Raw genomic sequence first — 71,113 nt, 5'->3', positions numbered from 1 at the left:
GGCTATGACAGACAGAGCTCACTCAGGTGGCAACCCAGGCCCTCTCCTGTCTTCCTGCCCCCTGGCTATGACAGACAGAGCTCACTCAGGTGGCAACCCAGGCCCTCTCCTTCCTGCCCCCTGGCTATGACAGACAGAGCTCACTCAGGTGGCAACCCAGGCCCTCTCCTGTCTTCCTGCCCCCTGGCTATGACAGACAGAGCTCACCCAGGTTCATTTTGATTGGCCAGAAGATATAGCCCAGGCTGAGCTACATTCACATACCCCAGGCTAGCACTATACCATAAAAGGGGCTCAGTTAGCCTCCCTAGCCTACATTCTTCTTAGTGCTTGTTAGGATCAATCAATGCTGACCGACATTGAACATGACAGCCTCACAAAGAAACATTGTTACTGTTGTGGCCATGTCCAGACACCCATGTGCTTTCCAGTGTGCGCTGGTGTCTTAAAATCACCTCTGCTTTCGGAGAGGCTAGTGGCAGTTAAATACAGCAGTAGGTATGTCATGTGTAATTGGGCCCTGCAGCCACCCCTCCAACTTACCCTAGGGTGTACCCGAAATGGCATCCTATTCCCTACATACTAGTCACCATAACCCTATGGGCCCTGGTCAAAGGTTGTGCACTACCAACCCACTATCAAGCGCCTCAGGCTTAGAAAAAGTCTAAACCACTGTTGGTATTAATTTGCATGTGGTGGGATAACTGTAGTATTCTGCTATTCAGACACATTAACATGTCAATTCTGTACAGGCCTCTGTCACACAGGGTATTGGATTTTTAGTTGTTGCCAATACAATCAGTCATTGGGTGATAAGTTAGTAACATCTAGTCAGTCATAGAACAGGGCCAAGGCTAGGGGAGAATTTAGAAGTGACTGAGTGGTGGACAAAAGCACCAAAATATTCCAGGTAAAATAGGTAACATGTTCAGGGTGGGGGTCGTATGTCAGCCAACCTAACCTAAAAATCATTACCCTTTCTAGTGATGCTAACATCTTGTCAGACTGCATTACTATTTTAAATGGGAGGACTGTAACTAAAAAAGTTATAAACAACCTTGAGCATGTGTAGTAACTATATGCAGTTACAAATCGAGGACAAAGGTGGAGCATGTCGTGCTATAAACCAGGGATTCCCATACTCGGTCCTGGGTGCACGTTTTGGTCATCAAGTTTGATTATTTGAATCAGCTGTGTAGTGTTAGGGCAAAACCCAAAACTTGCACCCAGAAGGGGGGGCCCAGGGCAGAGTTTGGGAAGCCCTGCTATAAACCACTTCCTCTCACAATCCTAATTTCGCACTGCCCCTGGTCCTTGCGCAACATCCGTTTACTCCCTATTTCAGACCCCACCGACATAGCTGGCTGACTGGCTGGGACAGGCCAGACAGAACACCACATACCAACCCGTTTTCTGCTCAACACAAAATCCTCGCAGATAATTGATACGAATACAGATTGATTATGTCTGCTATGTAATATCAGGAATATTATGTGGAGAATGCAATATCAATATATTGAGATAAACACGAAGTCGGATGTCATGGACAAAGAAGTAGCTAGGGAGTGGGACTGGGGAAAAGTTAGCCAGCTAGCCACCCAGTTAGACATGTCTGGTATGCATGCACGCATTCCAGTTTGTATTTCTGATAAATAAGGTAGTCTATGTATAAACGGTTTTGTATTTCCATTGAATACAGCAATCTACCAAGCAAATAATTTGCTGCTATTAATAAGATGAAAAGCACGAATGACAACTCGGCTCATGCTAGCTAGCTTGCCTACTGTCAATGGTGGGAAGTTGACAAAGCTTTCTGGTCTTAATCGATGTCTGCCAATGAAACTGTCAAGCAAGCAAGCATGTTCATGAAGATTTTAGGTCATGGTGGTACGAAATGTGAGTTAGACAGGCACGCCTGACAAGCTAGGTAACCAGCTAACGTTTAGCTCTTGCTAACGTAAAGTCAAGAGCGCATCGATTACTACACTCGGGTGGCTGGTTTGGGAGGCCTTAGCACCCACGCCTATATTATTGAACGGTATACCGTTAAAGTACTGTACTGAAAAACTCTTCGCTTTCCGATTAGAAGAGAGGGAATATGCACATTTCTAAAAAGGTGACAATGCTCGGCCGCATTAAATTACAAGCCTGGAGATTTGTATGAGGGAATTGCAGGAGAAATGTGTCCCTCCGCCCCCAGGATAGCATAGCAAGCCGCCCAGCAGGGAGCGTTCACACGGGAAAAGCCTAAAAGAAGCATCACGAGGAACAAAAAAAACTACCGCAGACAGAGACACTATCGACTGAAGACTCGTGAATCCATTGTGTTGAAGCTAAACAGTCGACACATCACCTATTTGTCGGTCAGCGCGGAGAAACCGGTTAGAACTGCTCGTGTGTGTTCGAGAGAGGGAGAAGGATGTCTGGCTGGTCTCACCATAAAGTCACTGCCGAAGTTATCCTCTCCTTTCTGGTCCCCTTCTCGCATAACACAAACCCCTTGGATGAACTTTCTCAGTATATTCGCCTGGTCCATCCTCTCGGCCCGCTGTCCGGCGGCTTGTCCGGTTTTCCCACGGTATGTAAAATAAATCCAAAGTGGGGAAAACGAGAAAAAATATAAAAATAGCTTGAGCTATATATCCTCGCAGATAATCATTTCAACATCCCCTAACGCTCCATGTTATTTTTCATATTCTCTTCGGGTTAGACAATAATAATCCAAACAAAATTCGTGATTCCGTTGTTGTTTCTAAATATATATCACAAGCTATGACTGTAAACTAGCTATCGTTACTTGAATATAAAAATCCAAACACCGGTTCACCCCTCCCTGGCTCGCCGCTGCCACATTCACAAGTCAGCTACAAGAATACACTGACTGCGGTCGCCCCTAACCCCACTTGGAAACATTAACGCCCATTTCACTAAATGGCTTACTGTAATTGGTCCGTAGCTTCAAGAAATTAGTACGTGATTGGTGAATATGTTACGTCAATCTAAAATGTAAATAAATTAAGTGGGCGACGCTCACGTCAATCACTATGTCTCCTGTTCTTCTCTCTCATTGGTTAAATTCTATTTAGGGCTTCCTTCTTAGGTTTTACTGTAATGCAATTGTTACAATGGATTGGTGCATAGAGTTCTCCCCTATATTGTGAAATGATTACGAAAAAAAAATCAATCTTTCATGTGGTTAAAATGATACAGTTGCCTAATAATATCCAACTGGGCATGGACATGGGTCTGTGTCCTCGGCCGTCTCTTTTCTGTCTAACTGTGTCTTCCTCTGTGATCTCAAATACACAGGCATCCACAGTGTCAGGAAGCATTCTTGACCTGTAGAGGTTAATTAAGAAATGAAAGGCCGGGCAGTGCATTCCCTCACTCTCACAAACACCACTCTTTCACTCACGTTCACGTCACTTGAGAGACAGATTCATTTTGTACTGTAACACGAGAACACAGGTTAAATCTAAAAGCACATGTGTACTAATTTACTATTTGTCTCTGGTCAAATGTAGGTCACTGCTGTATTATTATATATATATATATATATATATATATATATATATATTATTTGGGATAGGGTGTCAAAAAGACAGCATATGAAGGAGGATGACATCACACACCCCTGAACCACTCTTATTGCAGGGAAATGAAAAACAGCCTGGGTCTAGTTCCTGTTTGTTTACAGATCTCCTCGACAAGCTACTTCAAAGTCTTCCCCCTCAACCGGTCACTTTCATGTCACAGACAGACCCCTCTGAGAGGCTTCACTGGGTCCTCCCTCCTCCCATTGTAACAGACGCTGTGGGGTAAACTCGGGGGATATCCTAGTTAGAGGTCAATCGTAACTTGCCCAACTTCCCCTTTGAATGACTGCAGATTTGATAGTTGTGTTAGCATGACAAGGCATTATGAGCTACTACCCCCCACTGACTGACAGTCTGTAAAGAAATACATCGCCATTCTCTTGTTTCCATGGAGATGAATTTTGCCAGATTTATTTGTTTTCTGCAATTTTAACTTAATTTTACCCATCATGGGATTTACTGACTACACATGGGATTTACTGACTACACATTATATTTACTGACTACACATGGGATTTACTGACTACACATGGGATTTACTGACTACACATGATATTTACTGACTACACATGATATTTACTGACTACACATGGGATTTACTGACTACACATGGGATTTACTGACTACACATGGGATTTACTGACTACACATGGGATTTACTGACTACACATGATATTTACTGACTACACATGGGATTTACTGACTACACATGGGATTTACTGACTACACATGGGATTTACTGACTACACATTATATTTACTGACTACACATGGGATTTACTGACTACACATGGGATTTACTGACTACACATGGGATTTACTGACTACACATGATATTTACTGACTACACATGGGAATTACTGACTACATATTATATTTACTGACTACACATGGGATTTACTGACTACACATTATATTTACTGACTACACATGGGATTTACTGACTACACATGGGATTTACTGACTACACATGATATTTACTGACTACACATGATATTTACTGACTACACATGGGATTTACTGACTACACATGATATTTACTGACTACACATGGGATTTACTGACTACACATGGGATTTACTGACTACACATGATATTTACTGACTACACATGATATTTACTGACTACACATGATATTTTTGCTCTGAGGTCAGACAGTTCTGTATTATTGCAGACTGGGTGTGAGGGGGTGTGTATGTATGTATGTGTGGGTGGGTGTGTGCATTCCTGCATGCGTGCGTGTGTTTGTGTATAAATATGCATTGACCACTTCCATCTACCATTATTTGTATCATATTGCTTGTAATGGCCGTGCTCCTCAGAGTTATAACCATCTACATGCGTAACAGCACAATCAAACTAGTAGGTCTAACAAGCACAGTAAACCATTTGTGAGCTGCATATTTCTCCCAACAACTTGTACACTCATAGTTAGAGCTGTCATAGGATTTGTCTCATGTCTAGGTCAGAGCAGTTTAGAACATGTCTTTAGTTCAGAAACATTCTAATTCTAATTGGGGCTCCCGAGTTGCTCAGCTGTCTAAGGCGCTGCATCTCAGTGCTAGAGGCATCACTACAGACCCTGGTTAGATTCCAGGCTGTATCACAACCAGCCGTGATTGGGAGTCCCATAGGGCGGCGCACAATTGGCCCAGTGTTGTCCGGGTTAGGGTTTGGCCGGGGTGGGCCGTCATTGTAAATAAGAATTTGTTCTTCACTGGCTTGTCTAGTTAAATAAAGGTTCAACAAAATAAAACAAATACAAAATTCTCACTGTGTCACATGACACATTTTCACCACAAATGAGGGACCGTAATTTAATTCATCATCAGACTGGCCTGCTGCTACTGCTTAAACAGGACAACTATCTCACAACTACGCAAAGGTAGACTGACTGTCCTACATGTGTTTTCATAATGGACTTTGTGTTCTGCACCGGGAGCTGTGGAAATGTTGTACTGTATAAATATATATATATATATATTTTTTTTTTTACATTTTATTAGGATATGTTTTAATATATACAAGATGTTCAGTAACCTACAAACTCACAGGGAGAGTTTCAGCCTGCAGTGTTTGTCACACAGGAATCATGGTGGATTTATATTCTGAATTGAATCATCACCAGACTAAAGAGCTAAATAGAGGCTTATTCATGATTAATTCCTCTCAGTAGCAGTTCGCCCTGACATCCAAGAAACACTCAAGCAGCACCATGGTCAGAGCTGCCTCCAAAAGGAGCCAGCCCTCCTATCTTTCCTCAGGCTTTATAAATGACAACAAAACCCCCATTCAGGCTAGTCTGAGGGGGGGGGGGGGCAGAGGAGACCAAGCTGTAAAGGAGCCAGCTAGCCTGGCTTATAGACACACACTGGCAGGCCGAAGCCTGGAGGACTGCTCAGGTCACCTCATGTCCCCTCATGTCCAATGAGTGGCTGTTTGAACTCAGAGAGCGGGATAGAAGTAGCTCAGTTCTCGAGCTTTTAAAGAAAACAAACGTTACTTCATCTGTCCCGCTGTGTTCTTCTCACCCACCCGATACTCTTTCCTCAGTTTATGATATTTGGAAACATTTTAATTACACTGGCTCTGTCTCACAACCCTATTCCCTTTATAGGGCACTACTTTTGACCAGATATCCCTACGCGGGCTCTGGTCTGAGGTAGGGCACTACTTTTGACCAGATATCCCTACGCGGCTCTGGTCTGAGGTAGGGCATTACTTTTGACCAGATATCCCTACGCGGGCTCTGGTCTGAGGTAGGGCACTACTTTTGACCAGATATCCCTACGCGGCTCTGGTCTGAGGTAGGGCACTACTTTTGACCAGATATCCCTACGCGGGCTCTGGTCTGAGGTAGGGCACTACTTTTGACCAGATATCCCTACGCGGCTCTGGTCTGAGGTAAGGCATTACTTTTGACCAGATATCCCTACGCGGGCTCTGGTCTGAGGTAGGGCACTACTTTTGACCAGATATCCCTACGCGGCTCTGGTCTGAGGTAGGGCACTACTTTTGACCAGATATCCCTACGCGGGCTCTGGTCTGAGGTAGGGCACTACTTTTGACCAGATATCCCTACGCGGGCTCTGGTCTGAGGTAGGGAACTACTTTTGACCAGATATCCCTACGCGGCTCTGGTCTGAGGTAGGGCACTACTTTTGACCAGATATCCCTACGCGGGCTCTGGTCTGAGGTAGGGCACTACTTTTGACCAGATATCCCTACGCGGCTCTGGTCTGAGGTAGGGCACTACTTTTGACCAGATATCCCTACGCGGCTCTGGTCTGAGGTAGGGCACTACTTTTGACCAGATATCCCTACGCGGGCTCTGGTCTGAGGTAGGGCACTATATTGGGAACAAGGAGTCCGTCATTTGTAATTTGCACATTGACAGGAGGCTATTACATTTGAGTCCTTTAGCTGATGCTCTCATCCACAGTGATTTCCAGTTAGTGCATTCATCTTCAGATAGCTACGTGAGACAACCACATGTCTCAGTCATAGTACATACATAGTTATTACTCTGCATTTCCAGGCGTCTATCTGCTCATCATTCACTGCAGGGAAAGGCGTGTGGGCAATGCGATGACCATCTCACAGAGATGAGGTCACAATTCCTTCAGCGTTCCCTCAGTGTTCCTAACATGCTCAGTAACCCTACTGGCACTTCTGAGAAAACAAAAAGATCACTACTTGTACTTTACTTGTACAGTAATTACTGTACATAGACATAATATGACATTTGAAATGTCTCTATTCATTTGAAACGTTTGTGAGTGTAATGTTTACTGTTCATTTTTATTGTTTGTCACTTTTGTTTATTATATATTTCACTTGCTTTGGCAATGTAAACATGTTTCCCATGCCAATAAAGCCCTTTGATTGTCATTGATTTTAATTGAGTGTGTTGAAACAGTGGGATTTCTGAGTGAGAAAGTGAGAGCGGAAGGAGAGAGAGAGGTGGTATAGACAACATACAGAGACAGATATCCCTCAGTCAGTTATTCCAGTAGTTACAGAGACAGATATCCCTCAGTCAGTTATTCCAGTAGTTACAGAGACAGATACCCCTCAGTCAGTTATTCCAGTAGTTACAGAGACAGATATCCCTCAGTCAGTTATTCCAGTAGTTACAGAGACAGATATCCCTCAGTCAGTTATTCCAGTAGTTACAGAGACAGATACCCCTCAGTCAGTTATTCCAGTAGTTACAGAGACAGATATCCCTCAGTCAGTTATTCCAGTAGTTACAGAGACAGATACCCCTCAGTCAGTTAATCCAGTAGTTACAGAGACAACATACAGAGACAGATATCCCTCAGTCAGTTATTCCAGTAGTTACAGAGACAACATACAGAGACAGATATCCCTCAGTCAGTTATTCCAGTAGTTACAGAGACAGATATCCCTCAGTCAGTTATTCCAGTAGTTACAGAGACAGATATCCCTCAGTCAGTTATTCCAGTAGTTACAGAGACAGATATCCCTCAGTCAGTTATTCCAGTAGTTACAGAGACAGATACCCCTCAGTCAGTTATTCCAGTAGTTACAGAGACAACATACAGAGACAGATATCCCTCAGTCAGTTATTCCAGTAGTTACAGAGACAACATACAGAGACAGATATCCCTCAGTCAGTTATTCCAGTAGTTACAGAGACAGATACCCCTCAGTCAGTTATTCCAGTAGTTACAGAGACAACATACAGAGACAGATACCCCTCAGTCAGTTATTCCAGTAGTTACAGAGACAGATATCCCTCAGTCAGTTATTCCAGTAGTTACAGAGACAGATATCCCTCAGTCAGTTATTCCAGTAGTTACAGAGACAGATATCCCTCAGTCAGTTATTCCAGTAGTTACAGAGACAGATATCCCTCAGTCAGTTACTCCAGTAGTTACAGAGACAGATATCCCTCAGTCAGTTATTCCAGTAGTTACAGAGACAGATACCCCTCAGTCAGTTATTCCAGTAGTTACAGAGACAGATATCCCTCAGTCAGTTATTCCAGTAGTTACAGAGACAGATACCCCTCAGTCAGTTATTCCAGTAGTTACAGAGACAGATACCCCTCAGTCAGTTATTCCAGTAGTTACAGAGACAGATATCCCTCAGTCAGTTATTCCAGTAGTTGTTCAGGTTGTTGACTCGTCATCGGCGAGGCCAATCCAGCCTGACCTCTGATGAAAGCTGGTCAATGCTTTCCTTTTCACATAGGGCTCGAGCCTCTCTAGCGTGCTGTGCTCTTAAAACCCAGAACCATAACAGACACGGGATGTTTCCCAAATCGCATCGATATAGTTCAATACGTTTGACCAGAGCTCTATAGAACACAGACCATGGGTTATATGGCTCCCTACTGGTGGGGATTCCATCACCAGCTCTATGGAACACAGACCATGGGTTATATGGCTCCCTACTGGTGGGGATTCCATCACCAGCTCTATGGAACACAGACCATGGGTTATCTCCTATAGAGCTCCATTTTTATGGAACGGTCTGCCTACCCATGTCAGAGACGCAAACTCGGTCTCAACCTTTAAGTCTCTACTGAAGACTCATCTCTTCAGTGGGTCATATGATTGAGTGTAGTCTGGCCCAGGAGTGGGAGGGTGAACGGAAAGGCTCTGGAGCAACGAACCGCCCTTGCTGTCTCTGCCTGACCGGTTCCCCTCTTTCCACTGGGATTCTCTGCCTCTAACCCTATTACAGGGGCTGAGTCAATGGCTTACTGGGGCTCTCTCATGCCGTCCCTGGAGGGGGTGCGTCACCTGAGTGGGTTGAGTCACTGATGTGGTCATCCTGTCTGGGTTGGCGCCCCCCCCCCCCCCCCCCTTGGGTTGTGCCGTGGCGGAGGTCTTTGTGGGCTATACTCAGCCTTGTCTCAGGATGGTAAGTTGGTGGTTGAAGATATCCCTCTAGTGGTGTGGGGGCTGTGCTTTGGCAAAGTGGGTGGGGTTATATCCTTCCTGTTTGGCCCTGTCCGGGGGTGTCCTCGGAATGGGCCACAGTGTCTCCTGACCCCTCCTGTCTCAGCCTCCAGTATTTATGCTGCAGTAGTAGTTTATGTGTCGGGGGGCTAGGGTCAGTTTGTTATATCTGGAGTACTTCTCCTGTCCTATTCGGTGTCCTGTGTGAATCTAGGTGTGCGTTCTCTAATTCTCCCCTTCTCTCTTTCTCTCTCTCGGAGGACCTGAGCCCTAGGACCATGCCCCAGGACTACCTGACATGATGACTCCTTGCTGTCCCCAGTCCACCTGGCTGTGCTGCTGCTCCAGTTTCAACTGTTCTGCCTTAATATTATTCGACCATGCTGGTCATTTATGAACATTTGAACATCTTGGCCATGTTCTGTTATAATCTCCACCCGGCACAGCCAGAAGAGGACTGGCCATCCCACATATGCTCTCTCTAATTCTCTCTTTCTTTCTCTCTCTCGGAGGACCTGAGCCCTAGGACCATGCCCCAGGAATACCTGACATGATGACTCCTTGCTGTCCCCAGTCCACCTGACTGTGCTGCTGCTCCAGTTTCAACTGTTCTGCCTTATTATTATTCGACCATGCTGGTCATTTATGAACATTTGAACATCTTGACCATGTTTTGTTATAATCTCCACCCGGCACAGCCAGAAGAGGACTGGCCACCCCACATAGCCTGGTTCCTCTCTAGGTTTCTTCCTAGGTTTTGGCCTTTCTAGGGAGTTTTTCCTAGCCACCGTGCTTCTACACCTGCATTGCTTGCTGTTTGGGGTTTTAGGCTGGGTTTCTGTACAGCACTTTGAGATATCAGCTGATGTACCAAGGGCTATATAAAATACATTTGTTTTGATTTGAATTTGATTTATATGGCTCCCTACTGGTGGGGATTCCATCACCAGCTCTATGGAACGCAGACCAAGGGTTATATGGCTCCCTACTGGTGGGGATTCCATCACCAGCTCTATGGAACGCAGACCATGGGTTATATGGCTCCCTACTGGTGGGGATTCCATCACCAGCTCTATGGAACACAGACCATGGGTTATATGGCTCCCTACTGGTGGGGATTCCATCACCAGCTCTATGGAACACAGACCATGGGTTATATGGCTCCCTAGTGGTGGGGATTCCATCACCAGCTCTATGGAACACAGACCATGGGTTATATGGCTCCCTACTGGTGGGGATTCCATCACCAGCTCTATGGAATGATGCAGTTCAACAGTTCAGTATGAGGAAACCAACCAGACTAACAAGCTTATGATTGATTCATATACATTTCACAGGAATTCCAGAAAAATAGAAAATAGAAAATAGTTTCTCACAGGTTTTTTATGAAACATTTCAGATGTTCTTCATAATGCAATTAATGAAAAACAATTGTCTAGTTGTGTGAGAATGTATCAGTGAGCCTGAGAGGAGGATCCTCTCTCAGAGAAGAGGAGAGAGAAAGAAAGACAAGGGGAGAGAGAGGAGAGGAGGAGAGGGGAGAGAGAGGAGAGAGGAGGAGAGAGGAGGGGAGAGAGAGGAGAGAGGAGGAGAGAAAGAGAAGGGGAGAGAGAGGAGGAGAGAAAGAGAAGGGAGGAGAGAGAGAAGGGGAGAGAGAGGAGCGAGGAGGAGAGAGAGAAGGGGTGAGAGAGAAAGAGAGACAAGGGGAGAGAGAGGAGAGGAGGAGAGGGGAGAGAGAGGAGAGAGGAGGAGAGAGGGGGGGAGAAAGAGAAGGGAGGAGAGAGAGAAGGGGAGAGAGAGGAGCGAGGAGGAGAGAGAGGAGGGGTGAGAGAGAACAGGAGGAGGAGAGAGGAGGTTCTGTATCTCTTTGAGGGAGGAGAGGGGGATAAAGAAGAGGAAGAGAGAAAAGAGAGAGAGGAAGAGAGAGAGGAAGAGTGAGGGAAAGAGAGAGGAGGGGAGATAGAAGAGAGGAGGTGAGAGGAGTAGAAATAAGGGGAGAGGGAGGAGAGGAGGAGGAGAGAGGAGGTTCCGTATCTCTTTGTGAGAGGACGAGAGGGGGGTAGAGAAAAGGAAGAGAGAGGAGAGAGAGAATGGGAGAGAGAGGAGAGGAGTAAGAGAGAGGAGGAGAGAGAGAAGGGGAGAGAGAGGAGAGAGGAGGAGAGAGAGAAGGGGAGAGAGAGGAGTAGGAGAGAGGAGAGAGATAAGGGGAGAGATGAGATAGAAGAAGAGAGAGAAGGGGAGAGAGAGGACAGGAGGAGGAGAGCGGATGTTCCATAACTCTTTGAGAGAAGATGAGAGGGGGGTAGAGAAGAGGAAGAGAGAGGAAGAGAGAGAGGAAGAGTGAGGGAAAGAAGTAGAAGGGGCGATAGAAGAGAGGAGGAGAGAGAAGAAGAGAGAGAGGAGGAGAGAGAGGAGGAGAGAGAAGAGGAGAGAGAAGAGGAGAGAGGAGGAGAGAGAGAAATGTCCTGGTGGTCCATCATCAGAGAGATACTGTATGTATAACAGATCATAAACACAGCACAGTATCCACTTCATCATATTTTGCAAGGCAACATGATTCTACTGTAATCAGCAACAATCGTGTGTGTTTGTGTGTGTGTGTGTCCAAGTGTGTACGGGTGCGTGGACTCAAGGTCTTTAACAGGGACCTTATGGTCCTCTCTCATCCCCCCGTTCTCTCTTTCTCTCTCTCTTGGGTGTAAAAGCAGGAATGCAGCCGTCAGGGAATACAAGGCAGACCAGCTGAGCGGTGGAATGCTCTGACAAGCCCTAACAAAGCCCAGAAGAGGGAGGCTCCCCTGCACACACACACACACACACACACACACACACACACACACACACACACACACACACACACACACACACACACACACACACACACACACACACACACACCCTGTCACCCAGGACCACCAGCTTTCTCCTGACACCTTACATGTCTACTTAGAACCTACAGTACATTTTGGGTGTTTCGTAAAAGTGCCAGCTTGCACATGTGTGGTCAATGCTATACCTTTTGCAAGATTTCACAACACAGAGCACACCCTTTCATAGCAGCTCCAGCTCCCAGCCAACCAGAGAGAGGTGCTCCCAGCCAGGCAGACAGAGAGAGGTGAACATGAAACTGCCTGCTGTAGATATGTGGAGGGTAAAATATCTGCCCCCAGGCTATAAAACATGGTACAGAGGTGTGTTTCACAATGCAGGTCTTTTCATGGCAAACAGCTCTCCTATCTCTATAGCTCTACAGCATGTCTTCATAGTGCTCCTCTCCTCCTCTCCTCCTCTCCTATCTCTATAGCTCTACAGTATGTCTTCATAGTGCTCCTCCTCTCCTCCTCTCCTATCTCTATAGCTCTACAGTATGTCTTCATAGTGCTCCTCCTCTCCTCCTCTCCTATCTCTATAGCTCTACAGTATGTCTTCATAGTGCTCCTCCTCTCCTCCTCTCCTATCTCTACAGTATGTCCTCATAGTGCTCCTCCTCTCCCATCTCTACAGTATGTCCTCATAGTGCTCCTCCTCTCCTATCTCTACAGTGTCCTCATCGTGCTCCTCCTCTCCTCCTCTCCTATCTCTCCTATGTCTACAGCATGTCCTCATCGTGCTCCTCCTCTCCTCCTCTCCCATCTCTCCTATCTCTACAGCATGTCCTCATAGTGCTCCTCCTTTCCTATCTCTCCTATGTCTACAGTATGTCCCCATAGTGCTCCTCCTCTCCTATCTCTCCTATGTCTACAGAATGTCCCCATAGTGCTCCTCCTCTCCTCCTCTCCTATCTCTACAGCATGTCCTCATAGTGCACCTCCTCTCCTATCTCTCCTATCTCTACAGCATGTCCTCATAGTACTCCTCCTCTCCTATCTCTCCGATCTCTACAGCATGTCCTCATAGTGCTCCTCCTCTCCTCCTCTGCTATGTCTACAGCATGTCCTCATAGTGCTCCTCCTCTCCTATCTCTCCGATCTCTACAGCATGTCCTCATAGTGCTCCTCCTCTCCTCCTCTCCTATGTCTACAGCATGTCCTCATAGGAGAGGAGGAGAGGAGGAGCACTATCTCTCCGATCTCTACAGCATGTCCTCATAGTGCTCCTCCTCTCCTATCTCTCCTATGTCTACAGCATGTCCTCATAGTGCTCCTCCTCTCCCATCTCTCCTATCTCTACAGCATGTCCTCATAGTGCTCCTCCTCTCCTATCTCTTCGATCTCTACAGCATGTCCTCATAGTGCTCCTCCTCTCCTATCTCTCCTATGTCTACAGAATGTCCCCATAGTGCTCCTCCTCTCCTATCTCTCCGATCTCTACAGCATGTCCTCATAGTGCTCCTCCTCTCCTCCTCTCCTATGTCTACAGCATGTCCTCATAGTGCTCCTCCTCTCCTCCTCTCCTATCTCTCCGATCTCTACAGCATGTCCTCATAGTGCTCCTCCTCTCCTATCTCTCCTATGTCTACAGCATGTCCTCATAGTGCTCCTCCTCTCCTATCTCTCCTATGTCTACAGAATGTCCCCATAGTGCTCCTCCTCTCCTATGTCTACAGAATGTCCCCATAGTGCTCCTCCTCTCCTCCTCTCCTATCTCTACTCTATTATTGTTATTATTGTTATTATTATTATTATTATTATTGTTATTATTATTATTGTTATTATTATTATTGTTATTATTATTATTGTTATTATTATTATTATTGTTATTATTGTTATTATTGTTATTGTTGTTATTGTTATTATTATTATTGTTATTATTATTATTGTTATTATTATTATTGTTATTATTATTATTATTGTTATTATTATTATTATTGTTATTATTGTTGTTATCATTATTGTTGTTATTGTTGTTATTATTATTATTATTATTTGATATGACCTTTATTTAAGCAGGGGTCATGCTGAGACCACCCCAAGTGTCTTTCACAGACGAGCCCTGCATGAACACATCAACAAACAATAATCACACTATCTATATAAACATCAATTACACTATACTTAAGCAATCAGGCCCCAGGGGGTGTGGTATACGGCCAATATACCACGGCTAAGGCTTGGTCTTAAGCACGACGCAACGCGGAGTGTCTGGATACAGCCCTTAGCTGTGGTATATTGGCCATATACCACCGACCTCTGAGATGCCTTATTGCTATTATAAACTGGTTACCGACGTAATTAAAGCAGCAAAAATACATGTTTTGTCATACCCCTGGTATACAGTATGATACACCACAGCTGTCAGCCAATCAGCATTCAGGGCTCAAACCACCTAGTTTATAAATACAGTGCCAGAAAGTATTCAGACCCCTTGACCCCTTATTCTAACACTGATTAAAAAGCAATCTACACGCATTACCCCATAATGACAAAGCGAAAACAGGCTTTTAGAAATGTTTGATCATTTATTTAAAATAAAAAACAGAAATATTGTATTTACATAAGTATTCAGACCTTTTGCTATGTGATTCGAAATTGAGCTCAGGTGCATCCTGTTTCCATTGATCATCCTTGAGATGTTTCTACAACTTGATTGGAGTCCACCTGTGGTAAATTCAATTGATTGGACATGATTTGGAAAGGCACACAGCTGTCTGTATAAGGTCCCACAGGTGACAGTGCATGTCAGAGCAAAAACCAAGTCATGAGGTGGAAGGAATTGTCCGTAGAGCTCCTAAACAGGATTGTGTCGAGGCACAGATCTGGGGAATATGTCTGCAGTGTTGAAGGTCCCCAAGAACACAGTCTGTGAGAACACAGCTCTCACAGAACACAGCTCTCACAGAACACAGCTCTCACAGACTCTTCCTAGAGCTGGCTGCCCGGCCAAACTGAACAATCAGGGGAGAAGGGCCTTGGTCAGGGAGGTGACCAAGTCCCGATGGTCACTCTGACAGAGCTCTAGAGTTCCTCTGCGGGGATGGGAGAACCTTCCAGAAGGAAAACCATCTCTGCAGCACTTCATCAATCAGGCCTCTATGGTAGAGTGGCCAGACGGAAGCCACTCCTCAGTAAAAGCCAGGACCACAGACTGGGGTGAAGGTTCACCTTCCAACAGGACAACGATGCTAAGCACACAGCCAATACAATGCAGGAGTGGCTTCGGGACAAGTCTCTGAATGTCATTGAGTGTCCCAGCCAGAGCCCTGACTTGAACCCGATCGAACATCGCTGGAGAGACCTGAAAATAGCTGTGCCGCAATGCTCACCATCCAATCTGGCAGAGCTTGAGAGGATCTGCAGTGAGGAATGGGAGAAACTCCCCAAATACAGGTGTGTCAAGCTTGTATCGTCATACCCAAGAAGGATTGAGGCTGTAATCGCTGCCAAAGATGCTTCAACAAAGTACTGAGAAAAGGGTCTGAATACTTCTGTAAATCTGATAATACATTAGTTATACATTTTTTCTCAAAAATGTCTATAAACCTGTTTTTTCTTTGTCATTATGGGGTATCGTGTGTAGATTGATGAGGGGAAAAAACGATTTAATAATTGTTTTAATTAGGCTGTAACGTAATTGTTTTCTTCTAAAAAGTCAAGGGGTCTGAATACTTTCCAAATGTACAGTATCTATAGAAAAATAAATTACACTATTCATACACCAATTACACCATACCTATATACACATCAATTACACTATACCCATATACACATCAATTACACTATACCTATATACACATCAATTACACTATACCTATATACACATCAATTACACTATACCTATATACACATCAATTACACTATACCTATATACACATCAATTACACTATACCTATATACACATCAATTACACTATACATATATACACATCAATTACACTATACCTATATACACATCAATTACACTATACCTATATACACATCAATTACACTATACCTATATACACATCAATTACACTATACCTATATACACATCAATTACACTATACCCATATACACATAAATTACACTATACATATATACACATCAATTACACTATACCTATATACACATCAATTACACTATACCTATATACACATCAATTACACTATACCTATATACACATCAATTACACTATACCTATATACACATCAATTACACTATACATATATACACATCAATTACACTATACCTATATACACATCAATTACACTATACCTATATACACATCAATTACACTATACCTATATACACATCAATTACACTATACCTATATACACATCAATTACACTATACCTATATACACATCAATTACACTATACCTATATACACATCAATTACACTATACCTATATACACATCAATTACACTATACCTACATACACATCAATTACACTATACCTATATACACATCAATTACACTATACCCATATACACATCAATTACACTATACTTGCAGTACAAACATAAAGACATGCAATGTGTCAACGCAGAGACACACTGGGTTCAGTATGGGCTCTCTGTAAATGATATCCCTACCAGATACAGAAGACTGTAGGAATATCAATGGTTCTGGAACTATCAAAAGATAGAAGAACGGTCAGCAAAGAGATGAAAGAGGCTGCAACACTCCTAACCTTCACTGAATCCAGGTGCCTTGAGTTGACAGAAAGAGAGATGGAAGAGGCTGCAACACTCCTAACCTTCACTGAATCCAGGTGCCTTGAGTTGACAGAAAGAGAGATGGAATAGGCTGCAACACTCCTAACCTTCACTGAATCCAGGTGCCTTGAGTTGACAGAAAGAGAGATGGAAGAGGCTGCAACACTTCTAACCTTCACTGAATCCAGGTGCCTTGAGTTGACAGAAAGAGAGATGGAAGAGGCTGCAACACTCCTAACCTTCACTGAATCCAGGTGCCTTGAGTTGACAGAAAGAGAGATGGAAGAGGCTGCAACACTCCTAACCTTCACTGAATCCAGGTGCCTTGAGTTGACAGAAAGAGAGATGGAAGAGGCTGCAACACTCCTAACCTTCACTGAATCCAGGTGCCTTGAGTTGACAGAAAGAGAGATGGGACTATGTGTGTGTGTGTGTGTGTGTGTGTGTGTGTGTGTGTGTGTGTGTGTGTGTGTGTGTGTGTGTGTGTGTGTGTGTGTGTGTGTGTGTGTGTATAGTGACACCCTCTATGTGACCCACACCAACCCCTCAGACTCCAGGCTGCCTGTGTCTGTCCTAAATCATATGTCTGTTTCATTCTTAACTCTCTGATTTTCACCACACACACACACACACACACACACACACACACACACACACACACACACACACACACACACACACACACAACAGGGGCCCGTCCACCACGACTGTCTCTCCCATTCTGCTGAGAGCCAGATGGAGGCGGTCGGTCCCTCTGTCAGATTTAGAACCTCCACATAATTGCTGCCCCGGCCTGTATGTGTGAGAGCTGTGTGTGTGTGTGTGTGTGTGTGTATCTGTGTGTGTGTGTTTGTGACCTGTGTGTGCATGTATCTGTGTGTGTGTGTGTGTGTGTGTGTGTGTGTGTGTGTGTGTGTGTGTGTGTGTGTGTGTGTGTGTGTATGTGTGTGTGTGTGTGTGTGTGTGTGTGTGTGTGTGTGTGAGAGAGAGCCATGTGTCGTGTAAGCCATGTGTGTGTATTCTGTGTTTTTCCAAGGTCCTGCACGGCCATGGGAGGAAGAGTCCCTCACGGACTGAACCGCAGTTCTGAACAGAAACACAAACACATGAGAACCCACTGGCAGAACAGAACCAGCTGGAACAGGCCATCCATCAAACAATAATGGAACTGAAAACTCAAACTAAAGAAAGACGTGCCCACCCCCCTACCCCACCCCGACGTGCCCACCACCCTACCCCACCCCGACGTGCCCACCCTGTCGAGAGGATGGCGATGGTGTGGTGGCATGAGTGCCGCCATGCCTCAATCCAGACCCACAGTGTGTCTGAAATAGCACCACGATCCCTATATAGTACACTACTTTTGACCAGAGGGCACATAGGGCCCTAATCAAAAAGTAGTGCACTATATAGGGAACAGGGTGCCATTTTAGATGCCGCCACAGACTATCCTGTCTTCAGGAAGCGCTGTCTGGTTGGCTGCAGCAGTGTTGTTCCTGGGTTAGCTGTTGTTAGGCTGTGAATCACCGACCTCATCTGGGGTGTGTTGGTCTCTGGGTCAGAGGAGACTTTGGTCTCTCTAGTCTTCTATGAACACTGAACACACATCTGCTTGAAATGCAGAGATTTTGGTTTTCATCAAACTGAGCAATATTTTTAGAACGTTCAACAGAGGTTGAATGAAAGGTCAAGTGCATGTTATGAATGACAACTGTACGGTTCTAGGTTTGCATCTTAAATGGCATCCTATTCCCTAAAGAGCACCATATTCCCTAAAGAGCATCCTATTCCCTAAATGGCATCCTATTCCCTAAAGAGCATCCTATTCCCTAAATGGCACCCTATTCCCTAAATGGCATCCTATTCCCTAAACGGCACCCTATTCCCTAAATGGCACCCTATTCCCTAAATGGCATCCTATTCCCTAAATGGCTCCCTATTCCCTAAATGGCACCCTATTTCCTAAATGGCTCCCTATTCCCTAAATGGCACCCTATTCCCTAAATGGCACCCTATTCCCTAAATGACACCCTATTCCCTAAATGCATTCCTATTCCCTAAATGCATTCCTATTCCCTAAATGGCACCCTATTCCCTAAATGCATTCCTATTCCCTAAATGCATTCCTATTCCCTAAATGGCACCCTATTCCTTATACAGATAGGGATGTATCAAAGCCTGAAACACACTGGTCTGGTATGAAGGCTTGGCGGTAAGGAAACTCACACTGACAGTATGTCCAGTCATAGTTCAATTCAAATAAATTCCCTCCTAATGAGGACATTGACTCACAAAATCTACAAAACCAACATTCCCCACATGCACAGTGAGTACCAGTCATTACTGAGTCACACCAGCTCAACAATAGAATGAAGCCATGTCCAATGCAGGTACGGACCATTGTAGATACACTCACCATCACTTCTATACACAAGCTGATCCTAGACCTGTGCCTACAGGAAACTACAACAATGTACACTCCCAGGGCCGTCTCTAGGACCTCCCAGGAAGTCAACCATACACCAGGAAGAGGATGTTAATTACTGTAAGATAATTGGACATTATATGAGTCATGTTGATGGTAACTCAGTTATAATGTGTCTAGAGTCATGTTGATGGTATCTCAGTTATAATGTGTCTAGAGTCATGTTGATGGTAACTCAGTTATAATGTGTCTAGAGTCATGTTGATGGTAACTCAGTTATAATGTGTCATGTTGATGGTAACTCAGTTATAATGTGTCTAGAGTCATGTTGATGGTACATCAGTTATAATGTGTCTAGAGTCATGTTGATGGTAACTCAGTTATAATGTGTCTAGAGTCATGTTGTTGGTATATCAGTTATAATGTGTCTAGAGTCATGTTGATGGTAACTCAGTTATAATGTGTCTAGAGTCATGTTGATGGTAACTCAGTTATAATGTGTCTAGAGTCATGTTGATGGTATATCAGTTATAATGTGTCTAGAGTCATGTTGATGGTAACTCAGTTATAATGTGTCTAGAGTCATGTTGATGGTAACTCAGTTATAATGTGTCTAGAGTCATGTTGATGGTATATCAGTTATAATGTGTCTAGAGTCATGTTGATGGTATCTCAGTAGTTGTAGCTGATGCAATACCTAATAATCTGAGCAGTTTCACACGTTTCCATTTGAAATGTATACTAAGTGCTAGAGAGAGGAGTCACTACAGATCCTGGTTGGATTCCAGGCTGTATCACCACCGGCCGTGATTGGGAGTCCCATAGGGCGGCGCACAATTGGCCCAGCGTCGTCCGGGTTAGGGTTTGGTAGGCAGTCATTGCAAATAAGAATTTGTTCTTAACTGACTTGCCTAGTTAAGTAAAGGTTAAATAAATTAATAAATAAGCTACTGTAGGTTCATTCAGAACAGTGTTCGGCTCGCATTAGGTTTTCTATACACTACCGCCACCGTGTGGGTACAAAGCTAGGTTGCAGATTTGATGAAAATCGAACTTGAGACAGTGAGACAGTGCTGATATAACTAGCCTAATTTATTGTCAGGTAGTATTACATAGCGCTAAAACTAGTAGATTGAATGGTCAATGGGGTAACCTTTTCAATAATAGGATACAATGCATGAGGGACACAAAGACACCAACATAGCAAAACGAAGATAAAGTAGGCTGTTGTGAATGTTAAATAAATAGCCTTCTGTGTTTGTGTATGTTTTACCCTCTGGTGGTCGCACAGCACCTCCATTCCTTGATTTTATATGTCGTCCATAATCAGGTGACACCCAGCCCAGGCAGGCAGCAAAGGCGGTGAGATAGTCTGAGCCACCGGAGTGATCGCTTGTCCGGCCTATCAGAGCGGGCGTCTCCGCTGTCTGACCCGAGAGGGAGGGCTCTATGAAGAGGGCACAGCGAGCTGTGAATATTGTTCGGTGTGAAGTTGAGTAAATTACTGTATGGCTGCAGATCTTAAGGGAAGTGATTCCCTTTCAAATCACGCCTTCTGCTTTGTTTTCGGTGCGTAAAACACTGCTTAAACGGCTACTGGACTATCATCACAACGTTATTTACAACTATCACATGATGCTGCATTGTATGTCAAGTTGTAACTTCAGGCTATAGGGATGGCGTCTTCCGGATAGTGTGAAATCGCGGAGGCTCTAATTGAAGGCATTTCTTCATAAGTTGTTTGATGCATAATAGACGTGGAAATCAGTAAGTTGTGGAGGAGGTCAACCGCACACATGTTGCAACTAAGCGCAACTTTCGATTTGCAGCAGGATGTGGTGTCAAGTATATTTAAGAAAGAGGCGACTGTAGGAATGATCAAAGGTAAGAGCTATCTGGTTGTATCGCTCGGCCAATATCCAAAACGTATACTTTGTGCCTTTACGCACAAGGTGACAATGTGTGACAAATACCATGATAGTAGTGACACATGTAATGGCAAAATGTATTTTTTCCACTACAGAATACTCAGGGATCGTTGACACTCGGATCCTCAACATTGAAAGGGATGGAGGAGTCCTCTACTCCTGGAAAGTAAGTGGACACTGGGCAAGGGGCATTCACATAGCATTATAATGGGTATGTCAAGCGTGACGTTCCACACATAACCAACAGTGTGCTCTTCGGGATTGTGGTGGGAACATTCTCTCTGTCTAGGGTGCATCCCAATGGCACCCTATACCCTATAGTGCAGCATCCCAATGGCACCCTATACCCTATAGTGCAGCATCCCAATGGCACCCTATTCCCTATAGTGCAGCATCCCAATGGCACCCTATTCCCTATAGTGCAGCATCCCAATGGCACCCTATTCCCTATAGTGCACTACTTTTGACCAGGGCCCATGGGGATCTGGGACGTAGGCTCCAAATAGAAGCCCAAAGACTCATGACAGACCCCTGCAGCTGAATAAGATACTGGTTAAGAGCTACTGGTTAAGAGCTACTGGTTAAGAGCTACTGGTTAAGAGCTACTGGTTAAGAGCTACTGGTTAAGAGCTACTGGTTAAGAGCTACTGGTTAAGAGCTACTGGTTAAGAGGTATTCCGTTTCTTTATAACATAGAGTTGTTCATAAAGTATCCTCAGACTGTGAGGGAGTGTTAAGCCCCACATAGACAGCTGAGATGTCATGGGCATAAGTATAGGTCATTACACACACACACACACACACACACACACAGTCATTATGAGCCGTAATGGCTTTCCTCCTCCCTCCTCTCATCTCTCAGGGGGAAACAGGGACCACCAGGATCGGGAAATACGACCCCAATACCAGACTGAATAAGGTAGAGCTTCCTCTGTGTGGGTGTGTGTGTGACTGTGTGTGTTTGACTGTGAGTGTGTGACAATAAGAGTGAGTGAGTGGGTGAGTATGTGTGTATATGCCAGTCCATAGTCTTAATGGAATGTGAGGTTACTCCTAGTACACTGCCTGATCACCACCAGCTGTTTGTAGTGTTCATCATGGGCCCTAACCCCTGTCCCCTGTCCCCTTACCCCTAACCCCTGTCCCCTAACCCCTGTCCCCTTACCCCTCTCACCTCTCCCCTAACCCCTCTCTCCTCTCTTCACAGCTCCTCTACACATTTGACAAGCAGGTGTGTGTCAGCAGCTGTTCTCTGAATAAGGAGGAGACTCTGCTGGGTAAGGACCTGTTCATGGACTTAGAAATAGAATGTGTAGAACATAGAGATACTTTAATTGTTCTATTGAATTCTATGGTGTAGAACAGATAAAACTCTAGAATCCATGGTATTCTAATTCTATGGTGTAGAACAGATAAAACTCTAGAATCCATGTTATTCTAATTCTATGGTGTAGAACAGATAAAACTCTAGAATCCATGGTATTCTAATTCTATGGTGTAGAACAGATAAAACTCTAGAATCCATGGTATTCTAATTCTATGGTGTAGAACAGATACAACTCTAGAATCCATGGTATTCTAATTCTATGTTGTAGAACAGATAACTCTAGAATCCATGGTATTCTAATTCTATGGTGTAGAACAGATACAACTCTAGAATCCATGGTATTCTAATTCTATGGTGTAGAACAGATAAAACTCTAGAATCCATGGTATTCTAATTATATGGTGTAGAACAGATACAACTCTAGAATCCATGGTATTCTAATTCTATGGTGTAGAACAGATAACTCTAGAATCCATGGTATTCTATGGTGTAGAACAGATAAAACTCTAGAATCCATGGTATTCTAATTCTATGTGACACACATGCGTAGTACAAAGACACACAGACAGTGAAACAAGGATCCTCACTAAAGTGTTGAGCCAGTGTCTCCTCCCCTAGTGTGTCAGTGTTAGACTAGATACAGGTTTTCCTACATACAGTCTACTGACATTTCCAGTCCAAGATTGTGATCACCCCGTGGGAGAATCTTATCATCACGAGAGAGGAACAATGTCTTGTGACTGAGCCGACAGCCAAGAGCCATTGTATTGAAGTCACGTCACTGAACCCACATCACCTCACATACTTGTCTTTTAATCTCATTTTTAGCGGTCAGTTTGGCACAGAGGACAAGAACAGAGGAGCGCCTCAGACCAGGTACCTGTCTCCCCTTGGCTCGACCCCCCCCCCCACCCCCCTGCCCCACATACACACACACACACACACACACACTGACACACACACCTCCCAACTCTGATACAAACAAACACAGAAGCTGAAGATTAGAGAAATGCAACTGGACAGAAAACCATGTAAATCTACAGGATGTTATGAAGAGGGAAGTGGTAAGCTATATCCTGGTTCTCTCTGAGCCTTTAGGGAGACAGACCCGTGGCTGTATTCACTACAACTCTAATAGTCAGATGGGTAACATTCAGGATGTTATGAAGAGGGAAGTGGTAAGCTATATCCTGGTTCTCTCTGAGCCTTTAGGGAGACAGACCCGTGGCTGTATTCACTACAACTCTAATAGATGGGTAACATTCAGGATGTTATGAAGAGGGAAGTGGTAAGCTATATCCTGCTGATAACTAGCTCTCTGTTTCCCTCTGGTTCTCTCTGAGCCTTTAGGGAGACAGACCCGTGGCTGTATTCACTACAACTCTAATAGTCAGATGGGTAACATTCAGGATGTTATGAAGTATCTATCCACACATGCACCACAGGTTTTTAAGTGTTTCAAGTGTAGTCTACACGACAGGTTCAAACTGTACACAACTATTGGCTGTAGGCCGCACTATACCGGTCACCTGTGTGTGTTGGAATGAGCAGCAGTGATCACAAGGGCAGCACAGGCACTGAAGCACTTTTCTGCTGTTTCAGGTCAGTGAACTTAATCATTACCATATATAACACCTTTCAATGGTCTACTCCTAGTTTCACAATGTCTGACCCTCCTCATTGAGATCCATCCCATTAACAACACTAAGGTCCTGAAGGCTGTCGACTGCCGGGTCAGAGTTCAGGTATAGAGCTCTATTGTTTTGTACTTGGACTCTACTGTACTCTTATCAGTTACACCTATTACAGTAAGCTTCCCCTCGGTTGTTATTACATGGATGTAACAATGTGCTATAACCTGGTTCTACTACGAAGAATGTTAACCAGTCATCTTTGGTTTCATACAGTTCCTCCATCCAGACACAGAGAGGGACTCCGTGCTGGAGAGTCACCTGCTGCTGGTAGCAGAAGATGGCTGTGAGTATCTGGGAGGTGAAGTGGTGTCAAATCTCTGAGGGTCACAGCTTTTAACTGTGATGGTACAAAGACATTAGATGACACTGTTCTCTGTTTTTGGAAGGGTAGGGCCACTGGGCCTTTCAGGGTTTAGGCTTTGAACTTTGACCTTTGACCTTTCAGATGTGGAGCAGCTCCATGTGATGCTGGTCAGACAAGAGGGTTACAGAGTGGTAAGAAACACTGTCACAGACTATAGAGAGCTGGAATTGAATACAACTGTTCCGTAGTGACATCACTTCCTGTTGACTGGTGTTCTAACAGGTGATGTTGAGCCCAGAGTGCCTGGCCAAAGACAGGGTGGCAGAGGAGTTCAGCTGGGTCCAGTGGGACAGCCAGACACAGAGACTCTTCTACCTCACACACAGGGTAACATACCATATATACAGTACCAGTCAAAAGTTTGGACACACCTACTCATTCAAGGGTTTTTCTTTATTTGTACTATTTTCTACATTGTAGAATAATAGTGAAGACATCAACACTATCAAATAACACATATGGAATCATGTAGTAACCAAAAAAGTGTTAAACAAATCTAAATATATTTTATATTTGAGATTCTTCAAAGTAGCCAGCCTTTGCCTTGATGACAGCTTTGCACTACTAGCATTCTCTCAACCAGCTTCACCTGGAATGCTTTTACAACCGTCTTGAAGGAGTTCCAACATATGTTGAGCACTTGTTGGCTGCTTTTCCTTCACTCTGCGGTCCAACTCATCCCAAACCATCTCAATTGGGTTGAGGTCGGGTGATTGTGGAGAGCCAGGTCATCTTGATGCAGCACTTCATCACTCTCCTTGGTCAAATAGCACTTACCCAGCCTGGAGGTGTGTTGGGTCATTGTCCTGTTGAAAAACAAATGATAGTCCCCACTAAGCACAAACCAAAGTAGGGTGGCTACTTGAAAGAATCTCAAATATAAAATATATTTGGATTTGTTTAACACTTATTTGGTTACTACATGATTCCAAATGTGTTATTTCATAGTTTTGATGTCTTCACTATTATTCTACAACGTAGAAAATAATAAAAATAAAGAAAGACCCTTGAATGAGTAGGTGTGTCCAGACTTTTGACTGGTACTGTAGGTAACACACTGTAGGCTCTGACCTGGGCAACAACACCTTAAACTAACATGCTCTGTTTCTTTTGAATTGTGAAGAAGAATGCAGAAATTCCTCCTGATAACGCAATAACGACCTCCCTTCTTTCTCTGTCAGGAAAAAGCTGTGCTGAAATGTGTTCAATTCGGCCATGACCACAACTGTGAGACCTTGGTGAGACTTAGCAGCAGAAATCATTCAATCAGGAACACTTCATGGGTAGTGTTTGATTTCAGGTCAGGCTACTTAACGCTTCCTCTTTCTGACAGTTTGAGCTCGTACTGGAGGTGCCCTCTAACCCTTTCAGCTGTATGAGGTCAGAATGAAAAGTGAAATGAAATAAGATAACTTTTCAGCTAAACTGTGTATTTCCTGAAAACAGTTCATCAATATTCAGACATTTCTCGTCATGCTGTATGGATAACACCTTGTGTGTTTGACCTCCTAGGTTTGTTAACCTGGGCTTTGACCATCACCAAGAGACGCAGCAGGAACGGGAGGAGATGAGGATGGTGGTGATCACCAATATCACAGGCAGGTTTTGGTTGAACATAAACTGATTGACCTCCGTACTGAACTGTGTTGATAATGTTCTATGCTCGGAGAACATTCCTCTTTCATTGAGTTTGTCGTTACTTTTTGTTTGACATGGGACGTGAATGGAAACAGAGGGTAAGTGCTGTAGCTACTGTGATCTAGATGAACTGTGTCACTCCTTGATCAATGGACAGTTCAGTCCACCACCAGCACAATCACACTCCCTTCACAGAGCCCAGATTTAATACAACTTCTCAATTCTCAAGATTGCATTAGTCAAGCTGCACAATTGGAAATGCTGCAGGCTTCCCAATCGTAAAAATAATGAGTGTTTCTTTGAAAGGCCTATCAAATCTAAAGATGGTTGACGACGGCCCGGGGCCACGATCATAATCACTTCACTGTGCTACTTATTCAAAATGACATTCAAGATTCAACCAATAAAACACTGTTGCTTTTAATAAGACCCCAATCAATACCACATTGTTAAAATGCTATCCTTCTGCTTCTTCTTCTGGTTCTGCTTCTGGTGCTGCTTCTTCTTTTGCTTCTGGTTCTGCTTCTTCTGGTTCTGGTTCTGCTTCTTCTGGTTCTTCTGGTTCTGCTTCTTCTGGTTCTTCTTCTTCTGGTTCTGCTTCTTCTGGTTCTTCTGGTTCTGCTTATTCTGGTTCTGCTTCTTCTTCTGGTTCTGCTTCTTCTGGTCTGCTTCTTCTGGTTCTCCTTCTTCTTCTTCTGGTTCTGCTTCTTCTGGTTCTGCTTCGTCTTATTCTGCTTCTTCTGGTTCTGCTTGTTCTGGTTATTCTTCTGGTTCTGCTTCTTCTGGTTCTGCTTCTTCTTCTGCTTCTATTTCTTCTGGTTCTGGTTCTGCTTCTTCTTCTGGTTCTGGTTCTGCTTCTTCTTCTGCTTCTGCTTCTTCTTCTTCTTTGTATTAATTTGTTGTTTTAATACCTGCTCCTTACTGTTGATTGCAGGGAGTATGTGTGTGTGTTACAGCCAGCCTGCTTGTGTCAACCAGGAGATCACATACACCATAGTTCTGGTGCACAGAGGTTCAGTATTATACGTCTTACCATGTTGCATTAGTTCCATACATTATTCACAAATGACTAATTAAGTTCCGTCAGGGAAAATCCTAAGTTCTTCTAAGTTTCAAGTTGTACATTGTAATCTACCAGAGCCTCTCTGCCCTCTACAGGCTGCAGTAAAACGTTCTCAGTGGCTCTGGATGGCACCCCTAGTCCATGTAGTACAGATCTCCTCCCTCTCTTCATCCCTATAGGTCAGTCAACTCATCTGTCTCAGATCTGTCCATCCTATCACAACCCCTTCAGAACCTACTGGAACACTCTCACACAGCCCATCCATCCTATCACAGCTCCTTCAGAACCTACTGGAACACTCTCACACAGCCCATCCATCCTATCACAACCCCTTCAGAACCTACTGGAACACTCCCACACAGCCCATCCATCCTATCACAACCCCTTCAGAACCTACTGGAACACTCTCACACAGCCCATCCATCCTATCACAGCCCCTTCAGAACCTACTGGAACACTCTCACACAGCCCATCCATCCTATCACAACCCCTTCAGAACCTACTGGAACACTCTCACACAGCCCATCCATCCTATCACAACCCCTTCAGAACCTGCTAGAACACTCCCACACAGCCCATCTATCCTATCACAACCCCTTCAGAACCTACTGGAACACTCTCACACAGCCCATCCATCCTATCACAACCCCTTCAGAACCTGCTAGAACACTCCCACACAGCCCATCTATCCTATCACAACCCCTTCAGAACCTACTGGAACACTCCCACACAGCCCATCTATCCTATCACAACCCCTTCAGAACCTACTGGAACACTCTCACACAGCCCATCCATCCTATCACAACCCCTTCAGAACCTACTGGAACACTCCCACACAGCCCATCCATCCTATCACAGCCCCTGATAGTGCTACTTCTACTTGGGACTGAGGAAGTGGTTTTAGGAGTTATTTGTGATAAGATGTTTATTGTTATTGTACAGTAGACATTTACATAAGAGAACAAACAAATAAACCAACCAAAAACATTTGAGGCTTGTCCAAGATAGCTGATGAATAAATGTAGACTAGCCTGCTGTTCTCTGCCCAGGTTACTATGTGGTAGTCTACCTGTCTGGTCACTTCCTGCACTGCATCAACACCAGGCAACAGGAGCTGCTCTGCCACAGTCTCTTCCTCTCAGGTAAGGCTAGACCTGGGGCATGTTCATCAGGACACACCGTAGCCAATTGTTTTGCAATGGAAAAGGAAATATAGTTTTTTTTTTTAAACGGTTGAGACACCTCTGTGTTTCACTCCGTTACGTGTCTATGAACACGACCCTGGTTACCGACAGAAGTGGACTATATGAGGAATAGGGAGTCATTTCAGATGCAGCCCAAGTGTGTGTTTGTTAAACTGGCCTCAGTGTAACTGTTACAGGTGTTGATGATGGCCTCAGTGTAACTGTTACAGGTGGTGATGATGGCCTCAGTGTAACTGTTACAGGTGTTGATGATGGCCCCAGTATAACTGTGTTGATGATGGCCCCAGTGTAACTGTTACAGGTGTTGATGATGGCCCCAGTATAACTGTGTTGATGATGGCCCCAGTATAACTGTGTTACAGGTGTTGATGATGGCCTCAGTGTAACTGTGTTACAGGTGTTGATGATGGCCCCAGTGTAACTGTGTTGATGATGGCCCCAGTGTAACTGTGTTGATGATGGCCCCAGTATAACTGTGTTACAGGTGTTGATGATGGCCCCAGTGTAACTGTGTTGATGATGGCCCCAGTGTAACTGTGTTGATGATGGCCCCAGTATAACTGTGTTACAGGTGTTGATGATGGCCCCAGTGTAACTGTGTTGATGATGGCCCCAGTGTAACTGTGTTGATGATGGCCCCAGTGTAACTGTGTTACAGGTGTTGATGATGGCCCCAGTGTAACTGTGTTGATGATGGCCCCAGTGTAACTGTGTTGATGATGGCCCCAGTGTAACTGTGTTGATGATGGCCCCAGTATAACTGTGTTACAGGTGTTGATGATGGCCCAGTGTAACTGTGTTGATGATGGCCCCAGTATAACTGTGTTACAGGTGTTGATGATGGCCCCAGTGTAACTGTGTTACAGGTGTTGATGATGGCCCCAGTATAACTGTGTTACATGTGTTGATGATGGCCCCAGTATAACTGTGTTGATGATGGCCCCAGTATAACTGTGTTACAGGTGTTGATGATGGCCCCAGTGTAACTGTGTTACAGGTGTTGATGATGGCCCCAGTATAACTGTGTTACAGGTGTTGATGATGGCCCCAGTGTAACTGTGTTGATGATGGCCCCAGTATAACTGTGTTACAGGTGTTGATGATGGCCCCAGTATAACTGTGTTACAGGTGTTGATGATGGCCCCAGTATAACTGTGTTACAGGTGTTGATGATGGCCCCAGTATAACTGTGTTACAGGTGTTGATGATGGCCCCAGTATAACTGTGTTACAGGTGTTGATGATGGCCTCAGTATAACTGTGTTGATGATGGCCCCAGTGTAACTGTGTTGATGATGGCCCCAGTGTAACTGTGTTGATGATGGCCCCAGTGTAACTGTGTTGATGATGGCCCCAGTGTAACTGTGTTGATGATGGCCCCAGTGTAACTGTGTTGATGATGGCCCCAGTGTAACTGTGTTACAGGTGTTGATGATGGCCCCAGTATAACTGTGTTACAGGTGTTGATGATGGCCCCAGTATAACTGTGTTACAGGTGTTGATGATGGCCCCAGTGTAACTGTGTTACAGGTCTTGATGATTGCCCCAGTATAACTGTGTTACAGGTGTTGATGATGGCCCCAGTATAACTGTGTTGATGATGGCCCCAGTATAACTGTGTTACAGGTGTTGATGATGGCCCCAGTGTAACTGTGTTGATGATGGCCCCAGTGTAACTGTGTTGATGATGGCCCCAGTATAACTGTGTTACAGGTGTTGATGATGGCCCCAGTGTAACTGTGTTGATGATGGCCCCAGTGTAACTGTGTTGATGATGGCCCCAGTGTAACTGTGTTACAGGTGTTGATGATGGCCCCAGTGTAACTGTGTTGATGATGGCCCCAGTGTAACTGTGTTGATGATGGCCCCAGTGTAACTGTGTTGATGATGGCCCCAGTATAACTGTGTTACAGGTGTTGATGATGGCCCCAGTGTAACTGTGTTGATGATGGCCCCAGTATAACTGTGTTACAGGTGTTGATGATGGCCCCAGTGTAACTGTGTTACAGGTGTTGATGATGGCCCCAGTATAACTGTGTTACATGTGTTGATGATGGCCCCAGTATAACTGTGTTGATGATGGCCCCAGTATAACTGTGTTACAGGTGTTGATGATGGCCCCAGTGTAACTGTGTTACAGGTGTTGATGATGGCCCCAGTATAACTGTGTTACAGGTGTTGATGATGGCCCCAGTGTAACTGTGTTGATGATGGCCCCAGTATAACTGTGTTACAGGTGTTGATGATGGCCCCAGTATAACTGTGTTACAGGTGTTGATGATGGCCCCAGTATAACTGTGTTACAGGTGTTGATGATGGCCCCAGTATAACTGTGTTACAGGTGTTGATGATGGCCCCAGTATAACTGTGTTACAGGTGTTGATGATGGCCTCAGTATAACTGTGTTGATGATGGCCCCAGTGTAACTGTGTTGATGATGGCCCCAGTGTAACTGTGTTGATGATGGCCCCAGTGTAACTGTGTTGATGATGGCCCCAGTGTAACTGTGTTGATGATGGCCCCAGTGTAACTGTGTTACAGGTGTTGATGATGGCCCCAGTATAACTGTGTTACAGGTGTTGATGATGGCCCCAGTATAACTGTGTTACAGGTGTTGATGATGGCCCCAGTGTAACTGTGTTACAGGTCTTGATGATTGCCCCAGTATAACTGTGTTACAGGTGTTGATGATGGCCCCAGTATAACTGTGTTGATGATGGCCCCAGTATAACTGTGTTACAGGTGTTGATGATGGCCCCAGTGTAACTGTGTTACAGGTGTTGATGATGGCCTCAGTATAACTGTGTTGATGATGGCCCCAGTATAACTGTGTTACAGGTGTTGATGGCCCCAGTGTAACTGTGTTGATGATGGCCCCAGTGTAACTGTGTTGATGATGGCCCCAGTATAACTGTGTTGATGATGGCCCCAGTGTAACTGTGTTGATGATGGCCCCAGTATAACTGTGTTGATGATGGCCCCAGTGTAACTGTGTTACAGGTGTTGATGATGACCCCAGTGTAACTGTGTTGATGATGGCCCCAGTATAACTGTGTTGATGATGGCCCCAGTGTAACTGTGTTGATGATGGCCCCAGTGTAACTATGTTGATGATGGCCCCAGTGTAACTGTGTTGATGATGGCCCCAGTATAACTGTGTTGATGATGGCCCCAGTGTAACTGTGTTACAGGTGTTGATGATGGCCCCAGTATAACTGTGTTACAGGTGTTGATGATGGCCTCAGTATAACTGTGTTGATGATGGCCTCAGTATAACTGTGTTACAGGTGTTGATGCAGAGCTGGGTGTGTTGGGATCAGACAGTGTGGTGTTGTCTCTACCCGAGTCCTCTCTGCTGGATCTGAACACAGGCAGGATGTACACTGTAGACCTCAACCCCTCCTTCCTAATGGACCTACTGCACTGCAGGTAGAATGGACTAGAATATAATGGAATAGAATGGAATAGAATGGACTAGAATAGAATGGAATGGAATAGAATGGAATAGAATGGACTAGAATAGAATGGAATGGAATGGAATAGAATAGAATGGAATAGAATAGAATGGAATAGAATGGAATAGAATAACATAGAATAACATAGAATACAATATAGCTCAATCCATTGTTGAATGGAAAATGGTCTTGAGTGTGTATTTCATGCTTACTGCATGTAGAAGGTACTGCAGCATTGAGTATTATAGTGATGGTACACTCCTCTGTTTATGTCGTAGTCATGATGTCTGTATGCTCTGTGCTGTAGCCACAGGAGACCTGACGCTCAACGCCTGGCTGCCCTGCACTGTCTGCTGCTCTACATGGGACCCAACGCTGCACTAGAACTGAAGGTAGGAGATGCAAGCAAAACCCACGAGAACACTTTGTTCAGAGAGAGAGAGAGAGCAAGAGAGACACAGTGTGTTTAAAATATATATATTTAACCTTTATTTAACCAGGTAGGCTAGTTGAGAACAAGTTCTCATATTCAACTGCGACCTGGCCAAGATAAAGCAAAGCAGTGTGACACAAACAACACAGAGTTACACATGGAATAAACAAACGTTCAGTCAATAACACAATAGAGAAAAAGTCTATATACAGTGTGTACAAATGAGGTAAGATAAGGGATAAACAGGCCATGGTGGTGAAGTAATTACATTATAGCAATTAAACACTGGAGTGATAGATGTGCAGAATATGAATGTGCAAGTAGAGATACTGGGGTTCAAAGGAGCTAAATAAAAAATAACAGTATGGGGATGAGGTAGTTGGATGGGCTATTTACAGATGGGCTATGTACAGGTGCACTATGTACAGGTGCAGTGATCTGTGAGCTGCTCTGACAGCTGGAGTGTAAAGTTAGTGAGGGAGATATGAGTCTCCAGCTTCAGTGATTTTTTTGCAGTTCGTTCCAGTCATTGGCAGCAGAGAACTGGAAGGAGAGGCGGCCAAAGGAAGAATTGGCTTTGGGGGTGACCAGTGAATTATACCTGCTGCAGCGCGTGCTACGGGTGGGTGCTGCTATGGTGACCAGTGAGCTGAGATAAGGTGGTGCTTTACCTAGCAGAGACAGAATGGTGTCGTCTGCGTAGAGGTGGATCAGAGAATCACCAGCAGCAAGTGTGACATCATTGATGTATACAGAGAAGAGAGTCGGCCTGAGAATTTAACCCTGTGGCACCCCCATAGAGACTGCCAGAGGTCCGGACAACAGGCCCTCCGATTTGACACACTGAACTCTATCAGAGAAGTAGTTGGTGAACCAGGCGAGGCAATCATTTGAGAAACCAAGGCTGCTGACTCTGCCGATAAGAATGGGGTGATTGACAGAGTTAAAAGCCTTGGCCAGGTCGATGAATACGACTGCACAGTACAGGGTAGGATAGATATAGGTCTATAGCAGTTTGGGTCTAGAGTGTCTCCCCCTTTGAAGAGTGTGTGAGAGAGTGAGAGAGAGATGTTTTGGAGGGAGAAGTTCAGGACTGGGTGCTGACCATGAGTCAGGTTGTTTATAATAGAGAAAGTGCTGCACTTGTAATCTCCATCTGCAGTACTTGTTCTAAACGGTGTCTCTGTGGCCATGACAACACAGTCAGAGAGGTAACCCGTCTTAGAGGTCCAGGAGGACGAGGCTGCTGTGGTTTCATCCACTCTGTGGAAACCCTTTACGTAACATGGCTTCATGCATGTGTGTTAACACTGGAGTTACTATAGTAACAATACCACGATGTTGTTACATAGCACTGCTGTTACTTCACGTGTTTTCTCTGCAGATCATAGATTGGATCTGTGACAATGTCATGCCGTTCGACACCTTCGATCAAATTCAGGAATTTATTCTGGGTAAGTGGAACAAGACTTATCATCGTTTTTAAAATCTATTTTTGTGGTGTTTTAATGGAAGAATCATGGTCTCCCTTCAACGACAGCGTCACTGTACAGGATCATCTATAAGAAGTGTCTCAGTCTGGATGAAGTCCTACCCTACTCCTCTGTGTTTGAGAAGAAGAAGGTACCTGAGGCTCTAGACCAGGTCCCCGATGTCACCTGCACCACAGAGCTCCATGCTGAACCAGTGTTCAAAGGAAAGGTTAGATGTCTTTCACCCACTCCAGCTATTCAACTACCTGATCAGTCACGTGTGTTAAATTTAGTGATTTATTTTCAGGTTAGACACTAGGGGGCAGACAGGAGTGGGAAGCAGATCCAGTGCTCAGTAACAGATAAAGAATGCATATCTAATGAATTAAACGAAGAAGAGTTGTGTTGAAAGTAAGGACGTAATAATATTATATAAACTGGGCTATTTACACTGAAATACCCAGTGATTATTCTGTAGATGGAGGCCGTCTTTAATTAAAGGCAAAACACGAACCATTTGTTACAATCAAGTGCATTTCATTTAATGTGATGTGGTATGAACCCCGTTACCATAAATCATGTAGTTTCCAAGGAGGTCTCAAGATGACCGTAACAAATGGACTGATTTAGTACAACCTGTAAACGTAGTAAACATCTGGTGTTGACTAGATTTTTGGTGATGTTTGGCTGCAGGCCAGGAGTCTCCAGGGTTATTGGGAAGAGCTGCAGTGGAGCACAGAAAAGATGAAGTACTTTGAGGCGGTTCCAAACCCACGATACAGAGCATCTCAGAACCTGCCAGACTGGACCAAGCTGCTAGCTACCCTGGTTAGTTCTGTTCAGACCTGGAAATATGTAGCAGCATTGGTGAGTTCACACATAGTAGAGGATCAAACTGCAGATCCAGAACCTCTCACAGTCTGCCAGACTGGACCACGCTGCTAGCTACCCGGGTGAGTTCACACACATTAGAGGATCAAACTGCAGATCCAGAACCTCTCACAGTCTGCCAGACTGGACCACGCTGCTAGCTACCCTGGTGAGTTCACACACAGAGACTGGAATATAGATTATCTCTGGGAGCTCAGTGCACCACAGGAACCATGGTCTCTCTCTCTGATCCCAAGCTTTACACTGCAGCTAGCAGTAGGACAGTATGGAACCATGGTCTCTCTCTCTGATCCCAAGCTTTACACTGCAGTAGGACAGTATGGAACCATGGTCTCTCTCTCTGATCCCAAGCTTTACACTGCAGTAGGACAGTATGGAACCATGGTCTCTCTCTCTGATCCCAAGCTTTACACTGCAGTAGGACAGTATGGAACCATGGTCTCTCTCTCTGATCCCAAGCTTTACACTGCAGTAGGACAGTATGGAACCATGGTCTCTCTCTGATCCCAAGCTTTACACTGCAGTAGGACAGTATGGAACCATGGTCTCTCTCTCTGATCCTAAGCCTTACACTGCAGCTAGCAGTAGGACAGTATGGAACCATGGTCTCTCTCTCTGATCCCAAGCTTTACACTGCAGCTAGCAGTAGGACAGTATGGTACCATGGTCTCTCTCTCTGATCCCAAGCTTTACACTGCAGCTAGCAGTAGGACAGTATGGTACCATGGTCTCTCTCTCTGATCCCGAGCTTTACACTGCAGCTAGCAGTAGGACAGTATGAAAACATTCATCATTTCCAATTCCTGACATATTCTCTTATAGAACCACTTCAACAAGTAGCCTAGAGTTTAAGAGCGTTGGGTCAGTAACCGAAAGGTCGCTGTCTCGAATCCCTGAGACGAATCTGTTGATGTTCCCTTGAGCAAGGCAATGAACCCTAATTGCTCTTGTATGTGCTAAATGACTAATATGGACATGTAAAATGTAGTACAGTATACCTTCATAAGAGGAAGTTAGAGAACGTTCTTCACTCTGTCTGTTCCAGAAGTCAGAGACCATGTTCCTCCCTCTGTCTGTTTCAGAAGTCAGAGAACATGTTCCTCCCTCTGTCTGTTTCAGAAGTCAAAGAACAAGAAGGCTTCTAACTATCTACGTCACATTGAGGAGAACACTAAACAGTAGGTGGAGAACCGAAGAGCGAAGGGTCTCTTGTGTGTTGCAGAATGTTGTGTGTGTTGGAGGAAGTGTGTTGGTGGGGTACAGGGGGAACTTGACTATTGAAAGCACAGAGAGACAAACTCACAGGGATCAAGGACATTGATAGATATTAACACAGGGATCAATAACACTGATAGATAGTAACACTCAGGGATCAATAACACTGATAGATATTAACACAGGGATCAATAACACTGATAGATATTAACACAGGGATCAATAACACTGATAGATATTAACACAGGGATCAATAACACTGATAGATATTAACACTCAGGGATCAATAACACTGATAGATATTAACACACAGGGATCAATAACACTGATAGATATTAACACACAGGGATCAATAACACTGATAGATATTAACACAGGGATCAATAACACTGATAGATATTAACACAGAGATCAATAACACTGATAGATATTAACACAGGGATCAATAACACTGATAGATATTAACACAGGGATCAATAACACTGATAGATATTAACACAGGCATCAATAACACTGATAGATATTAACACACAGGGATCAATAACACTGATAGATATTAACACACAGGGATCAATAACACTGATAGATTTTAACACAGGGATCAATAACACTGATAGATAATAACACTCAAACACACAGACACGTAGAGATACTGTATACACACAGACACGTAGAGATACTGTATACACACAGACACGTAGAGAAACTGTATACACACAGACACAGTTTCCACTTAAAAGTCAAGTAAGTCATATCATCTGATATTTCCTCTGTTATTTTCAGAGTTCTGTCGATGGTGGACAGCTGGAATCTTGGTAAGATGCCACATTCTAAAAGCCACTATCCATTAATAGAAGGATTGTAAGAAACCTTGTCTCTAGGATTGTGAGAAACCTTGTCTCTAGGATTGTAAGAAACCTTGTCTCTAGGATTGTGAGAAACCTTGTCTCTAGGATTGTGATAAACCTTGTCTCTAGGATTGTGAGAAACCTTGTCTCTAGGATTGTGAGAAACCTTGTCTCTCTAGGATTGTAAGAAACCTTGTCTCTAGGATTGTGAGAAACCTTGTCTCTAGGATTGTAAGAAACCTTGTCTCTCTAGGATTGTAAGAAACCTTGTCTCTCTAGGATTGTAAGAAACCTTGTCTCTAGGATTGTAAGAAACCTTGTCTCTAGGATTGTGAGAAACCGTGTCTCTCTAGGATTGTGAGAAACCTTGTCTCTAGGATTGTGAGAAACCTTGTCTCTCTAGCATTGTAAGAAACCTTGTCTCTAGGATTGTGAGAAACCTTGTCTCTAGGATTGTGAGAAACCTTGTCTCTAGGATTGTAAGAAACCTTGTCTCTAGGATTGTGAGAAACCTTGTCTCTAGGATTGTGAGAAACCTTGTCTCTAGGATTGTGAGAAACCTTGTCTCTAGGATTGTGAGAAACCTTGTCTCTCTAGGATTGTAAGAAACCTTGTCTCTAGGATTGTGAGAAACCTTGTCTCTCTAGGATTGTAAGAAACCTTGTCTCTAGGATTGTAAGAAACCTTGTCTCTAGGATTGTGAGAAACCTTGTCTCTCTAGGATTGTAAGAAACCTTGTCTCTAGGATTGTGAGAAACCTTGTCTCTAGGATTGTGAGAAACCTTGTCTCTAGGATTGTAAGAAACCTTGTCTCTCTAGGATTGTGAGAAACCTTGTCTCTAGGATTGTGAGAAACCTTGTCTCTCTAGGATTGTGAGAAACCTTGTCTCTAGGATTGTAAGAAACCTTGTCTCTAGGATTGTAAGAAACCTTGTCTCTAGGATTGTGAGAAACCTTGTCTCTAGGATTGTAAGAAACCTTGTCTCTCTAGGATTGTAAGAAACCTTGTCTCTCTAGGATTGTAAGAAACCTTGTCTCTAGGATTGTAAGAAACCTTGTCTCTAGGATTGTGAGAAACCTTGTCTCTCTAGGATTGTGAGAAACCTTGTCTCTAGGATTGTGAGAAACCTTGTCTCTCTAGGATTGTAAGAAACCTTGTCTCTAGGATTGTGAGAAACCTTGTCTCTAGGATTGTGAGAAACCTTGTCTCTAGGATTGTAAGAAACCTTGTCTCTAGGATTGTGAGAAACCTTGTCTCTAGGATTGTGAGAAACCTTGTCTCTAGGATTGTGAGAAACCTTGTCTCTAGGATTGTGAGAAACCTTGTCTCTCTAGGATTGTAAGAAACCTTGTCTCTAGGATTGTGAGAAACCTTGTCTCTCTAGGATTGTAAGAAACCTTGTCTCTAGGATTGTAAGAAACCTTGTCTCTAGGATTGTGAGAAACCTTGTCTCTCTAGGATTGTAAGAAACCTTGTCTCTAGGATTGTGAGAAACCTTGTCTCTAGGATTGTAAGAAACCTTGTCTCTCTAGGATTGTGAGAAACCTTGTCTCTAGGATTGTGAGAAACCTTGTCTCTAGGATTGTGAGAAACCTTGTCTCTCTAGGATTGTGAGAAACCTTGTCTCTAGGATTGTAAGAAACCTTGTCTCTAGGATTGTGAGAAACCTTGTCTCTAGGATTGTGAGAAACCTTGCCTCTCTAGACCTTGATATTGGTCCTTTGGCTATGAAGCTGTTATTGTGATTATTATACCTAGAATAACACTGGTATATTAAGATGCTGGCAGGTCAGTTAACGTGAGCTCATTTACCCTTGACTACAGATAGGAAATGTCTTCTGCTTCAGTTAAAGAAATCCCCCAACTTGAGTTTCAGGGTCACATACTTGAGTCCACTGGAGAACATCGCTCTCGGAGCCCACAGTTGTTGATGATTTATCATTCAGGGAGAGAGAGAGAAAAGAGGGGAAGAATGCCACATGGTTATATAAGAATGGGAGGAGAAGGGCGTCTCTCTCACTTGCTTTCCTTCTTTCTCCCTGTCTTTTTTTCTCCTCTCCTTCACTGCTTCCTGACCCTAGTCCAAATGTTGCTCAACCACGAGATTGGACATCGCTCTACCTCAACCTCACATGGGCCACGCACGGACAACACACAACCTCACTCTCTGTCACACACACTGCTCTCTCGCTCTTGCTCTGTCTCACTCTCTCTCTGTCTCTCTGTCTGTCTCTCACCCGTACACACTCTCTCCCATACTGACCACCATTCATCATTCTCCACACCAATATCCCGACTCACAGAAAAGTTGACTTTTTCCTCTCCCCCCTTCATTGTCCTTGTCATCTTCTCTGACTGTATTGTTTCAGTTTATCCATGGAGATGTCCCTCTGTAATGAAAAGACCATGGAGATGTCCCTCTGTAATGAAGACCATGGATATGTCCCTCTGTAATGAAGACCATGGAGATGTCCCTCTGTAATGAAGACCATGGATATGTCCCTCTGTAATGAAGACCATGGATATGTCCCTCTGTAATGAAGACCATGGATATGTCCCTCTGTAATGAAGACCATGGATATGTCCCTCTGTAATGAAAAGACCATGGAGATGTCCTTCAGTAATGAAAAGACCATGGAGATATCCCTCTGCAATGAAAAGACCATGGAGATGTCCCTCTGTAGTGAAAAGACCATGGAGATGTCCCTCTGTAGTGAAAAGACCATGGAGATGTCCATATGTAATGAAAAGACCATGGAGATGTCCCTCTGTAGTGAAAAGACCATGGAGATGTCCCTCTGTAATGAAAAGACCATGGAGATGTCCCTCTGTAGTGAAAAGACCATGGAGATGTCCCTCTGTAATGAAAAGACCATGGAGATGTCCATATGTAATGAAAAGACCATGGAGATGTCCCTCTGTAGTGAAAAGACCATGGAGATGTCCCTCTGTAGTGAAAAGACCATGGAGATGTCCCTCTGTAATGAAAAGACCATGGAGATGTCCATATGTAATGAAAAGACCATGGAGATGTCCCTCTGTAGTGAAAAGACCATGGAGATGTCCCTCTGTAGTGAAAAGACCATGGATATGTCCCTCTGTAATGAAGACCATGGAGATGTCCCTCTGTAATGAAGACCATGGATATGTCCCTCTGTAATGAAGACCATGGATATGTCCCTCTGTAATGAAGACCATGGATATGTCCCTCTGTAATGAAGACCATGGATATGTCCCTCTGTAATGAAAAGACCATGGAGATGTCCTTCAGTAATGAAAAGACCATGGAGATATCCCTCTGCAATGAAAAGACCATGGAGATGTCCCTCTGTAGTGAAAAGACCATGGAGATGTCCCTCTGTAGTGAAAAGACCATGGAGATGTCCATATGTAATGAAAAGACCATGGAGATGTCCCTCTGTAGTGAAAAGACCATGGAGATGTCCCTCTGTAATGAAAAGACCATGGAGATGTCCCTCTGTAGTGAAAAGACCATGGAGATGTCCCTCTGTAATGAAAAGACCATGGAGATGTCCATATGTAATGAAAAGACCATGGAGATGTCCCTCTGTAGTGAAAAGACCATGGAGATGTCCCTCTGTAGTGAAAAGACCATGGAGATGTCCCTCTGTAATGAAAAGACCATGGAGATGTCCATATGTAATGAAAAGACCATGGAGATGTCCCTCTGTAGTGAAAAGACCATGGAGATGTCCCTCTGTAGTGAAAAGACCATGGAGATGTCCCTCTGTAGTGAAAAGACCATGGAGATGTCCCTCTGTAGTGAAAAGACCATGGAGATGTCCCTCTGTAGTGAAAAGACCATGGAGATGTCCCTCTGTAATGAAAAGACCATGGAGATGTCCATATGTAATGAAAAGACCATGGAGATGTCCCTCTGTAGTGAAAAGACCATGGAGATGTCCCTCTGTAGTGAAAAGACCATGGAGATGTCCATATGTAATGAAAAGACCATGGATATGTCCCTCTGTAGTGAAAAGACCATGGAGATGTCCCTCTGTAGTGAAAATACCATGGAGATGTCCCTCTGTAGTGAAAAGACCATGGAGATGTCCCTCTGTAGTGAAAAGACCATGGAGATGTCCCTCTGTAGTGAAAAGACCATGGAGATGTCCCTCTGTAATTTGCTGGATGCAGAGTTCAACAGAGTTCAAGTGAAGGTCAAGCAAATCGTAGAGAAAGCAGACTGTATTGCAATCATCTCTGATTGGTGGTCGAATGTTTGTGGCCAAGAATAATTAACTGCATCATCTCCACCCCTCAACCAGTATTCTACAAGAGCACAGACACAAGGGACAACAGACACACCGGTCTCTACATTGTAGATGAGCTGAAGGCAGTCATCAATGACCTTGGACCACAGAAGGTCTGTGAGAAGAATAAGAGAACCACATTGAAGCTGCCCAGCAACACCCTTTGGGGTGGTGTTGTCATCATGTTTGGCAGTCTCCTGGAGGGGAAGGAGTCTCTCCAAGAAATGGCCATATCACAGTCTGCCGATATGGACAGCCCCATCAAGAGGATCCTCATGGATAATGTATTTTGGGAGAGAGTGGTAAGCAGCCTGAAACCTATAGCAGTAGCCATTGGACGGATTGAGGGAGACAATGCCATCCTGTCTGATGTTCAGACTCTGCTTGCAGAGGTAAGAGAATAAATCCATACTGCCCTGCCCACTCCACTGTTGCTCCAAGCAGAGGAAACTGCAGTTCTGAAATACATCAAAAAGCATGAAGACTTCTGCCTGAAGCCCAAACACGCCGCAGCGTACATGTTGGACCCCAAGTATACTGGCAAGAGCATCCTGTCTGGTGCAGAGATCAACAAGGCCTATGGTGTCATCAATACCGTGTCTCGCCACCTTGGCCTGGATGAGGGCAAGGTTCTTGGCAGTCTGGTGAAGTACACTTCCAAGCAAGGGCTTTGGGATGGAGATGCAGTATGGTAGTCATGCCAACATATCTCATCAGCCACCTGGTGGAAGGGACTTTGTGGATCTGAGGCTCTTTCCCCTGTTGCCTCCATCATCCTCCAAATCCCACCCCCCAAAAAATTGGTGGCCACCCGGGCAAATATGAGGCTTTTGAGCCTGACAACGAGCCTCAACAAGGTTGGAAAGTGACAGCGAAGATGAGGCCTCAGAGTCTGATGTTCAAGAGGTGGACATTGAGGAGGTCCAGGGAGAAGACATGGAAACCTGAGAGGAAGACAACCAAAGCTTTAGTTTCTAGACTATCATTTAACAGATGTTGAAAACATTTTTGGGAGATGCGATGGATCATTGGGGATCATTCAATATTCCCTTTCTGTTGTTCAGTGAAATCATCCCATTTGAAGAGTCAACTCATTTAATTCAAGTTCAATTCGTACTAAATATTTTTTTGTATTTCTATTGGAAGGATTTAATCATTTGATTTATGTCTACGTATGACAAGGTAAAAGGTTTCTGTCTCCATATGATATGGTAAATATATCCAATACAAAAAACATCTATATTTAAATGGTATTAATATTCATTCCCATATATTCCCGTTAATTCCCATATATTCCCGTTAATTCCCACGGAAAGTTTCCACTTCTGAATATTCCCCAAAATGTGCAACCCTACTTACTCATCTCTCTTAAATCATTAGGCAATCCTCTTCCTCGTCCTGACTCATGACTGTTTGTTTTGCCTTATGTCCAACTCTATGAGATGTAATGAAAAGTCTAAATCCACTGTGTTATGGTGTTCCTCTGCAGACCAGAAAGTGGTTCCGTTGTTCCAGGAGGAGGATAGCCAGCAGAGGGCGCTCATAGGCCTGGTGAGTCACAAGATACAGCAGCCATGATACTCTGGGTGGAAGGTGCCCTCGGGCACAGACAGATCTAGGATCAGTTTAACCTCCCCAGATCCCAATCTTAACCATTAGGGGGGGAAATGTTAAACTGATCTTAGATCAGTGTCAGCACTGTTTTAGTGCTGGGTTGGAATGCAGGCTTGTCCAGCTTACCAAGACCAAGGTTCATCAGGGCAAGCAGTTAGCTGACAACACACAACACACATGATAAAAATAGTTGTCCCTTTTCGATCCTGACATTGCAGTCGATTCCCAGGAGTTTTTAGCATTACAGCAGCAACTATTTCCATCCTGAAATTGCTGTCCCTGAGATTTAAGAGACGTTAGTGTTTCAGCAGGTTCTATTCTACCTATCTCCAGTTGTAAAACAATAGGGTAGTCTAGCTGTGGTCCTCTCAGCATCAACCAGCAGGGTAACTATTCTACCTATCCCCAGTTGTAAAACACTAGGGTAGTCTAGCTGGGGTCCTCTCAGCATCAACCAGCAGGGTAACTATTCTACCTATCTCCAGTTGTAAAACACTAGGGTAGTCTAGCTGTGGTCCTCTCAGCATCAACCAGCAGGGTAACTATTCTACCTATCCCCAGTTGTAAAACACTAGGGTAGTCTAGCTGTGGTCCTCTCAGCATCAACCAGCAGGGTAACTATTCTACCTATCCCCAGTTGTAAAACACTAGGGTAGTCTAGCTGTGGTCCTCTCAGCATCAACCAGCAGGGTAACTATTCTACCTATCCCCAGTTGTAAAACACTAGGGTAGTCTAGCTGGGGTCCTCTCAGCATCAACCAGCAGGGTAACTATTCTACCTATCCCCAGTTGTAAAACACTAGGGTAGTCTAGCTGGGGTCCTCTCAGCATCAACCAGCAGGGTAACTATTCTACCTATCCCCAGTTGTAAAACACTAGGGTAGCCTAGCTGGGGTCCTCTCAGCATCAACCAGCAGGGTAACTATTCTACCTATCCCCAGTTGTAAAACACTAGGGTAGTCTAGCTGTGGTCCTCTCAGCATCAACCAGCAGGGTAACTATTCTACCTATCCCCAGTTGTAAAACACTAGGGTAGTCTAGCTGTGGTCCTCTCAGCATCAACCAGCAGGGTAACTATTCTACCTATCCCCAGTTGTAAAACACTAGGGTAGTCTAGCTGTGGTCCTCTCAGCATCAACCAGCAGGGTAACTATTCTTAGACTCGTCAGCTCTGCTCCCAGCAGGCTATTCCACCTGCAGGTCAGATAGGTCTCTCCTGCTCCAGGAGTGTGTACCTGCAGTGTGTGTATGTACCTGCAGTGTGTGTATGTACCTGCAGTGTGTGTATGTACCTACAGTGTGTGTGTATGTACCTACAGTGTGTGTGTGTGTACCTGCAGTGTGTACCTCAGTGTGTGTGTGTACCTGCAGTGTGTGTGTGTACCTATAATTGTGTGTGTTTGTGTGAACCTGCAGTTTGTGTGTGTGTACCTACGTGTGTATGTAAGTCCCAGTAGGCTCCTGCTCCACTCTCCTTCCTGATAATAATAATGTAGGACACTGTTAGAGGAGCAGGGAAACAGGGACACAGAGGAACAGGGGAACATCAAGGGAACCACACACACAGACAGACAGACAGACACCTTCAATGTGAAGTGTTGTGTTTCCTATAGATGGTGGACAAGCTGAGAGAGCACCTCAACAGACACCTGCCTCGTCTGGGGAAGAAGAAGATCGACGTGCTGGTGGTGAACTACGTGGCCAAGCTGGTGTGTGTTCTTATTCTACATGACCCAAACACTGTTTCCATTGTTTTTGCGGTTACACAAAGAAAGGCCTGAGACAGACAGATTGTAGTTGAGAAATGACAATAACCATTATCCTCCAATACATGTACTTCCTCCTGTGGATGACAGATCTACTTCCCACTGTTCACAGCTCAGTTATGACGTCAGAGTGGCTCTGTACGGTACATCGTACATAGATATCACTGACTGAAGAAAACCCTGAACCTCACATGGAAGTAGTGCACTCCATATCAGGAAGACACAAGCCTTTCCATAAAGTGTGTGTGAGTGTGAGATTGTGTGTGAGTGTGAGATTGTGTGTCAGGATGTAAATGTGGTAGTGTTTCTTCCTGTTATTGCAGTAAGAGAGAGAGGAGAAGAGGATGTGAGTGGTCATGCTTGGTCAGTCACAGTGTGTTAGTTGGCTAGCGGTGTGTGTGTGTGTGTGTTAGTTGGCTAGCGGTGTGTGTGTGTGTGTTAGTCGGCTAGCGGTGTGTGTGTGTCGGGTTGTGAAAGTGGCAGTGTATAAATAAATCATAGTAACACCTGTTTCTCTTGCTACGTGTTGGCACGGACTACTATTCATTTGTTGCTCAGTAGAGAAAATAGGAAGTGTTACAGAGTGTGAAACTGTGGAAACAGGAAGTGAATGTGAAACGTTTTAATAGTGGTCTTATCATGTAACATTTCAGTAAATCAGATGTTTAAATTCTCAGAGCATTCATCCCTGACCTCTTTTCTGTGTGTGTGTGTGTGTGTGTGTGTGTTTGGTGTGTGTGGGTTTTTGGTGTGTGGGTGTTTGATGTGTGTGTTTGGTGTGTGGGTGTTTGGTATGTGTGTGTGCGTGTTTGGTGTGTGTGTGTAGCTGGAGCTGATCAGACGCATGCTGGAGTCTGTGTGGCTGAAGTACAAACTAGGCCCTCTGGTGCTGTGCTTGTAAGTTGCTCCCTGTGTGTGTTAGTCTATTAGTGTGTGTGTATGTTTAGTTTGTGTTAGTGTGTTTAGTTAGTGTTAGTGTGTTTAGTTAGTGTTAGTGTGTTTAGTTAGTGTTAGTGTGTTTAGTTAGTGTTAGTGTGTGTTTAGTTTGTGTTAGTGTGTGTTTAGTTAGTGTTAGTGTGTTTAGTTAGTGTTAGTGTGTTTAGTTAGTGTTAGTGTGTTTAGTTAGTGTGTTTAGTTAGTGTTAGTGTGTTTAGTTAGTGTTAGTGTGTTTAGTTAGTGTTAGTGTGTTTAGTTAGTGTTAGTGTGTTTAGTTTGTGTTAGTGTGTGTTTAGTTTGTGTGTTGGTGTGTTTAGTTTGTGTGTTGGTGTGTTTAGTTTGTGTTAGTGTTAGTGTGTTTAGTTTGTGTTAGTGTGTGTTTAGTTTGTGTGTTAGTGTGTTTAGTTTGTGTTAGTGTGTGTTTAGTTTGTGTTAGTGTGTGTTTAGTTTGTGTTAGTGTGTTTAGTTAGTGTTAGTGTGTTTAGTTAGTGTTAGTGTGTGTTTAGTTAGTGTTAGTGTGTGTTTAGTTAGTGTTAGTGTGTTTAGTTAGTGTTAGTGTGTGTTTAGTTTGTGTTAGTGTGTTTAGTTAGTGTTAGTGTGTTTAGTTAGTGTTAGTGTGTTTAGTTAGTGTTAGTGTGTTTAGTTAGTGTTAGTGTGTGTTTAGTTTGTGTTAGTGTGTTTAGTTAGTGTTAGTGTGTTTAGTTAGTGTTAGTGTGTGTTTAGTTTGTGTTAGTGTGTGTTTAGTTAGTGTTAGTGTGTTTAGTTAGTGTTAATGTGTTTAGTTAGTGTTAGTGTGTTTAGTTAGTGTTAGTGTGTTTAGTTAGTGTTAGTGTGTTTAGTTAGTGTTAGTGTGTTTAGTTAGTGTTAGTGTGTTTAGTTAGTGTTAGTGTGTTTAGTTAGTGTTAGTGTGTTTAGTTTGTGTTAGTGTGTGTTTAGTTTGTGTTAGTGTGTGTTTAGTTAGTGTTAGTGTGTTTAGTTAGTGTTAGTGTGTTTAGTTAGTGTTAGTGTGTTTAGTTAGTGTTAGTGTGTTTAGTTAGTGTTAGTGTGTTTAGTTAGTGTTAGTGTGTTTAGTTAGTGTTAGTGTGTGTTTAGTTTGTGTTAGTGTGTGTTTAGTTAGTGTTAGTGTGTTTAGTTAGTGTTAGTGTGTTTAGTTAGTGTTAGTGTGTTTAGTTAGTGTTAGTGTGTTTAGTTAGTGTTAGTGTGTTTAGTTAGTGTTAGTGTGTTTAGTTAGTGTTAGTGTGTGTTTAGTTTGTGTTAGTGTGTGTTTAGTTTGTGTTAGTGTGTGTTTAGTTAGTGTTAGTGTGTTTAGTTAGTGTTAGTGTGTTTAGTTAGTGTTAGTGTGTTTAGTTAGTGTGTTTAGTTAGTGTTAGTGTGTTTAGTTAGTGTTAGTGTGTTTAGTTAGTGTTAGTGTGTGTTTAGTTTGTGTTAGTGTGTTTAGTTAGTGTTAGTGTGTTTAGTTAGTGTTAGTGTGTGTTTAGTTAGTGTTAGTGTGTGTTTAGTTAGTGTTAGTGTGTGTTTAGTTAGTGTTAGTGTGTTTAGTTAGTGTTAGTGTGTGTTTAGTTTGTGTTAGTGTGTTTAGTTAGTGTTAGTGTGTTTAGTTAGTGTTAGTGTGTTTAGTTAGTGTTAGTGTGTGTTTAGTTTGTGTTAGTGTGTTTAGTTAGTGTTAGTGTGTTTAGTTAGTGTTAGTGTGTGTTTAGTTTGTGTTAGTGTGTGTTTAGTTAGTGTTAGTGTGTTTAGTTAGTGTTAGTGTGTTTAGTTAGTGTTAGTGTGTTTAGTTAGTGTTAGTGTGTTTAGTTAGTGTTAGTGTGTTTAGTTAGTGTTAGTGTGTTTAGTTAGTGTTAGTGTGTTTAGTTAGTGTTAGTGTGTTTAGTTAGTGTTAGTGTGTTTAGTTTGTGTTAGTGTGTGTTTAGTTTGTGTTAGTGTGTGTTTAGTTAGTGTTAGTGTGTTTAGTTAGTGTTAGTGTGTTTAGTTAGTGTTAGTGTGTTTAGTTAGTGTTAGTGTGTTTAGTTAGTGTTAGTGTGTTTAGTTAGTGTTAGTGTGTTTAGTTAGTGTTAGTGTGTTTAGTTTGTGTTAGTGTGTGTTTAGTTTGTGTTAGTGTGTGTTTAGTTTGTGTTAGTGTGTGTTTAGTTAGTGTTAGTGTGTTTAGTTAGTGTTAGTGTGTTTAGTTAGTGTTAGTGTGTTTAGTTAGTGTTAGTGTGTTTAGTTAGTGTTAGTGTGTTTAGTTTGTGTTAGTGTGTGTTTAGTTTGTGTGTTGGTGTGTTTAGTTTGTGTGTTGGTGTGTTTAGTTTGTGTTAGTGTTAGTGTGTTTAGTTTGTGTTAGTGTTAGTGTGTTTAGTTTGTGTTAGTGTGTGTTTAGTTAGTGTTAGTGTGTTTAGTTAGTGTTGGTGTGTTTAGTTTGTGTTAGTGTGTTTAGTTAGTGTTAGTGTGTTTAGTTAGTGTTAGTGTGTTTAGTTAGTGTTAGTGTGTTTAGTTAGTGTTAGTGTGTTTAGTTAGTGTTAGTGTGTTTAGTTAGTGTTAGTGTGTTTAGTTTGTGTTAGTGTGTGTTTAGTTTGTGTTAGTGTGTGTTTAGTTAGTGTTAGTGTGTTTAGTTAGTGTTAGTGTGTTTAGTTAGTGTTAGTGTGTTTAGTTAGTGTTAGTGTGTTTAGTTAGTGTTAGTGTGTTTAGTTAGTGTTAGTGTGTTTAGTTAGTGTTAGTGTGTTTAGTTAGTGTTAGTGTGTTTAGTTTGTGTTAGTGTGTGTTTAGTTTGTGTGTTGGTGTGTTTAGTTTGTGTGTTGGTGTGTTTAGTTTGTGTTAGTGTTAGTGTGTTTAGTTTGTGTTAGTGTTAGTGTGTTTAGTTTGTGTTAGTGTGTGTTTAGTTAGTGTTAGTGTGTTTAGTTAGTGTTGGTGTGTTTAGTTTGTGTTAGTGTGTTTAGTTAGTGTTAGTGTGTTTAGTTAGTGTTAGTGTGTTTAGTTAGTGTTAGTGTGTTTAGTTAGTGTTAGTGTGTTTAGTTAGTGTTAGTGTGTTTAGTTTGTGTTAGTGTGTGTTTAGTTTGTGTTAGTGTGTGTTTAGTTAGTGTTAGTGTGTTTAGTTAGTGTTAGTGTGTTTAGTTAGTGTTAGTGTGTTTAGTTAGTGTTAGTGTGTTTAGTTTGTGTTAGTGTGTGTTTAGTTTGTGTTAGTGTGTGTTTAGTTTGTGTGTTGGTGTGTTTAGTTTGTTAGTGTGTTTAGTTTGTGTTAGTGTGTGTTTAGTTTGTGTTAGTGTGTGTGTTTAGTTTGTGTTAGTGTGTGTGTTTAGTTTGTTAGTGTGTTTAGTTTGTGTTAGTGTGTGTTTAGTTTGTGTTAGTGTGTGTTTAGTTTGTGTGTTGGTGTGTTTAGTTTGTGTTAGTGTGTTTAGTTTGTGTTAGTGTGTTTAGTTTGTGTGTGTGTGTGTGTGTGTCTACAGTGTGTATACAAGTCCTGTCCCATTGATGTTTACTATCCTCTCTGCTGTAGAAAGCAACGGGGGAGTTCAGCAGAGTGGGCCGTGTTTCACGTGATGTGTCGGATACTGGAGGCTACAAAGACTCTGTGTCTCCCCCTCCCTCCTGGTAAGAAGAACCCCGTTTAATCTTCTCAAAATAACACTGTTTATTCATGTATTTTACCTTGTTCAACCTTCTCCAAATAACCAACGCGTTAAACTTATTTGAACCTCCCTGTCCAGTGTCTGAAAATAACAAAGCACTTCAACAGAGCTTATAGAGAGCCTGCTTCTCTCTTATAGAGAGCCTGCTTCTCTCTTATAGAGAGCCTGCTTCTCTCTTATAGAGAGCCTGCTTCTCTCTTATAGAGAGCCTGCTTCTCTCTTATAGAGAGCCTGCCTCTACAATATTAAATACATATTCAAGCAAATGGCATCTGACGTGGTGTTGCTGTGTGTCTGCAGGGTATCACACTCTACTGTCCGTGTTGGGCGTTCGCTGTCTCCCCAGACACACCTTCCTGCAGTACGTTGACCATGGTGTGCTGCAGCTCACCGAGCCCTTCGTCTCACGACTCATGACAGGTTCACGCTGCATTAAACGCACGCACGTACGCACACACACACACGCAGGGCTATAGACACACAATACGTGCATATACCTTGTATATACACACACACACACAATTTATCAGATGGCATGATTCAGCTATTGTGCAATAATGTCATTTCTCAGTAATTACTACAGGAAGGTGTGTCCTCATGAACACTGAGTCAGAGAGCTGGCAATACAGGTCTGTACTTTTCCACAGTAAGCTGGAACCTCTTAGATTCATTATTGTCTTACTTACAGAGTAACCGTGTCTGCCTCCTCCATGCTTCAATACAGATTAATACTGTAACCGTGTCTGCCTCCTCCATGCTTCAATACAGATTAATGCTGTAACCGTGTCTGCCTCCTCCATGCTTCAATACAGATTAATACTGTAACTGTGTCGAAAGTGGGTTCTGGTCAAAAGTAGTGCACTATATAAGGAATAGTGTGGCATTTGGGACATACACCTAGAGGTCAATCTAATCTAACAGAGGACACTAACAGCAATAGCTCAGTCACAAAATATAACTCCACTCTGTTCATTGATTTATCATGGTCACTGTAACTGTCAAAACACCTTTGAGTTATAGGTCTTGGGAGTTCAGTGTGAAGGTGACATTACAAAGTTATAAAGATACAGTACACACACACACATACTATGAAGTACATGTTCATCAAAGTTTATACAACAAGTGGGTCTAGTCCTGGATGCTGATTGGTTAAAACCGCATTCCAGCCGGTGTCTCTGTCACAAATGACCACCGGCTAAATCTATGACGTTGAAATGGAAGGATGCTAAACTCTTCCTTAGTGACAGTTTTGATGAAGTCAACAACTTTTTTTTCCTTCTCTGCTAGTCAGCCCTCTCTGCTAGTCGGCCCTCTCTGCTAGTCGGCCCTCTCTGCTAGTCGGCCCTCTCTGCTAGTCGGCCCTCTCTGCTAGTCGGCCCTCTCTGCTAGTCGGCCCTCTCTGCTAGTCGGCCCTCTCTGCTAGTCGGCCCTCTCTGCTAGTCGGCCCTCTCTGCTAGTCGGCCCTCTCTGCTAGTCGGCCCTCTCTGCTAGTCGGCCCTCTCTGCTAGTCGGCCCTCTCTGCTAGTCGGCCCTCGAAGCAACAACGCACATCGCAGGTTGTATTCTTAACTCGGCTTTTCTCTAGGTCATTCAGTGCAGTGTCGCCCAAATCTGAAAAGATCAAAACAGCTAAATGTTCCTTCCACTCATCCATTTTAGTTTTGGCAACAAAGTGTCGATTTAGCTAGTCAACTGGGAAAAAAAGTTGTGTATGTTGCTATGACAACCAGCTCAATTTGTTGTCTGTCTAGTTCGGAACCATTCACTTTATATAAGAAGGTAGAGAAAAGATAATTAAGAAAACGAAGGAGAGACTGACAAGTTTTATACAAATGTCTGCTGTTGAAAACCAAATTACTCTATAAGAAATGGGAGATAATGTCTAGATGCTTTTTATAGTGGAGACCAAGTTTATACATTTCCTGGCAGGGTTGATGAGGCAGTCATAAGGAGCTAATGAGGCATGATTTAGCCTGGCATAGAACATGTGCTCTCTCGTTAGGACACTGTTTTTTTGCGACTGCACTTGAAGAAACATTAAAAGTTCATTAAATCTCCCGGATTGACGGACCTTCATGTCTTAAAGTAATGATGGACTCTCGTTTCTCTTTGCTTATTTGAACTGTTCTTGACATACTATGGATTTGTACTTTTACCAAATAGGGCTATCTTCTGTATACCACCTCTACCTTGTCACAACACAACTGATTGGCTGGTACTGTAGTTGGAGTGAGGGACTAGAGTGAGGGACTAGAGTGAGGGACTGGAACGAGGGACTGGAGCGAGGGACTAGAGCGAGGGACTGGAGTGAGGGACTGGAGAGAGGGACTGGATTGAAGGACTGGAGCGAGGGACTGGAGCGAGGGACTGGAGCGAGGGACTGGAGAGAGGGACTGGAGAGAGGGACTGGAGCGAGGGACTGGAGCGAGGGATTGAGGGACTGGAGCGAGGGACTGGAGCGAGGGACTGGAGCGAGGGACTGGAGAGAGGGACTGGATTGAAGGACTGGAGAGAGGGACTGGAGTGAGGGACTGTGTTGTGTAGATGTTGCACAGTGTAGTGTTTGCCAAGACAATGATCATGGAATGTAAGAGCTAGAAGCCCAAGTGCCAGTACCACTCCCACCCACAGTCCTGCAGGGTTTTATCCCTGTTAGATACAAGCTCAGACTAAACATGCCCTCATCCCTCATCCAGTTTGAATTGCAACAATAATTGCATTCATATCTTCATATCTGTAGTTGTTTCTTTACAAAGACATTGAAGTGTTATTGCTATACCCAAACAGTTTGCTTGAGAGAATCTAAATGTCTTGACTTACACTCTTGTAATACAAAGGTCAACTCGTACAAACCCTCCCAGACAGACGGTCAGTACCTAGTAGGAAGAATGGTGCAATGCATACAGCCCTCGATACCCTTTCATGCTTGGACAGGTTTCTCAATACTTGCATTGACATCTCAATCTTTTAAGATATCCCATCACAATACAGTCTTGTGTTAAGATGTTACAATACCCAAACAGAGGGATGTTAGTGTTCCTGTTACCACACGGACTCTTTTTGTACCTGGTAACAATCAGAAGGCAATACTAGAAAGTGTTTCATGCTTGGCCAGTTTCCGTACAGTTTATATCACAGCTCTTCCCCAGGGGACAAACAAAACAATCTCTGAAGATGAAAGCAAAGTACAAAACATGATTGTTTTCAGTATTTCATCTAGACGGTGATAAGGAAAATGTCAGATAATAAGTTCTGTGTAAGAAAGTGGCTAAATGAATTGGTGTATTTGCTCTTAACGTGTTTTGAATAATGTAGTAGTCAGAGATGGTTGATAATGTTTGATATGGACTTTAACCTTGGTGTTTTGAATAATGTAGTAGTCAGAGATGGCAGATAATGTTTGATATGGACTTGACCTTGGTGTTTTGAATAATGTAGTAGTTAGAGATGGCAGATAATGTTTGATATGGACTTGACCTTGGTGTTTTGAATAATGTAGTAGTCAGAGATGGTTGATAATGTTTGATATGGACTTGACCTTGGTGTTTTGAATAATGTAGTAGTCAGAGATGGTTGATAATGTTTGATATGGACTTGACCTTGGTGTTTTGAATAATGTAGTAGTTAGAGATGGCAGATAATGTTTGATATGGACTTGACCTTGGTGTTTTGAATAATGTAGTAGTCAGAGATGGTTGATAATGTTTGATATGGACTTGACCTTGGTGTTTTGAATAATGTAGTAGTCAGAGATGGTTGATAATGTTTGATATGGACTTTAACCTTGGTGTTTTTCACTCCCAGAAAGTCCTCCTGGGACAATAGAAACAGTATTACTGAAGATGAAAGGTTTGAATGATTTGAATTAAGTTAATTAAAAAACGGTCTATTTTTCCTCTTGTGTAGATCTAGACAACAGTGATGCCAACGAGGAGCTGAAGTTCAGCATTCTGAAGAGACTACCAGAGGTAAAGTTACATTTCTCTCTCAGGTGTTAATTGCATCTTGTAGTTGCTGATGTTTGTTACTTCCAGCTGTCTAAGCAGTGGAATGTGATTATTTTTTTAGCCAATCAGATGATTCTTGGACTGTTGTTGCAGCCCAGAGGGGAAGTGAAGAAGGTTCAACAGAGAAACAGACTCATTCCTTCTGCTCTTCATTCTCATATTCATAGGGGGGATTTCCATCCCGAGTTAAGCGAGCGGAAATGGAATGTAATTCCCTTTTAGATGCACTTCTCTCTCTGCATATTCTGACCTCGGTTTTGTTTGGGGTGGAGATCAGAGTGTGGCGGAGGTGTCTACAGGGTGGAGATCAGAGTGTGGCGGAGGTGTCTACAGGGTGGAGATCAGAGTGTCTACAGATACTTCGTATTCTGACCTTGATTTAATTCCCTCATAATTCCACCACCTTTTACGTACGATGAAACAATGAATAAGGTCTAATGAACCTACTGGTCTCCAGTGGGACAGTGAAATAGGCTATAAATAGCTGAGCCGTTATTCAACATTTGAATTGTATGCCCTCATAATTTGCGTGGATGAAACGTGGAGATCCAGGCTGCAGGCGTCTGTAGGGCTCAACCTGCCGACTTGATGTATGCAGTTTAACATGTTTGAATTATATGCCTGGGCTTTTCACCGGTTTATTTGACAGTTTGTATCATGTTAAATGTTAGGCACTATCAGGAGCCACCATCAGTAATCCCCACATACATTTAGAAGTGTTTGTTTTCTTCCATTTAGCATCATTCCATTCTGTTGACCTTTTCCACTGTCACGTCAGTGTCGTTGTTCCTGAAGGTCGCTAGCATTACTGGATCATATAGACTAACGTTGTGCAATAATGTAGGACATGTAGCCTATTAGATCATTATGGAACTCAGACCACACGTAGCAGGTTAAACCTGGAGCCTGACTCACGGTTCACCACGACTGGACCCGGTGTGAGAATCAGGGTAGACTCACGGTTCACCACGACTGGACCCGGTGTGAGAATCAGGGTAGACTCACGGTTCACCACGACTGGATCGTTGTGAGAATCAGGGTAGACTCACGGTTCACCACGACTGGACCGGTGTGATAATCAGGATAGACTCACGGTTCACCACGACTGGACCCGGTGTGAGAATCAGGGTAGACTTATAGGACTATTGTTCAGATTCTATTCAGAGTGTTTAATAGTCACATGTACAGGGTTTCAGGTGTAATTACAGGGTACAGTGAACATCTTAGGCTCCAAGCTCCAACATGCAGGACTAAGGGAAATAAAATAATGACAATGGTAATAAAACAATAGAAATAGAACCATATACATCATAATGACTGTGGCAGTGATGAATCATACATGTCCATTGGGGTGGAGGCAGAGTACAGACTGTTGAGGAGGTGGGGGGAATGACTGCAGGGGAGCACAGTACAGACTGTTGAGGAGGTGGGGGGAATGACTGCAGAGTAAAGACTGTTGAGGAGGTGGGGGGAATGACTGCAGGGGAGCAGAGTACAGACTGTTGAGGAGGTGGGGGGAATGACTGCAGGGGAGCAGAGTACAGACTGTTGAGGAGGTGGGGGGAATGACTGCAGAGTAAAGACTGTTGAGGAGGTGGGGGGAATGACTGCAGGGGAGGTGGGGGGAATGACTGCAGGGGAGGTGGGGGGAATGACTGCAGGGGAACAGAGTAAAGACTGTTGAGGAGGTGGGGGGAATGACTGCAGGGGAGGTGGGGGAATGACTGCAGGGGAGGTGGGGGGAATGACTGCAGGGGAGCAGAGTAAAGACTGTTGAGGAGGTGGGGGGAATGACTGCAGGGGAACAGAGTACAGACTGTTGAGGAGGTGGGGGGAATGACTGCAGGGGAGCAGAGTAAAGACTGTTGAGGAGGTGGGGGGGAATGACTGCAGGGGAGCAGAGTAAAGACTGTTGAGGAGGTGGGGGGGATGACTGCAGGGGAACAGAGTAAAGACTGTTGAGGAGGTGGGGGGAATGACTGCAGAGTAAAGACTGAGGAGGTGGGGGGGATGACTGCAGGGGAACAGAGTAAAGACTGTTGAGGAGGTGGGGGGAATGACTGCAGGGGAGCAGAGTAAAGACTGTTGAGGAGGTGGGGGGAATGACTGCAGGGGAGGTGGGGGGGATGACTGCAGAGTAAAGACTGTTGAGGAGGTGGGGGGGAATGACTGCAGGGGAGCAGAGTAAAGACTGTTGAGGAGGTGGGGGGGAATGACTGCAGGGGAGGTGGGGGGGAATGACTGCAGGGGAACAGAGTACAGACTGTTGAGGAGGTGGGGGGAATGACTGCAGGGGAGCAGAGTACAGACTGTTGAGGAGGTGGGGGGGATGACTGCAGGGGAACAGAGTAAAGACTGTTGAGGAGGTGGGGGGAATGACTGCAGGGGAGGTGGGGGGAATGACTGCAGGGGAACAGAGTAAAGACTGTTGAGGAGGTGGGGGGAATGACTGCAGGGGAGCAGAGTAAAGACTGTTGAGGAGGTGGGGGGAATGACTGCAGGGGAGCAGAGTAAAGACTGTTGAGGAGGTGGGGGGGATGACTGCAGGGGAACAGAGTAAAGACTGTTGAGGAGGTGGGGGGAATGACTGCAGGGGAGGTGGGGGGAATGACTGCAGGGGAACAGAGTACAGACTGTTGAGGAGGTGGGGGGAATGACTGCAGGGGAGGTGGGGGGAATGACTGCAGGGGAGCAGAGTAAAGACTGTTGAGGAGGTGGGGGGAATGACTGCAGGGGAACAGAGTAAAGACTGTTGAGGAGGTGGGGGGAATGACTGCAGGGGAGCAGAGTAAAGACTGTTGAGGAGGTGGGGGGAATGACTGCAGGGGAACAGAGTAAAGACTGTTGAGGAGGTGGGGGGAATGACTGCAGGGGAGCAGAGTACAGACTGTTGAGGAGGTGGGGGGAATGACTGCAGGGGAACAGAGTAAAGACTGTTGAGGAGGTGGGGGGAATGACTGCAGGGGAGCAGAGTAAAGACTGTTGAGGAGGTGGGGGGGAATGACTGCAGGGGAACAGAGTAAAGACTGTTGAGGAGGTGGGGGGAATGACTGCAGGGGAACAGAGTAAAGACTGTTGAGGAGGTGGGGGGAATGACTGCAGGGGAGGTGGGGGGAATGACTGCAGGGGAGGTGGGGGGAATGACTGCAGGGGAGCAGAGTAAAGACTGTTGAGGAGGTGGGGGGGAATGACTGCAGGGGAGGTGGGGGGAATGACTGCAGGGGAGGTGGGGGGAATGACTGCAGGGGAGGTGGGGGGAATGACTGCAGGGGAACAGAGTACAGACTGTTGAGGAGGTGGGGGGGAATGACTGCAGGGGAGGTGGGGGGAATGACTGCAGGGGAGGTGGGGGAATGACTGCAGGGGAGCAGAGTAAAGACTGTTGAGGAGGTGGGGGGGAATGACTGCAGGGGAGCAGAGTACAGACTGTTGAGGAGGTGGGGGGAATGATGGTCTCAGGGCAGAAGCTATTGGCCAGTCTGTTCATTTTTGTCATGATGCTCCTGTACTGCCCATGTCTAAGTGATGGAAGCGGGGAGAACAGGGCGTGGCTCAGGTGGCTGGGTCCCTGATGATCTTCTTGGCCTTCCTGAGACACCTGGTGGTGTAGGGGTCCTGCGGGGCAGGCAGTGTGCCCCCAATGGTGCGTTCGGCTGCACTTATCACCCTCTGAAGTGCCTTGCTGTCTGCGGCGGTGTAGTTTCCGCAGCAGGCTGTGATGCAGCCCAACAGTATGCTCTCGATGGTGCTCCTATAGAACACTCTGAGCGCCCTCGGGGACAGGCCGAAGTTCAACCCCTATTCTACACTTTTTCCACTTTCCAATATTTCATACATTGAATCAAACCACTGTATTTTTTAATTCATACATATATTTTGTGAGTAAAGGCTCTCCAAACCGGTTGGTTTATGATTCATACATACTTTCCTAAGACTAAAATGTGCCTAAATAATCTAACAAATCAGAGTATTTTTAAAAAATCTACCAGTTGAAACGGAGACGAAGATGTATGGATGTCTTTCTTTCATTGATCCCTATTGTCTGAACCATTTCTCTCCATCTATTCTAGTCTGTCAACAACATTATACTTAAGGGTACATCGTATTTAAAGGGATGGCTTAAGCCGGGTGGGTGTACACTACATTATTTTGGCCCTGATTTAGCTGTCCCAGACAGGTTTTTGTGATCGGAGACACAATCCCCAGAAGAAGCCAGTGAGATGACGTTGTTCCGCAGGATGTGTAGAGTCTCCAGAAGGAGCGGTGACTACTACTAGTATGTGCTTGTACTTGCCTTCAAAGTGTAGAGTCTCCAGAAGGAGCGGTGACTACTACTAGTATGTGCTTGTACTTGCCTTCAAAGTGTAGAGTCTCCAGAAGGAGCGGTGACTACTACTAGTATGTGCTTGTACTTGCCTTCAAAGTGTAGAGTCTCCAGAAGGAGCGGTGACTACTACTAGTATGTGCTTGTACTTGCCTTCAAAGTGTAGAGTCTCCAGAAGGAGCGGTGACTACTACTAGTATGTGCTTGTACTTGCCTTCAAAGTGTAGAGTCTCCAGAAGGAGCGGTGACTACTACTAGTATGTGCTTGTACTTGCCTTCAAAGCCAAAGTACGCCTCCATGTTGGTTTGAAATCGTTACAGCTCTGAAGCTCACAAGCAATGTTATTCAATTCAAAAAATGTTGGCTTGATATTTCAACTCTGTATGGCAAGAGTGAATGTCTGACTGACAACGTTTGAGGCTGCTTTGAGCCACAGCTCGTTGTAGCTACGTCACATGTAATCACATCAGTTAGTGTGCACCACTAGGTTGGCAAGGCAACAACAAAACATCAGGAAAGGTGGTGGTTCAATGTGAGGTTTAGTGATGTTAGGATTTTGAAAGTCGTTTAGTGTACACCCGGCTTTAAGAGAAATGTACTGAAAACCATATTGGCTTTAAGAGAAATGGACTGAAAACCATATTGGCTTTAAGAGAAATGAACTGAACCATATTGGCTTTAAGAGAAATGTACTGAAACCCATATTGGCTTTAAGAGAATGGACTGAAAACTATATTGGCTTTAAGAGAAATGAACTGAACCATATTGGCTTTAAGAGAAATGTACTGAAACCCATATTGGCTTTAAGAGAATGGACTGAAAACTATATTGGCTTTAAGAGAAATGGACTGAAAACCATATTGGCTTTAAGAGAAATGTACTGAAATCCATACTGGCTTTAAGAGAAATGTACTGAAAACCATATTGGCTTTAAGAGAAATGTACTGAAAACCATATTGGCTTTAAGAGAAATGTACTGAAAACCATATTGGCTTTAAGAGAAATGTACTGAAAACCATATTGGCTTTAAGAGAAATGGACTGAAAGTGTGTGTTTAGTTTGTGTTAGTGTGTGTTTAGTTTGTGTTAGTGTGTGTTTAGTTTGTGTTAGTGTGTGTTTAGTTAGTGTTAGTGTGTTTAGTTAGTGTTAGTGTGTTTAGTTTGTGTTAGTGTGTTTAGTTAGTGTTAGTGTGTTTAGTTAGTGTTAGTGTGTGTTTAGTTAGTGTTAGTGTGTGTTTAGTTAGTGTTAGTGTGTGTTTAGTTAGTGTTAGTGTGTTTAGTTAGTGTTAGTGTGTGTTTAGTTTGTGTTAGTGTGTTTAGTTAGTGTTAGTGTGTTTAGTTAGTGTTAGTGTGTTTAGTTAGTGTTAGTGTGTGTTTAGTTTGTGTTAGTGTGTTTAGTTAGTGTTAGTGTGTTTAGTTAGTGTTAGTGTGTGTTTAGTTTGTGTTAGTGTGTGTTTAGTTAGTGTTAGTGTGTTTAGTTAGTGTTAGTGTGTTTAGTTAGTGTTAGTGTGTTTAGTTAGTGTTAGTGTGTTTAGTTAGTGTTAGTGTGTTTAGTTAGTGTTAGTGTGTTTAGTTAGTGTTAGTGTGTTTAGTTAGTGTTAGTGTGTTTAGTTAGTGTTAGTGTGTTTAGTTTGTGTTAGTGTGTGTTTAGTTTGTGTTAGTGTGTGTTTAGTTAGTGTTAGTGTGTTTAGTTAGTGTTAGTGTGTTTAGTTAGTGTTAGTGTGTTTAGTTAGTGTTAGTGTGTTTAGTTAGTGTTAGTGTGTTTAGTTAGTGTTAGTGTGTTTAGTTAGTGTTAGTGTGTTTAGTTTGTGTTAGTGTGTGTTTAGTTTGTGTTAGTGTGTGTTTAGTTTGTGTTAGTGTGTGTTTAGTTAGTGTTAGTGTGTTTAGTTAGTGTTAGTGTGTTTAGTTAGTGTTAGTGTGTTTAGTTAGTGTTAGTGTGTTTAGTTAGTGTTAGTGTGTTTAGTTTGTGTTAGTGTGTGTTTAGTTTGTGTGTTGGTGTGTTTAGTTTGTGTGTTGGTGTGTTTAGTTTGTGTTAGTGTTAGTGTGTTTAGTTTGTGTTAGTGTTAGTGTGTTTAGTTTGTGTTAGTGTGTGTTTAGTTAGTGTTAGTGTGTTTAGTTAGTGTTGGTGTGTTTAGTTTGTGTTAGTGTGTTTAGTTAGTGTTAGTGTGTTTAGTTAGTGTTAGTGTGTTTAGTTAGTGTTAGTGTGTTTAGTTAGTGTTAGTGTGTTTAGTTAGTGTTAGTGTGTTTAGTTAGTGTTAGTGTGTTTAGTTTGTGTTAGTGTGTGTTTAGTTTGTGTTAGTGTGTGTTTAGTTAGTGTTAGTGTGTTTAGTTAGTGTTAGTGTGTTTAGTTAGTGTTAGTGTGTTTAGTTAGTGTTAGTGTGTTTAGTTAGTGTTAGTGTGTTTAGTTAGTGTTAGTGTGTTTAGTTAGTGTTAGTGTGTTTAGTTAGTGTTAGTGTGTTTAGTTTGTGTTAGTGTGTGTTTAGTTTGTGTGTTGGTGTGTTTAGTTTGTGTGTTGGTGTGTTTAGTTTGTGTTAGTGTTAGTGTGTTTAGTTTGTGTTAGTGTTAGTGTGTTTAGTTTGTGTTAGTGTGTGTTTAGTTAGTGTTAGTGTGTTTAGTTAGTGTTGGTGTGTTTAGTTTGTGTTAGTGTGTTTAGTTAGTGTTAGTGTGTTTAGTTAGTGTTAGTGTGTTTAGTTAGTGTTAGTGTGTTTAGTTAGTGTTAGTGTGTTTAGTTAGTGTTAGTGTGTTTAGTTTGTGTTAGTGTGTGTTTAGTTTGTGTTAGTGTGTGTTTAGTTAGTGTTAGTGTGTTTAGTTAGTGTTAGTGTGTTTAGTTAGTGTTAGTGTGTTTAGTTAGTGTTAGTGTGTTTAGTTTGTGTTAGTGTGTGTTTAGTTTGTGTTAGTGTGTGTTTAGTTTGTGTGTTGGTGTGTTTAGTTTGTTAGTGTGTTTAGTTTGTGTTAGTGTGTGTTTAGTTTGTGTTAGTGTGTGTGTTTAGTTTGTGTTAGTGTGTGTGTTTAGTTTGTTAGTGTGTTTAGTTTGTGTTAGTGTGTGTTTAGTTTGTGTTAGTGTGTGTTTAGTTTGTGTGTTGGTGTGTTTAGTTTGTGTTAGTGTGTTTAGTTTGTGTTAGTGTGTTTAGTTTGTGTGTGTGTGTGTGTGTGTCTACAGTGTGTATACAAGTCCTGTCCCATTGATGTTTACTATCCTCTCTGCTGTAGAAAGCAACGGGGGAGTTCAGCAGAGTGGGCCGTGTTTCACGTGATGTGTCGGATACTGGAGGCTACAAAGACTCTGTGTCTCCCCCTCCCTCCTGGTAAGAAGAACCCCGTTTAATCTTCTCAAAATAACACTGTTTATTCATGTATTTTACCTTGTTCAACCTTCTCCAAATAACCAACGCGTTAAACTTATTTGAACCTCCCTGTCCAGTGTCTGAAAATAACAAAGCACTTCAACAGAGCTTATAGAGAGCCTGCTTCTCTCTTATAGAGAGCCTGCTTCTCTCTTATAGAGAGCCTGCTTCTCTCTTATAGAGAGCCTGCTTCTCTCTTATAGAGAGCCTGCTTCTCTCTTATAGAGAGCCTGCCTCTACAATATTAAATACATATTCAAGCAAATGGCATCTGACGTGGTGTTGCTGTGTGTCTGCAGGGTATCACACTCTACTGTCCGTGTTGGGCGTTCGCTGTCTCCCCAGACACACCTTCCTGCAGTACGTTGACCATGGTGTGCTGCAGCTCACCGAGCCCTTCGTCTCACGACTCATGACAGGTTCACGCTGCATTAAACGCACGCACGTACGCACACACACACACGCAGGGCTATAGACACACAATACGTGCATATACCTTGTATATACACACACACACACAATTTATCAGATGGCATGATTCAGCTATTGTGCAATAATGTCATTTCTCAGTAATTACTACAGGAAGGTGTGTCCTCATGAACACTGAGTCAGAGAGCTGGCAATACAGGTCTGTACTTTTCCACAGTAAGCTGGAACCTCTTAGATTCATTATTGTCTTACTTACAGAGTAACCGTGTCTGCCTCCTCCATGCTTCAATACAGATTAATACTGTAACCGTGTCTGCCTCCTCCATGCTTCAATACAGATTAATGCTGTAACCGTGTCTGCCTCCTCCATGCTTCAATACAGATTAATACTGTAACTGTGTCGAAAGTGGGTTCTGGTCAAAAGTAGTGCACTATATAAGGAATAGTGTGGCATTTGGGACATACACCTAGAGGTCAATCTAATCTAACAGAGGACACTAACAGCAATAGCTCAGTCACAAAATATAACTCCACTCTGTTCATTGATTTATCATGGTCACTGTAACTGTCAAAACACCTTTGAGTTATAGGTCTTGGGAGTTCAGTGTGAAGGTGACATTACAAAGTTATAAAGATACAGTACACACACACACATACTATGAAGTACATGTTCATCAAAGTTTATACAACAAGTGGGTCTAGTCCTGGATGCTGATTGGTTAAAACCGCATTCCAGCCGGTGTCTCTGTCACAAATGACCACCGGCTAAATCTATGACGTTGAAATGGAAGGATGCTAAACTCTTCCTTAGTGACAGTTTTGATGAAGTCAACAACTTTTTTTTCCTTCTCTGCTAGTCAGCCCTCTCTGCTAGTCGGCCCTCTCTGCTAGTCGGCCCTCTCTGCTAGTCGGCCCTCTCTGCTAGTCGGCCCTCTCTGCTAGTCGGCCCTCTCTGCTAGTCGGCCCTCTCTGCTAGTCGGCCCTCTCTGCTAGTCGGCCCTCTCTGCTAGTCGGCCCTCTCTGCTAGTCGGCCCTCTCTGCTAGTCGGCCCTCTCTGCTAGTCGGCCCTCTCTGCTAGTCGGCCCTCTCTGCTAGTCGGCCCTCGAAGCAACAACGCACATCGCAGGTTGTATTCTTAACTCGGCTTTTCTCTAGGTCATTCAGTGCAGTGTCGCCCAAATCTGAAAAGATCAAAACAGCTAAATGTTCCTTCCACTCATCCATTTTAGTTTTGGCAACAAAGTGTCGATTTAGCTAGTCAACTGGGAAAAAAAGTTGTGTATGTTGCTATGACAACCAGCTCAATTTGTTGTCTGTCTAGTTCGGAACCATTCACTTTATATAAGAAGGTAGAGAAAAGATAATTAAGAAAACGAAGGAGAGACTGACAAGTTTTATACAAATGTCTGCTGTTGAAAACCAAATTACTCTATAAGAAATGGGAGATAATGTCTAGATGCTTTTTATAGTGGAGACCAAGTTTATACATTTCCTGGCAGGGTTGATGAGGCAGTCATAAGGAGCTAATGAGGCATGATTTAGCCTGGCATAGAACATGTGCTCTCTCGTTAGGACACTGTTTTTTTGCGACTGCACTTGAAGAAACATTAAAAGTTCATTAAATCTCCCGGATTGACGGACCTTCATGTCTTAAAGTAATGATGGACTCTCGTTTCTCTTTGCTTATTTGAACTGTTCTTGACATACTATGGATTTGTACTTTTACCAAATAGGGCTATCTTCTGTATACCACCTCTACCTTGTCACAACACAACTGATTGGCTGGTACTGTAGTTGGAGTGAGGGACTAGAGTGAGGGACTAGAGTGAGGGACTGGAACGAGGGACTGGAGCGAGGGACTAGAGCGAGGGACTGGAGTGAGGGACTGGAGAGAGGGACTGGATTGAAGGACTGGAGCGAGGGACTGGAGCGAGGGACTGGAGCGAGGGACTGGAGAGAGGGACTGGAGAGAGGGACTGGAGCGAGGGACTGGAGCGAGGGATTGAGGGACTGGAGCGAGGGACTGGAGCGAGGGACTGGAGCGAGGGACTGGAGAGAGGGACTGGATTGAAGGACTGGAGAGAGGGACTGGAGTGAGGGACTGTGTTGTGTAGATGTTGCACAGTGTAGTGTTTGCCAAGACAATGATCATGGAATGTAAGAGCTAGAAGCCCAAGTGCCAGTACCACTCCCACCCACAGTCCTGCAGGGTTTTATCCCTGTTAGATACAAGCTCAGACTAAACATGCCCTCATCCCTCATCCAGTTTGAATTGCAACAATAATTGCATTCATATCTTCATATCTGTAGTTGTTTCTTTACAAAGACATTGAAGTGTTATTGCTATACCCAAACAGTTTGCTTGAGAGAATCTAAATGTCTTGACTTACACTCTTGTAATACAAAGGTCAACTCGTACAAACCCTCCCAGACAGACGGTCAGTACCTAGTAGGAAGAATGGTGCAATGCATACAGCCCTCGATACCCTTTCATGCTTGGACAGGTTTCTCAATACTTGCATTGACATCTCAATCTTTTAAGATATCCCATCACAATACAGTCTTGTGTTAAGATGTTACAATACCCAAACAGAGGGATGTTAGTGTTCCTGTTACCACACGGACTCTTTTTGTACCTGGTAACAATCAGAAGGCAATACTAGAAAGTGTTTCATGCTTGGCCAGTTTCCGTACAGTTTATATCACAGCTCTTCCCCAGGGGACAAACAAAACAATCTCTGAAGATGAAAGCAAAGTACAAAACATGATTGTTTTCAGTATTTCATCTAGACGGTGATAAGGAAAATGTCAGATAATAAGTTCTGTGTAAGAAAGTGGCTAAATGAATTGGTGTATTTGCTCTTAACGTGTTTTGAATAATGTAGTAGTCAGAGATGGTTGATAATGTTTGATATGGACTTTAACCTTGGTGTTTTGAATAATGTAGTAGTCAGAGATGGCAGATAATGTTTGATATGGACTTGACCTTGGTGTTTTGAATAATGTAGTAGTTAGAGATGGCAGATAATGTTTGATATGGACTTGACCTTGGTGTTTTGAATAATGTAGTAGTCAGAGATGGTTGATAATGTTTGATATGGACTTGACCTTGGTGTTTTGAATAATGTAGTAGTCAGAGATGGTTGATAATGTTTGATATGGACTTGACCTTGGTGTTTTGAATAATGTAGTAGTTAGAGATGGCAGATAATGTTTGATATGGACTTGACCTTGGTGTTTTGAATAATGTAGTAGTCAGAGATGGTTGATAATGTTTGATATGGACTTGACCTTGGTGTTTTGAATAATGTAGTAGTCAGAGATGGTTGATAATGTTTGATATGGACTTTAACCTTGGTGTTTTTCACTCCCAGAAAGTCCTCCTGGGACAATAGAAACAGTATTACTGAAGATGAAAGGTTTGAATGATTTGAATTAAGTTAATTAAAAAACGGTCTATTTTTCCTCTTGTGTAGATCTAGACAACAGTGATGCCAACGAGGAGCTGAAGTTCAGCATTCTGAAGAGACTACCAGAGGTAAAGTTACATTTCTCTCTCAGGTGTTAATTGCATCTTGTAGTTGCTGATGTTTGTTACTTCCAGCTGTCTAAGCAGTGGAATGTGATTATTTTTTTAGCCAATCAGATGATTCTTGGACTGTTGTTGCAGCCCAGAGGGGAAGTGAAGAAGGTTCAACAGAGAAACAGACTCATTCCTTCTGCTCTTCATTCTCATATTCATAGGGGGGATTTCCATCCCGAGTTAAGCGAGCGGAAATGGAATGTAATTCCCTTTTAGATGCACTTCTCTCTCTGCATATTCTGACCTCGGTTTTGTTTGGGGTGGAGATCAGAGTGTGGCGGAGGTGTCTACAGGGTGGAGATCAGAGTGTGGCGGAGGTGTCTACAGGGTGGAGATCAGAGTGTCTACAGATACTTCGTATTCTGACCTTGATTTAATTCCCTCATAATTCCACCACCTTTTACGTACGATGAAACAATGAATAAGGTCTAATGAACCTACTGGTCTCCAGTGGGACAGTGAAATAGGCTATAAATAGCTGAGCCGTTATTCAACATTTGAATTGTATGCCCTCATAATTTGCGTGGATGAAACGTGGAGATCCAGGCTGCAGGCGTCTGTAGGGCTCAACCTGCCGACTTGATGTATGCAGTTTAACATGTTTGAATTATATGCCTGGGCTTTTCACCGGTTTATTTGACAGTTTGTATCATGTTAAATGTTAGGCACTATCAGGAGCCACCATCAGTAATCCCCACATACATTTAGAAGTGTTTGTTTTCTTCCATTTAGCATCATTCCATTCTGTTGACCTTTTCCACTGTCACGTCAGTGTCGTTGTTCCTGAAGGTCGCTAGCATTACTGGATCATATAGACTAACGTTGTGCAATAATGTAGGACATGTAGCCTATTAGATCATTATGGAACTCAGACCACACGTAGCAGGTTAAACCTGGAGCCTGACTCACGGTTCACCACGACTGGACCCGGTGTGAGAATCAGGGTAGACTCACGGTTCACCACGACTGGACCCGGTGTGAGAATCAGGGTAGACTCACGGTTCACCACGACTGGATCGTTGTGAGAATCAGGGTAGACTCACGGTTCACCACGACTGGACCGGTGTGATAATCAGGATAGACTCACGGTTCACCACGACTGGACCCGGTGTGAGAATCAGGGTAGACTTATAGGACTATTGTTCAGATTCTATTCAGAGTGTTTAATAGTCACATGTACAGGGTTTCAGGTGTAATTACAGGGTACAGTGAACATCTTAGGCTCCAAGCTCCAACATGCAGGACTAAGGGAAATAAAATAATGACAATGGTAATAAAACAATAGAAATAGAACCATATACATCATAATGACTGTGGCAGTGATGAATCATACATGTCCATTGGGGTGGAGGCAGAGTACAGACTGTTGAGGAGGTGGGGGGAATGACTGCAGGGGAGCACAGTACAGACTGTTGAGGAGGTGGGGGGAATGACTGCAGAGTAAAGACTGTTGAGGAGGTGGGGGGAATGACTGCAGGGGAGCAGAGTACAGACTGTTGAGGAGGTGGGGGGAATGACTGCAGGGGAGCAGAGTACAGACTGTTGAGGAGGTGGGGGGAATGACTGCAGAGTAAAGACTGTTGAGGAGGTGGGGGGAATGACTGCAGGGGAGGTGGGGGGAATGACTGCAGGGGAGGTGGGGGGAATGACTGCAGGGGAACAGAGTAAAGACTGTTGAGGAGGTGGGGGGAATGACTGCAGGGGAGGTGGGGGAATGACTGCAGGGGAGGTGGGGGGAATGACTGCAGGGGAGCAGAGTAAAGACTGTTGAGGAGGTGGGGGGAATGACTGCAGGGGAACAGAGTACAGACTGTTGAGGAGGTGGGGGGAATGACTGCAGGGGAGCAGAGTAAAGACTGTTGAGGAGGTGGGGGGGAATGACTGCAGGGGAGCAGAGTAAAGACTGTTGAGGAGGTGGGGGGGATGACTGCAGGGGAACAGAGTAAAGACTGTTGAGGAGGTGGGGGGAATGACTGCAGAGTAAAGACTGAGGAGGTGGGGGGGATGACTGCAGGGGAACAGAGTAAAGACTGTTGAGGAGGTGGGGGGAATGACTGCAGGGGAGCAGAGTAAAGACTGTTGAGGAGGTGGGGGGAATGACTGCAGGGGAGGTGGGGGGGATGACTGCAGAGTAAAGACTGTTGAGGAGGTGGGGGGGAATGACTGCAGGGGAGCAGAGTAAAGACTGTTGAGGAGGTGGGGGGGAATGACTGCAGGGGAGGTGGGGGGGAATGACTGCAGGGGAACAGAGTACAGACTGTTGAGGAGGTGGGGGGAATGACTGCAGGGGAGCAGAGTACAGACTGTTGAGGAGGTGGGGGGGATGACTGCAGGGGAACAGAGTAAAGACTGTTGAGGAGGTGGGGGGAATGACTGCAGGGGAGGTGGGGGGAATGACTGCAGGGGAACAGAGTAAAGACTGTTGAGGAGGTGGGGGGAATGACTGCAGGGGAGCAGAGTAAAGACTGTTGAGGAGGTGGGGGGAATGACTGCAGGGGAGCAGAGTAAAGACTGTTGAGGAGGTGGGGGGGATGACTGCAGGGGAACAGAGTAAAGACTGTTGAGGAGGTGGGGGGAATGACTGCAGGGGAGGTGGGGGGAATGACTGCAGGGGAACAGAGTACAGACTGTTGAGGAGGTGGGGGGAATGACTGCAGGGGAGGTGGGGGGAATGACTGCAGGGGAGCAGAGTAAAGACTGTTGAGGAGGTGGGGGGAATGACTGCAGGGGAACAGAGTAAAGACTGTTGAGGAGGTGGGGGGAATGACTGCAGGGGAGCAGAGTAAAGACTGTTGAGGAGGTGGGGGGAATGACTGCAGGGGAACAGAGTAAAGACTGTTGAGGAGGTGGGGGGAATGACTGCAGGGGAGCAGAGTACAGACTGTTGAGGAGGTGGGGGGAATGACTGCAGGGGAACAGAGTAAAGACTGTTGAGGAGGTGGGGGGAATGACTGCAGGGGAGCAGAGTAAAGACTGTTGAGGAGGTGGGGGGGAATGACTGCAGGGGAACAGAGTAAAGACTGTTGAGGAGGTGGGGGGAATGACTGCAGGGGAACAGAGTAAAGACTGTTGAGGAGGTGGGGGGAATGACTGCAGGGGAGGTGGGGGGAATGACTGCAGGGGAGGTGGGGGGAATGACTGCAGGGGAGCAGAGTAAAGACTGTTGAGGAGGTGGGGGGGAATGACTGCAGGGGAGGTGGGGGGAATGACTGCAGGGGAGGTGGGGGGAATGACTGCAGGGGAGGTGGGGGGAATGACTGCAGGGGAACAGAGTACAGACTGTTGAGGAGGTGGGGGGGAATGACTGCAGGGGAGGTGGGGGGAATGACTGCAGGGGAGGTGGGGGAATGACTGCAGGGGAGCAGAGTAAAGACTGTTGAGGAGGTGGGGGGGAATGACTGCAGGGGAGCAGAGTACAGACTGTTGAGGAGGTGGGGGGAATGATGGTCTCAGGGCAGAAGCTATTGGCCAGTCTGTTCATTTTTGTCATGATGCTCCTGTACTGCCCATGTCTAAGTGATGGAAGCGGGGAGAACAGGGCGTGGCTCAGGTGGCTGGGTCCCTGATGATCTTCTTGGCCTTCCTGAGACACCTGGTGGTGTAGGGGTCCTGCGGGGCAGGCAGTGTGCCCCCAATGGTGCGTTCGGCTGCACTTATCACCCTCTGAAGTGCCTTGCTGTCTGCGGCGGTGTAGTTTCCGCAGCAGGCTGTGATGCAGCCCAACAGTATGCTCTCGATGGTGCTCCTATAGAACACTCTGAGCGCCCTCGGGGACAGGCCGAAGTTCAACCCCTATTCTACACTTTTTCCACTTTCCAATATTTCATACATTGAATCAAACCACTGTATTTTTTAATTCATACATATATTTTGTGAGTAAAGGCTCTCCAAACCGGTTGGTTTATGATTCATACATACTTTCCTAAGACTAAAATGTGCCTAAATAATCTAACAAATCAGAGTATTTTTAAAAAATCTACCAGTTGAAACGGAGACGAAGATGTATGGATGTCTTTCTTTCATTGATCCCTATTGTCTGAACCATTTCTCTCCATCTATTCTAGTCTGTCAACAACATTATACTTAAGGGTACATCGTATTTAAAGGGATGGCTTAAGCCGGGTGGGTGTACACTACATTATTTTGGCCCTGATTTAGCTGTCCCAGACAGGTTTTTGTGATCGGAGACACAATCCCCAGAAGAAGCCAGTGAGATGACGTTGTTCCGCAGGATGTGTAGAGTCTCCAGAAGGAGCGGTGACTACTACTAGTATGTGCTTGTACTTGCCTTCAAAGTGTAGAGTCTCCAGAAGGAGCGGTGACTACTACTAGTATGTGCTTGTACTTGCCTTCAAAGTGTAGAGTCTCCAGAAGGAGCGGTGACTACTACTAGTATGTGCTTGTACTTGCCTTCAAAGTGTAGAGTCTCCAGAAGGAGCGGTGACTACTACTAGTATGTGCTTGTACTTGCCTTCAAAGTGTAGAGTCTCCAGAAGGAGCGGTGACTACTACTAGTATGTGCTTGTACTTGCCTTCAAAGTGTAGAGTCTCCAGAAGGAGCGGTGACTACTACTAGTATGTGCTTGTACTTGCCTTCAAAGCCAAAGTACGCCTCCATGTTGGTTTGAAATCGTTACAGCTCTGAAGCTCACAAGCAATGTTATTCAATTCAAAAAATGTTGGCTTGATATTTCAACTCTGTATGGCAAGAGTGAATGTCTGACTGACAACGTTTGAGGCTGCTTTGAGCCACAGCTCGTTGTAGCTACGTCACATGTAATCACATCAGTTAGTGTGCACCACTAGGTTGGCAAGGCAACAACAAAACATCAGGAAAGGTGGTGGTTCAATGTGAGGTTTAGTGATGTTAGGATTTTGAAAGTCGTTTAGTGTACACCCGGCTTTAAGAGAAATGTACTGAAAACCATATTGGCTTTAAGAGAAATGGACTGAAAACCATATTGGCTTTAAGAGAAATGAACTGAACCATATTGGCTTTAAGAGAAATGTACTGAAACCCATATTGGCTTTAAGAGAATGGACTGAAAACTATATTGGCTTTAAGAGAAATGAACTGAACCATATTGGCTTTAAGAGAAATGTACTGAAACCCATATTGGCTTTAAGAGAATGGACTGAAAACTATATTGGCTTTAAGAGAAATGGACTGAAAACCATATTGGCTTTAAGAGAAATGTACTGAAATCCATACTGGCTTTAAGAGAAATGTACTGAAAACCATATTGGCTTTAAGAGAAATGTACTGAAAACCATATTGGCTTTAAGAGAAATGTACTGAAAACCATATTGGCTTTAAGAGAAATGTACTGAAAACCATATTGGCTTTAAGAGAAATGGACTGAAACCCATATTGGCTTTAAGAGAAATGTACTGAAAACCATATTGGCTTTAAGAGAAATGTACTGAAAACCACATTGGCTTTAAGAGAAATGGACTGAAACCCATATTGGCTTTAAGAGAAATGTACTGAAAACCATATTGAATGAAAACTCCACGAGAAAATCTGTTGGCCAGCAAGTGGGAGGGTTTTCATTGGTTGAATTACATGCGCAAGGGAAACGCCTGCAATGCCCGTTACGCACCTGCATAAGGTAAGTCTGAAAACCGACTACCGAGAAGCGTGTAGGAAAGGCGTCGTTCCCTAAGTCGGAATCGGGCCCATAGCGAATAGCGACTCATTTACCAGTCAACACGATAGGTTTTACACAGGTTTGGTTTTACACAAACTTCTGTTGAAGGCCTGGTGATCGAGGACATGGGGTAACTAGATAACTGTTGTTGTTGTTTCCAGTCCATGGAGCAGAGGATCTGTCACCTGTGGGATCACCCCATCAGTTCAGCCTGTATCTCCAGAGACTATGTCAGAGGCCTGCTGGAGAAACACGCCAAAACCAAAGTAACACTGTCTTATTCAGCTTCGGCTAATCAACTGTACAATCACCAATTCAAGATCACCAAGAGCAGGAAGTAAATACTGCTGGACTTGATTAGTTAGATGGTTTGTCTGTTGTTCCAGGGTTCTATGTTCATGGAGAGAGACGAGCCTGGCTTCAGGCCTGAGTTCCTGCCTCTCACCTTCCTGACCAAAATTCTGTTGGATGTGGAAGACCGAGGTATTTATTCAGAGAATGCTTCTTTTGTCTCCACAAGTGAAA

The 71,113-nt window shown here is 44.0% G+C and overlaps 3 protein-coding genes across 8 annotated transcripts in view; 2 read left to right on the top strand and 1 right to left on the bottom strand.

The window, feature by feature from the left end:
- LOC110515111 overlaps positions 1-2,893 on the bottom strand; it is a 183,354-nt gene extending 180,461 nt beyond the window's left edge. For all 4 annotated transcript variants that reach the window (XM_036945281.1, XM_036945283.1, XM_036945284.1 and 1 more), the window contains exon 1: positions 2,438-2,893. In XM_036945281.1, the coding sequence (XP_036801176.1) occupies positions 2,438-2,536 (99 nt within the window). In that variant the 5' untranslated portion in view covers positions 2,537-2,893. The remainder of the gene's footprint in view (positions 1-2,437) is intronic.
- A 17,978-nt stretch (positions 2,894-20,871) lies between these two features.
- LOC110531910 (gamma-secretase-activating protein) lies at positions 20,872-53,596 on the top strand. Of its 3 annotated transcripts, XM_036945277.1 has the most exons (28): positions 20,881-21,409; positions 21,549-21,619; positions 22,316-22,372; positions 22,661-22,730; positions 23,609-23,656; positions 24,437-24,525; positions 24,688-24,757; positions 24,920-24,969; positions 25,061-25,165; positions 26,020-26,076; positions 26,172-26,218; positions 26,351-26,436; positions 27,411-27,488; positions 27,635-27,718; positions 28,589-28,681; positions 32,031-32,172; positions 32,506-32,590; positions 34,016-34,085; positions 34,172-34,332; positions 34,797-34,931; positions 36,114-36,172; positions 36,993-37,024; positions 42,822-42,883; positions 44,560-44,655; positions 45,539-45,609; positions 49,118-49,212; positions 49,551-49,670; positions 53,157-53,596. In XM_036945277.1, the coding sequence occupies exons 1-28, from the start codon at positions 21,322-21,324 to the stop codon at positions 53,246-53,248; spliced, it is 2,313 nt and encodes a 770-aa protein (XP_036801172.1). In that variant the 5' UTR covers positions 20,881-21,321; the 3' UTR covers positions 53,249-53,596. The 3 variants fall into 3 exon arrangements, with proteins under 3 accessions (XP_036801174.1, XP_036801171.1, XP_036801172.1); XM_036945276.1 differs by lacking the exon at positions 26,172-26,218 and having other exon boundaries at positions 20,880-21,409; positions 26,020-26,138; XM_036945279.1 differs by lacking the exons at positions 26,172-26,218; positions 42,822-42,883; positions 44,560-44,655; ... (2 more) ...; positions 49,551-49,670; positions 53,157-53,596 and adding an exon at positions 39,140-40,992 and having other exon boundaries at positions 20,872-21,409; positions 26,020-26,138.
- A 7,126-nt stretch (positions 53,597-60,722) lies between these two features.
- The window catches only part of LOC110531900 (gamma-secretase-activating protein), an 11,349-nt gene continuing 958 nt past the window's right edge, over positions 60,723-71,113 (top strand). Inside the window, exons 1-5 of the mRNA XM_036945280.1 lie at positions 60,723-60,886; positions 61,225-61,344; positions 64,831-64,892; positions 70,750-70,854; positions 70,975-71,071. Of these exons, the coding sequence (XP_036801175.1) occupies positions 60,835-60,886; positions 61,225-61,344; positions 64,831-64,892; positions 70,750-70,854; positions 70,975-71,071 (436 nt within the window). The 5' untranslated portion in view covers positions 60,723-60,834. The remainder of the gene's footprint in view (positions 60,887-61,224; positions 61,345-64,830; positions 64,893-70,749; positions 70,855-70,974; positions 71,072-71,113) is intronic.

Source organism: Oncorhynchus mykiss, chromosome 15, assembly GCF_013265735.2.
Source record: "Oncorhynchus mykiss isolate Arlee chromosome 15, USDA_OmykA_1.1, whole genome shotgun sequence".
NCBI classification, from domain to species: Eukaryota; Metazoa; Chordata; class Actinopteri; order Salmoniformes; family Salmonidae; genus Oncorhynchus; species Oncorhynchus mykiss.
Note: the sequence above shows the minus strand (reverse complement) of the source record. Positions and strands in the feature narration are given on the sequence as shown.

What these genes read in the sequence shown, in the direction of transcription:
- LOC110531910 (XM_036945276.1), top strand. Translation starts at nt 21,322, where the DNA reads ATGTTGCAACTAAGCGCAACTTTCGATTTGCAGCAGGATGTGGTGTCA. An exon ending in CCCTCTCTTCATCCCTATAG is followed by an intron (nt 27,719 to 28,588) that starts GTCAGTCAACTC and finishes TTCTCTGCCCAG; the next exon opens with GTTACTATGTGGTAGTCTAC. An exon ending in CCACAGTCTCTTCCTCTCAG is followed by an intron (nt 28,682 to 32,030) that starts GTAAGGCTAGAC and finishes ACTGTGTTACAG; the next exon opens with GTGTTGATGCAGAGCTGGGT.